Raw genomic sequence first — 72,089 nt, 5'->3', positions numbered from 1 at the left:
AGCCCTGTTTTCTATTAGTGGTGGCTACCTAGTTTTTGGAACTTTAGTGGGTAACTACAAGTTTATTAACCACTTGGTTATGCTTCCAGACTCTCCCGATGCAATTGTTTTATGGGGCGAACCGTGGCTCATTAATCAAATCAATGAGGCAGGTCTGAAACTTTAGAGCAGACTGTACATGAGCACTTTATAGAACTATAACTCACCATCGATCAAAACCCTGTCCATATAGAGGTGTTTGGAGCCGTGAGCTATAAAATGGCCTATGCATTGTTGCAACTACCTGGGAGCAGAGAAAATGCAACATGACAAAACTGAAAAACAAGTATAGTTCGTTTACGATCATTTGAGAATGGTAGGCCCCGGGATGGTGAACGCGTACGCCATCGTGCATGATCTTCCAACTTGGGATGATATACGTGTATGCCATTGCATATGATCTTTCCTCGTCCGTCCAAAATCCATTTCAGTAACCAATGGTGGATGCTGCAAAGTGTTCTCAAGGATATCCATTGCAGGACTGATTGTGCGTGCTGAAGCTGAGCCCCTACTCTACGTGAATCTATTGTTCTAGAGACACAAATTAGGATTGGTTTCATTAATAGAGTACAAACAGTGGGATCTGGAACTTAGACAGCCCCCTCTCTTCACCATGGACCTTGATCACACATAAAATGGTCATCTTTCTTTTCATTCTAAACTGAGACAGTAGGCAGCATTGCAGGGTGCATTTATGCTATATTCATCTTGGTATTTTTTGCTTGAACAATGATCTATATGGCTCATAAAACTATGCATGCATGCATGCAACAAAATGAGATTGCAAGTTCCAGTTTTGTTGAAATAATATGCAAGTTCTAAGCCAATATGTGAAAGATCTAGGCTCTTCCCCATGTATGTCCATCATTAAGGTATTTGTCTTATGGCTAAAAGTTTTGTTTGCACTGAAGCTCTACAAGGGCTTGCTCTGGTATATCTCTAATAGATGCTGCTATTGCTACACCGACTGAGTTTTATGTGCAGGATAGGACTAGCAGCAGAACTTAAACACTACTATCAGATACATTGCCTCCTCATCTACTCTTAGGCATCTAGATGCTACATCCATACTTCCATCCGACACGAAATTTATGCAGGCCTCGGCGTACATCTCCTTATGAATGCTATAATTACTACGTACTAATCCGAATTTTCAGGCAATTTCTTGGGTGGCACATCCCTTGTACATACAAAACCTGTCAGATCTGCCTCTTCAATTGATTTGTTGCATGTAGACAAGTGGAACAATCTTACAACATTTTTACAACGGACATGGACTAGCAAGCAGTGCCACCGTGGGATGAATAATTTCTTAAGTACATATACAAACATGGCATATCATTATCACTGTAACAGACATGGACGCGCTCAGGCGTGGACGCTGAATAACTCGTCGACGCGCTCAGGCATGGGCGCCGCTGACAGTGACTAGGCACATCTTAAAATTTCTCCATGACAAACGGACACATCAATTACGAAACCTCAAATCGATACAATTACATGCAACTTAAAACCAGTCTAAATTTTTCCCGGCAACCGTCCTTGTTGTTCCGGCTCTGTCTACGTCCGGCGGTCTGCTGTGCCCTTCATTTTCCTCTTTCACAAATGAGCCCGACCGTTGTTGGGCGGACTCCTTCCGGGAGCAGGGGAGTGCAATGCGGACGGCCATCTCGTCTCGAGCCCACAGTTAACAGATCGGAAGGTGTAGGACTCAGATTCTCTACCTGCCATGCCGAAGAAGGCAGGAGCTCGCCGGAAAAGAGCTTGGAGGTGGAGTGAAGTGGAGTGGTTTGATCCGGAGAGTGGATAAGGACGAATATATGTGGGATCAGTGTGGGCCACCGTGGGTCGAATCCAACATGGTGGACGCGCCTAGGCACAACCGGGCCTCCCCATCCGCCTTGGATCTAGACTGGATATGAGGGGTGTCGGTCAGCCGGGGCATTTGGGGCTGGTATGAGGCGTCCGTCTGGGCCGGGGTTTTTACTAGGTCGTCTGTCCGGTTGTAGGGAGGGTTGGGGGGTTGGGCAGCCCTTGTTAGATGCTCTTAGATGTGGAGGACCAAGAGGAGGATGTATGGAACTTTGTGCTTGTGATGTCAAACAGACTTCATGACTAGTACATGTCATGGATTTTTTTAGGAAGATACCAACAATATTTAGAAGATATGATTTTTTTTTGCTCCTACCTTCTGCCGAACCGGGTACTTCAGACCACACTACTTTGTAAAACATTTTTTTAGGGACAGCCATCATTACTGAAATTGAAGAGGGTGGGTTCAAAATTTAGATCACACGGTACATGAGAATTGTATAGCTCTATACTTGACCATAGTTAGTTATCAATCCCAACCATGTCCACATATTGTAAATGCTATATCTAGTGGCTATTAAATGACTTGTGCATCACTCTTAAAATATAGAGATTACCTGGTAATTAATGTCAATGATGTGAACTGATACGGAGATGATGCCTCCAATTATTATATAATAATAATATAATATAAATACATAAATATAATAGACAAGCACCGGCCGGTGCTTACGAGAAAGCCTATTTATTTTTACACACATCTCCCACCTTGCATTGGACATGATCCCGAGGGCCTCCAACAGAGACCCGCCAAACTCCCGTGTGTGGTGTTCAGACAACTTTTCTTTATTAATTCAATGGAAATCTGTATCAGTCCATGAAGCTGTCCGGACGCCTAAATTTGGTATTTTGATAACAAATATGGAGAAGTTTTATCGGAGTCCGGACATGCATTTGACCAATCACATGCATGCCTCTCTCTCTTCTCTCTCTCCTCCCAATCGGCACATGCATGGCCCCCGCTCTTCTCTCTCTCATCCCAACCGGACACTATAAACCACAAATATCTCACCATATGTATGATCTCTACCTACTTTTTCTCCTCCCAGCAGCAGGATACTTTGTAACTAACGTTAGATGGCTACCTCCCATGTCATGTCCGCGGACCACGTGTGGACACAAAAAAATGGCATATACTCGAGGAATTTGCGGGTCGGCATCCTAAGCCAACGTATTTTGATTCGAGCGGTTTAAGAATGGACTAAAATTTTGTTTTTATTAATAATGTGGTTTCTCCATATACAGGCGGTCACTTTCTCTAGGTGTACCTCGGTTACTCAGACTTATGCACATTGTGTTGTTGTAAAACCCGCTTGCCATGTCTGGTCCGGCATATTTCTTGGTTCTGCCGCGCCCAAGTTATCAGCTTGTGTGGTCATCAATTTACCTTGGACAGTAGCAGCGAGCAATGCAAGCGGCGTCTCGATCGTCTTATATACGAAGTATACTCCACCTTTGCTGTTCGATCTGCTTGTACGGATTCGTGGACACAACTCACGTATGTACCACTGTGCGTGCGGGATGGAAGCCGGATCAAAGACTGACGAGCCGGATCCCGACGTGGAGAAACAGCTGACGCTTCTGCCCGCAGCGGCGGACGAGATGCCGCTGCCGCCGTTCGATACCGGCTGCTGCGAGGCCTGCACCTGCGCGACGCTCATGCTGGTCGTCCTTGCCGCCGGTGCTCTGTTCGCCGTGCTGCTGCTGGCGCGGGAGGAGTACCTCTTCCTCGCGCTGTTCGCGTCGCAGATGCTCAGCTTCTGCGTCCTCACATCGCTACTGGGGATGTGCACGCTCCCGGAGGACGGTGCTCGGTGGCGGCTTTCACCGGCGGCGGAGGCGGCCGCGCACGTGCTGCTGTGGTCGTTTGCCATGGCGCTCCTGGCGAGCATGGCGCTCTGGGTGCCGGCGAGCGCGCCGGTCGCCCTCGGCGCGTCACTGCTTGGTCTGGCACTGGCCGTCGTCTTGGCCTGCTGCGCTGCGCTTGTGCACTCCCTATGGCCTGGCAAGTTTTTCTGGTGGAGACCGGCTGCAAACTTCCTCCAGTGTGTACCGGGTACCATCTGCCACCACGAGTACGGCTACGGCCTCCGCTCACCCGCTCCTGCTTTCGTCCCCTCGACTCGCCCGTTCCAAACTTGGGTCCGCTCGCCTGCAAACGAGGCGATCTGTGCTCGTAACCTGACCCCGCAACGCGTGCCATGTGGGATCCTCGAGCGTGCGGAACGACCGGAGCTATCCCATTCCCATCTGGCCGACCGGCGAGCAGACGGACAGTCATTGCCGAGCCCGTTGGTGGCCTCCACCACCGAGGCAGACCCCTCTCCATCAACTCTACCAGGGTCTTCGATCCCAAGCAACATGTGCTTGGGGAAGGCTCAAGAGCTAGCGCGCGTGTTCAAGTTGTTCAACTGGAATGACAACGCGCGCATCACGCGCAAGGAGTTGGAGGACTCTCTGGGGATCATGGGCATCGTCGTGCCGGCACACGAGCTGGCAGCCTTGATCGAGGGTATCGGCGCCAAAAGCAACGGGTGCATGGACGTGGAGGAATTCAGAGGGCTCTACCGCGTCGTCATGTCGAAGGGCCGCGGGCACATGGATCTGGAAGAGGAGGAAAATCCCAATGCCATGGATGGACTTGCGGGAAGTGTTCCTGGCGTTCTTGACCGACTGTGAAAGGTACGTGACGGTGAACGATCTCGGCGCCAGGCTGGTGTCTCTGGGCCGCACCGTGGAGTGTCGCCGCATCATCGGTCAGATGGAACGCGAGGGACACGGCCAGGTCAACTTCCATGAGTTCCTCGAGCTAATGCGCGGCGACCAAGGCGACGACGGCCGGTCTTGACATTTATGTGGCCTATTTATGCATTGGTGTTTTTTTTTCATTTAATTGCTTTTGCCTAGGTTCACATGCTTGACATTGGTTCTTTCTGGGGTCATCAAACTCACCTCTTTTCTGTTTATTACCTTGTCACATCAGATTTTTTGCCTAAATGGCAGGCTTAGCACATGTACGATGTGGAGCATTGGGGAGGGCCTAAGAATCAAGTGCTTAAAGATTTATAAGCGCATCTACAATGCTCGACTCTTAAATGGGCGCTTAAAGAGAATAATAAAAATAAAAATAAAAAACCAAAATTTAGCAAATGAGCTTTTTTTAGACTATTTATTTAGAAAATGAAAGCACACTTTCGTTCAATGCAAGGCGCTTGACAAAGGCGCTAATCACCATACGCCGGCCGGACCCTTCCCGTTCTCCTGCTGCTAGCCAAAAAGATGAGAAGAGGCTCCGGTGTTGTAGCTTGCCCATCCCCTTGGCTTCCTCCTGGAAACCAAACCATCAATTCATCAAAACCACGCCCCCCCCCCCCCCCCTCCAACCCCCCAAACACCCAGCTTAGCCGTACACCTAAACATGAGTTCTTCCTGTCCTCTGTCCTTCCTACCGCTAACTGCTTGGCGAACTTCTTCAAGGGCCAGTCATCTAGTACAACTACGCACAACTGAATCTACTGTCACACCTTCTCTCTCATTGTTGCTTGGCTCAGGTCCTTAATATTTCCTAATTACCTTTTTTGGGAGGCATAGAAAATGGAAGAAAGGAAAAATGAACATCAAAGAATTCTAAAGTGCAAGGCCTACAAGTTACACAAGTTATAGATTAAGATGCAGTTAGAAGCAGACCAATACAAGTATGTCCAAACTGAAAATTAATGAAATATACTCTGTTGTAACAAAAGTACATCAAAACCACGGTCAATTTCACCGGTTGTGCATTTTTTTGGGACCATTGGTAAGGCATTGAAGAGTGCACTGAATAATGCCAGTGATCTAATACAAGAATTCCAGCAACTCAATGCATCCAGCCTCAAACATGCTATAAAAAATTGTTAATGTTGTACTAATTACATATAACCATTGAGAAAAAAGGAATCGAGGCCCCAAAATAAATCTGAACAAGAGAGGTCTTCCATCTAGACATTGTAGCTGGCCAGCCACTCGTACCTCTCTTAATCAAGGAGCTACTGAAAGCTAGAGTGGCAGAGTGCCATGGGAGCCTAGCGATGATGAAAGAATATAACACATTGAAAGGGAACTGAGATAGAAGGAAGGGATTAGGAATGGAAGACATTGGGATGAGAAGGTCACCTGGTTTCCTCACCGACGAGGACATGACGATGTTACAGTCTATGGGGGGACCATCTTTGGTGCCACTGTTGTCAAATCCCAGGTGTCGAGCCGTGCCGCAATGCATGTACCACATTCAGCCCCTTGACCTAGCTGCTACTTCAGGGTCAACGAGACCAGCATCTCCCCGCAAGCCGGCCGCCATCGCTTTGTCTTGCGAGCCTCAGCCGGATTCAGGCCGCGAGGAAAGGACCGAGTAAGCTTACACCACAAAGTGGCACTGAAGCAGTACCAGCGTGAGGACCCCCAATTGAGATAAAATTCTTTACCTGTTAGAATCAATAAAGATATATAGTCCCCTAAAAGAAGTGAAGACAATATCATATAAACGATAAAGGGTACAGTACAAGAAAGGCCCTAATCATCATTTAGAGTAACAACAACAATGTTTTGAAAGATATCCAGCAGCACTACTGACACAAATACACATCCAGTGAAACACCTAATAAAAAATTAGGCATCATCATTTTTTATAAACTAGATGGATATAGTTAACAAAATTACAATTTTTCTTCAATATTCCTATCATCATGCATGATCTTCTATCTCCATCATAACACTTGTGGGTACAGGGCCAGAATGTTAACTCTCTTATTTAGCGGACCAAATTAGGTTAGTTTCACTATTGCATAAAAGCAACCAAATAAAATTTGCTCACCGGTGGTCCACCATCGCATGAACACACCTGAGAAAGGACAATTATGCTGTAACCTTCACGAAGTTCTTCCATTTTCTTTACCTGGACTAGTTAAATGCCCGTGCGTTGCTACGGGCAATAAATAAGGACACGTATAAAGCTACTCTAGCATACTTTCTATCACACCTATCTCTTTATAATACATGCATATGTCTTCAGTGCATTCGTCTGCCTCTCCTCTCACTCTTCTTCCCTCTGCTCCTCCTTCAGATCTAGCCCACCAGTAGAAGCACGTGACCGAGGACGCCGCCAACACAGAAGAGGCCTACATGGTGGACATCGTCATCGTGGACTCCCGTGTGTCCGGCGCCGAATTTGTACCATGCCGCTGGGCGGAGCACAAGCAGCGCGAGACCGATGCAATGACTCAACCTCCTTTCTACACCAACTATATTTCCTGCAATGACACCTGTTATACTACTATTCTTCTTTGTTGCAACACTACTCACTTTCAGAGTGAATTCCAACAGAAAGTGTCGGGTTATATTTTTTTCCACACCCATCACACTGTAGATAAAGATTGATTTGAAAAAGGTACTTACCAAAATTTATTCTACAACAAACCCCTTGATTTTTATTTGCTACACTTTCTCATAGAGATAACCGGAGAAGTCCCTGCCATGTGCCTCCGGAAGATCAAAGAAGCATACCGTTTACAAACGAGGACCATGTTCCTCCGGAAGCACATACATGCTGTTGATCACAGGCTTAAAAATAACTTTCCATTACCAATAATTCTTTGCATCCACGATACTCTGAGTCTACTGTGATTCATTTCCACAACTACATTTAATCAGGTACCTGAACAACAAAAATTAGCTCGATTGATATACGTTGTGCAGATGAACGGCCCAACAAATAACTCATTATAATCTACTAATGCAAATAGAAGTCAGTTCAGACGAAAGAAAATGCCCACAAATCCTCAAGCTATATATACAAGAATTGCAAACAGAAGTCAGTTGGGGCCTTGCCTGCGTGAGAGATGAAGCTAATGTGGTCATCATATGCAGACTGCCCAATGACGGAGAGGGCAACGTAATGGTGCGTGCGTACCATTGTAGCGCAGCCGATCAGCCTCGGTGGTGCCAGCGAAGTGGCTATGACCACGACCCGAATTGATGTCCCCAGGATCTCGCGAACGTGGAGAAGAGGACAATGTGCACACAACAGCAGATCGACGAGGATTTGTGGTGGGGCGACAGATCTGCCGGTGGTGACAGTGTCAATGAGAGAACCATGGAGGTCGTTCGTTATGGCCAGAGATGTCGCTCATGGTGGACGGCGGTTCCAATTCAAACCAATACGCTGGTCACCTCCAGCATCTTGGACGGTTGGACCAACAGTACCAATGCTCTCCTTTCCTATCTTCGTCGCCACACCACCGCCTCCAAACCTCACCCCAGCTCCCTCTGCATCTCACGTTCTTCCCCACCGCTCGAGATTCCTCCACTTTCAAATCTTCTTCGCCGCCGCCTTGGCTACTCCCAAAGGCGAGCCCCTCCCTGACTCACTCCAATTCCACCGCGACGACCTCACCACCCTTTCTCCTCCACTCTCATCGTGAGCGCTTCCCCCGTCGCTCCTGGTCTTCCACATGGCGACGACCTCCGCAGTGGATTATCATTGGCGCCAGGTAAACCATGGTGATAGTCAAAGAAGGAAGAATACTGATCACGGTTTCAATGAAAGAAGGAAGGAGAGATTGATCACCGTTTGTGTGAAAGAAGGAAGGTGATTGAATGAATTGATTGCCATGCATGAATTGATTGCGTTTGAATTAATTGTGTCTGGTTACCTTATGTGAAATGATTGCCTCTGGTTACCTTATGTGTTTCAATGCGTCTCTGGTTACCTTATGCCATTGATTGCGTCTTGTTTGTCGGGGGGGGGGGGGGGGGGGGGGTGAGTGGGTCGATCGTAGGAGAGGTGGGACTGGGAAGAAAATCGGGGGGTGAGGGGGTCGTACGAGAGGTTGGACGAAGCGGGGAACGTAAGAGGGGATAGTAGAGAAAACCAATTCCAGCAACGATACAATACCATGACAGCTCTGGATACTATACAGAAAAGCAGTACGGAAGATTCTGCAACTACAAGGAACAGTTTATTTAGTTGAAGAAAGAGTAAAAAACCAACCTGATCTTGAAGTGGCATTAACCAAGAATCCCATGATCCACTCCCAATTTCCCTGTACAGGAAGAACATGTTTAAATTTCAACAATAAACTCGAGAACAATTGCCACAAGAGCTAAATTATTTTAGTATATTCAAACAAGAGGAGCCACACCAATCCTACTATGGCGTGTACATGGTACTGAGAGCTAGCGGAAGTATCTCATGGCAGAAGCTGGATATATAGATAGCTCTTAATTTCTGAAGTTGCACTCAGATATTCAGACAAGCGAAGCCTAATTAAATTATAACATTACTAATTTGGGAAGCCTATTTATTGACATTCACATGAAAACGAAAATAATATTTTACGCTATATAATATAACATAGATCATAAGATTTAACTCACATATGTTCTACACCACATATTATCTTGGGAGGTGTGATGTCGCAACAACCACATACAAACAGTACAAATTCATTGCTTAACACGTAAACAACACACCAAAAAAAAAGTTTGACAGCGTATAAATCGGCAAGCCCAACACAAAGGTTCACAAACTGCCATTTGCTTCACTAGATCGTCGATGGCGCGCGCTACCGTACCCATCTATTTTGACAGTAAAATACATTATATTTGTAAATATACGAAGCTATTGACGCAAGATGTGTGAACCTTAAATTTACAAAAAATCGACCACATCATTACTCAGATAATGAAGAGCAGGCTGTTTGCAAGAATGTAATGTGGTAGTAGAGGAGAGCTGGGATTACCCAACCAAGAAACACAAATTCTCATAAACGAGTATTAAGCATAACTAACACCGAATAATACATCATATGTAGGATGTAATTTCATTGCATAACTATTGACTTATGTGCTTCCATAGGGAATCACAAACTGTAACACCAATATTCTTACTAAAGCATAATTATTCACCAACATACACTAGTAGAAAACAGGGCTTTCGTTCGGGCCAGGTAAGCCCATTAGTCCCGGTTCAGTCACGAACCGGGACCCATGGGCCCATTGGTCCCAGTTCGTGAGGCCAGGGGGCATGCCGGGCCTCGTGGGGGCATTGGTCCCGATTCGTCTTGCCCCTTTGGTCCCGGTTGTTGGGACGAATCGGGACCAATGGGCCTCGCTCCTGGCCCACCACCATTGCAGTTGGTCCCGGTTGGTGGCCTGAGCCAGGATCAAAGGGTGGTATTTAGTACTGGGTCAAGCCACGAACCGGGACCAGTGAACCAGCCAGGGGAGAGGGCTTTTGTGTGTAAAACATTAAAAGCAAAAAAATTCATAAAATAAATAAAAAGCAAAAAAAGAAAAGAAAAGAAATAAGTACAAACAAAATAAAATAAATAAGTAGAAACAGAAAAAACTTTAATAAATAAGTAGAAATAAAATAAGCTTTAATAAATTAAAATAAATAAACTATAATAAAATAAATAAAAATAGCAACAGTAAGTAGAAACAAAATAAAATAAATAAAGCAAAAAAGAAAGAATTTTCATAAAATAAATAAAAAATGAAAAAAGAAAAGAAAAGAAATAAGTAGAAACAAAATAAACTTTAATAAATAAGTAAAAACAAAATAAACTTTTATAAAACTCCTAGTATTATTGAAACTAAAATTTATGCAACTAAAATTATCAACGTATTTTCTATTCAAAACATTAAAAGGAAAAAGAATTATCATAAAGAATTTTTTGTTAGAAACTAAAATAACAAAATATGTTTTTGAATATAATGATAAAACACAGTAATATTAAATAGCAGGAAAAAGAATCACTCAAAAATGTAAGTTTATAGTAAAGTTATTCAAAAACTAGTGATTCACACAAATTTCAAAAAATTCAAATTTAAATTATTAAAATTGGAAAACAAATGGTACTAGCAGAAAGTTTATAATTTTTATTACCTAAAAGCAAAAGGAACTAAAAAATAAAGCAAAAAACAAAAGAAAATAAATAATGCAAATAATAGAAAAAAACTGGGAAAAATAAAAAAATGCCACCTACTGAGCCACTAGCCTGAATACGACTAGAAACCCTACGATGGGCCAGGATTCAGGCCTACAGAAAGCCCAGTAGGCCCAACAGGCACATCAATGACAATTAGGCCCGTAAGCCTGCAATCGAGAGGAGCTCGAGAGGGGTGCGGCAGTGGGGCTTATAAACCACTGTGCGGCCCTCTCAACTAGCAAGGTGGGACTAAAGTTTTGGCCACGGGCAGCACGAGGTTTGGTCCCGGTTGGTGGCACCAACCGGGACTAAAGGGGGGCATTGGTCACGGTTGGTGCCACAAACTGGGACCAATGCTCTGGCTATATAAGCCAACATTTTGCAAATATTCAGCAATTTCTCATTCTCCCCGCTGCCGACGCCACCCTCTGCCCCGACGCCCTGCTCCTCGTCGCCGTCGCCGTCGCCCGTACCCGCCGTCGCCCGCGCCCGTCATCGCACCGCCCCTGCCCCCGACCACGCCGTCGCCCGCGCCCGTCGTTGCGCCGCCTCTGACCCCGAGCACGCCGTCGCCGCGCCGGCCCCTGCCTCGCGCCCGAGCCCCTGCCCGCCGCCCGCCCCCACGCGCCGGCGCCCTTGCCGCCACCGCCGTCGCCATGGCCATCGCCGTCACCGTCGCTATCGCCATCGCCGTTGCCAGCCGCCCCGGCTCTGTTTTTTTATTAGATTAAAATTTTGTTCATATGTATACTAGGGGGTGGGGGTCGATATACCCCCTCCCCGATAACTTCGACATGAGGGGGGTGGGGGTCGATATACCCCCTCCCCGATAACTTCGACATGTGGGAGGGTGGGGGTTCAGATGATGTTTTTTTGTGCATATGATGTTTTTTTCATATGATGTTTTTTTCATGTATGTATTAATTTTTTTATTTAGGTTGCTAATTAGTAGATATCGATTTTAGGTTAGTGCATAGTTTAGTGTAGAGGAAAAATTAAAACAAGGAAAAGGAAGAAAAGAGGAAGAAGAAGAAGAAAAAGAAGGAGTGGAAAAAGGAAAATAAGAAGAGGAAGAAGAAAGCAGAAGAAGAGGAGAGGAAGAAGAGGAGAAATAAATAAGAAGAGAAAAAAAGAAAAAAAGAGGAGAAGAAGAAATGAATAGAGGTGAAGAAGAAAAAAAAATAGAGTAATTTCTATTTTTTTTCTTCTTCACCTCTATTCCTTTCTTCTTCTCCTCTTTTTTTTATTTTTTTCTTTATCGGGTATGTCGTTGTCGATATACCCCCTCCATGATAACTTCGACATGAGGAGGAATAGGGGTCGAGGGGTCAAGGGTTCGAGGGACGTCGAGGGTTTGAGGGTTCGAGGGTTGAGGGGTCGAGGGTTCGAGGGTCGAGGGTTCTAGGGTTCTAGGATCGAGGGTTCGAGGGTTCTATGGTCGAGGGTTCTAGGAATATGCAAAAGTTAGAATTTTTAATGTTCATCGAATTTTTATGGTGATATTATTGTCGAATATGCTAACGTTTGTATGTTCATATGTAAAGAATATGTCATTTTTTGTAGTAGTAGATGATGATGATATATGAAAACTTGGTCAATTTTTTCCGTTGTAATTTTGTTTGATGAATGTTTTCTGTTAAAACTCGTAATAAGTTTGTTCGATGAATGTTTCATGGGAGAGAGGGAGTAAAAACTCATCAGACATGAGGGGGGAGGATTCCCCCCCCCCCCGGTTCCTAACTCTCTCGGGAATTCAACATATATTCAACATGAGGGGGGGGGATGGATACCCCCTCCCCGATAACTTCGACATGAGGGGGGAGTCGATATACCCCCTCCCCGATAACATTTTTTCCATGTATGTATGTCGTCATTGTCGATATACCCCCTCCTTTACCAAGTTAAAAGAGCGTTGTCGTCGAGGCCACCCCGAACCCTTTAAGCGTTGCCGAGGCCACCCCAAACCCTAGAGAAGCGTCGAGGCCATTAAATAATATAATTCCTTGTTGTGAATAGCTATAGCTAGGCCTACGTTTTCCACTAATATATCCATCTGTCATGTTTGTATAATAATTGCCATGTTGTAATATTTGCAGAAACTATGGAGCACGCCCGAGATGAGGAAGCAGAACGGGTGTTGGGGGACATAATCGCAGCCGGAGCTGATGTCATGTCGTATCTCAACGAAACCAATGGTCTGGAAGGAGAGGATGAAGAAGTAGGCTACGGTTATCGAACAATGGAGGAGGAAGGACATGATTAAGATGGCTCCGGTGACCGAATGCCGGTGCAAGAAGGAGGCCGTGATGACGGCTCCGGTGACCGAATAGAGTCCGACCAGGTATATATATTGATTAAGCCGGTGCTGACTAGATAATTGATGCATTCATTGTTTTGGTATCTACACATATTAACTCTCGTCTTTCTTCTTATTTGTAGCCCTCCGGATCGAGCACAACTTCGGTAAAGTGACGAGGCCCGAAGAAAAAGTTGCGCTCAGATGAAAGGGTCACAAGCACGCAATCGCGTGCGATGGCCAACCGATTGAACCCCTCCGGACCAAGGAGGCATTTACTGCTCAGTGCGGGGTTCTTGTTAGCGACATGATCCCGATCAGCATCGAGCTATGGAATTAGCATAAGGATGAAGAGCTTCAAGTTTCTTTTGTCGAAGATAGACAGAAAGATGATCTTTGGAAAGCGCTGAAGGTAAATTTCACCCTACCGGAGGAGGAGGATCCGGAGAATCCAGTTATGGAGCCAATGATCAAGTCCTTTGCGTTCAAGAGGATGGCAGACCTATTCAGGAGGTGGAAGAATGAGCTGAAAGCAAAGTTTGTTGACAAAAAAAAGACACTAGAGTTCGTCGGGATTTGAGAAGCTTAGAGATCAATGGGATGCATTTGTGGCCAACAAGACATCGGAGAGGAGTAAGAAGATGTCAGCGATAAACAAGATAAATGCTGTGAAGAAGGAGCATCACCATCGCACGGGGTCAGGTGGCTATCTCAAAGCCCGACCGTTGTGGGCCAAGCTGAGAATGACCTACTTGATAAAGGGGTCGAACCAGAGACATTGAACTGGCCAGACCGTTGCCGGACATAGTTCTTCGAGGTTCGCAGAACCTTGGACCCTGTAACAGGGAAGTGCATTTGGACGAGGGAGCAACTGCGAATACCCCTCACGAAACTTCAACACTATATTAACGCAGCGCAGGAAGGGACGTTTGTTCCAGACAGAGAGAAGGATGAGCTCACAATGGCCCTCAGGAATCCTAAGCACCCTGGACAGACACGAGGCACGCTAGGCTCTGTTCCATGGAAGGCTGGGTTTCCGGACGCAGGAGGTTACAAATGCCAAGAGAGGAGGAGGAAGGTGGAGCAGAGCAAACTGCAGGAGCTGCACACAAGGGTACAGAAGCTAGAGGAACAAGATGCAGTTCGAAGCAAGCGACCTATCGAAGCTACCCCCGAAGCTACCCCGGCATCTCAGCGGAGAAGCAGCGTGGATTCCACCGAGCTGCTTCAGGTGGAGCCTATCTTCACGGCTCCTGCTAGCTACCTCGTGGATGCTATCACGGAGTCTCAACATTGCCACCTTATGACGCAATGGGAGAAGTACAAAGTCAAGGCGGCTGTCGGCTCTGTTCGACCTCCTGAACCCGGTGCAACTTTTCACTGCCGTCCAATTCCAGAAGGATATGCTAGGGTGACAATGAAAGAAATAACGGAGGGATTTGAGGAGCTCGTGCTTGACCACCCTACCGGTGAAGGGGAGACTCGGCTGGGTTCTGCTTTGAAGACTCCATGCCTATGGCGGAAGGACCATATCAACCTTTCGAACTGGACGCCTCCGCCTCCTCCTCCTCCTCCGGTGAGTCAGGGCACTCTGCCTCCTCCTCCGCCTGCTCATCCGGCGAGTGATCAGGGCACTCTGCCTCCTTCTCCGGCAAGTGGCGGCACTCCTCCTCCTTCTCCGCCTGCGCTGGCATGCCCGACCAGCCAGCCTCCTCCTTATATGCCTGGTCAGCAAGGGCGGGAGAGACCCGCCGCCGCTCCGGCTGCTCCGGCGCATCACAGTCCTTCTCCTCCGCCTCGTAAGCAACTAAAGAAGAAAGCCTCAGCCGCTCAGCCTGCTCCGGCGTCTAGCAGTACAGGCGGGAGGCAATACAGATTCGGTCCATCTCTCAAGACTCCAGAGAAGTTACCATACGAGATGACTGAGAAGGAAAACAAGGAGATCTGTCAAGCACAAGTGAAGGACTACTTCGCAACGCAAAGAGCTAAGAGACATCCACCTCCGGAGGAGAAGATAGATCCGGTGAAAGCGAAGCGCACTTTTGATGCCCTGCAGCGACCACCACCGTCTCCGCCGCAAACCAACTATGAGCGCATTACTGAAAAGACATATAAGGAAGCGAAGCGTTCGGGAAGTACTTGCAGTGAAAAAAGGTTACAAGAACGAAGAACTGGGAAAAAATTCCCCAACTCAGCGAACAAGCGAACCAATCGTGCCCCCCGCTCAAGGTGTCTAGCGATATTCGTCGCTAATCATCCGGGGATCTTGCCCAGTACCAATCCTGGAGATTACGACGATGTACATTTTGATATAATGGAGGTGGAAGAATTCAAATACGAGTACGGGAAGCCTCTCGTAAAAGATTGAACTACTCCAACAACGTTGATGCAAAGATTTCATGATTGGTACATGGAAACCTGCAGAAAGCAGTAAGTTGGCAAGAAAATCGATACTTTGACGCTGAAAGTTAAAGAGGATCAGCACGACCTCGTTGGAATTGAGGAGTTGTCTGTTCCATTTGAGGAGTTCTTCCAGTTTTTCAATCTAAAGGCCCTCGATAAATTAACGGTCACTTGCTACTGTCTATAAGTACTACTTCTAACATTAAGTCTCTATATATAGCTCAGCTCTTTCATTGAATGTATATATAATTAGCCTCACTATATTATGCAGATTGAAGATCGTCGAATGCAGAAAAGCTGAAATGTATGATATTGGGTTCATTAACACAAATCTCATAAATGAATTTACGGTTAAATTTAATGCCAAAGAAACCAAGGAGAACTTGCTACGATCGTTGGTAATAAATCAAAACAAAGATACAATACTCTTTCCTTACAACTTCAAGTGAGTGTTACTGTCTTGTGCATATTAGGTTTCCCTTAATTATTACTCGAGGTTATAGTAATTAATGTAATTGATGACTTATATGCATGCGTGCGCAGTTTCCACTATATTCTCCTAGAAATTAAGCTTGAGCAGGGACTAGTAAGCGTCTTAGACTTGAGACGAAAAGATCGCGAGGAATCGGACATGCCTAAAATGCTCGAGAAGTAAGTTGAATCGATCATTTTCGCACCATATCGGCAACTTTGTTCATTTCATGATATCAAGTAATTGTTTTCTTTGTCTCGCATGGTTTGGAAAGTATTCACCACACAAGTTTTGGGACTGCCGCGGGATCAGCGATGGAAATTCCTGAAAGTAAGTACTACTAGCTAGCTAGTTCCGCGCATCTCCCGTTGATTGTAGCTACTTTCATCAATGCCATTTATAATACTTCATTATCAGTTTGATTGACCTCTATTTCTCGTAAAGTGCTTCTGGCAGGAACCCGGAAATAATTACTGTGGATACTACGTCTGCGAGTTCATCTACAATGCGACGACCAAGAATAGGCGAGGCTACTCTAAAAGACAATATGAAGTGTGTAAGCAAAAATATTCACAAGTTTATTTTATTACCATCATTTCCGTTGAGTTTCATTCATATATATGTATTGACCCTCTTATTCAAATTAGATGTGGGAGATGCGGAATGAACTCCTACCACAAGATCGCATGCGAGCAATTCAAGAGGAATTGGCTGGATTCTTTCTTGACCACGTCATCAATAAAGCCGGAGAATACCACCATGCATGTGGAAGTTGAGTTCATATGTTAGGGTAAGATATACGAAAACTTGTTGTTCGACCAATCTCTCGGAGAGGAGAGGTCGATCAATTCTCTCTGTATATGTTCATGACGATCTTTCTATACTTAATAGTTTCCTTCATTTTCTTACTAGCTAGCTAGCATGTCGAGTCCTCTCTATATGTAGTGTCGACCAAGCACGGAGATAAGAGGGGACACTTCTCTCTATTAGCTAGCGAACACAGTATATGAAACCCCTAAATTAACCCTACAAAACCCCCAACCCCCCCCCCCCTTCAGAAAAAAAAACCCAGCCCCTGAAATGCTGACACGTGGAAGCCTTTTGGTCCCGGTTGGTGGCACCAACCGGGACAAAAGGCCCCCTTGCCTGGGCAAGCGGCAGCGGCCACAAGGAGCCCCATCTGTCCTAGTTCCTGGGCGAACCAGGACTAAAGGGACAGGGCTTTATTAAAGACCCTTTAGTCCTAGTTCGGGAACCGGGACAAATGGCCCTCACGAGCCGGGACGAATGGGGGTTTTTCTACTAGTGATGACTCACATATTACTATCATCATATCTCAAAACTATTACAAAGAATCAAGTTTATTTTGTCCAATGATCTTCATGAAAGTTTTTATTATATCTGAAAGTGCTAGTATCGACTAGAGGGGGGTGAATAGGCGATTTTTATGAAAGTCTTCAAAACTTAGAAGTTTCGAAGACAAACAACAGAAATGACCTAATTAATATGCAGCGGAAGATAAACTACCCTAAGCAAGCCATAGACAAGAATGCAATGATGTGAAAGTACATGACTAATAGCAGCTAGGTAGTAAGGATCAGAATGGAAGATAGTATGAAGCCACTCAACAGTAGTAGTCAAGCAATGAAGTCAAACAGATACACAGATAGGCAATGACTTCACAAAGACAAACTTAAGTAAGGTTGGGAAGGGATAGAACCAGTCGCTTGTTGAAGACACGGGATTTGTTAGACCAGTTCCAGTTGCTGTGACAACTGTACGTCTGGTTAGGGAGGCTGAGATTTAACTCAGAAGACCGTGTCTTCACCTTATTCCCTTTGAGCTAAGGACACCCAGTCCTCGCCCAATCACTCTGGTAATTCTTCAAGGGTGTAGGGGGTGGGCTATTTATAGCCACTAGGCAACCCGACCTGATTTGTCCAAAATGACCCTTGGTCACTAAGGAACTGACACGTGTTCCAACGGTTAGATTTCAAACACACGCGGCAGCTTTACTTGGGCTACAAGCAAAGCTGACTCATCCAGCTCTGGATAAGATTTGCTCTCATTGTCTTCGCTCGAAGACATAGGATTTGAGTTGAGCATCACTTCAGTCACTCTGACTTAGTTCACTTGGACCCCACTTAATAGTACGGTGGTTCCTATGACTCAACAAAGAAGAAAAGGAAACAACGAAACCACACAGTCTTCGCGCTCCATAGTCTTCACGCAATGTCTTCTCATGTCATAGTCTTCAATATGAATATCTTCTCATACCACCATTGTCTTTAATGTCTTCATACATTTTTAGGGGTCATCTCCGGTAGGTAAACCGAATCAATGAGGGACACTACCTGCGTTATCCTGCAATTCTCACAAACGCATTATTCCCTCAACCAACTTTGTCGTCAATACTCCAAAACCAACTAGGGGTGGCACTAGATGCACTTACAATCTCCCCCTTTTTGGTGATTGATGACAAACTGGTTGAAGTTTTCAATGGGGATAAAGTATGTGAAATTGTAAGGATAGGGAATTGTCTTCATAAGTAGCAAGGGCTCCCCCTGAAGATGTGCATATAAGTAATTTGCTTTTGGAATGCAAATGCACATGGCAGGTTGTACTTGTGGAGATCCACTTCAACTTATGAAGATAGTTCATCATGCATGAAATGATATAGCAAGTAGAATGACATGCATAATGAAAAATGGACGTCTGCAGAATGATTTAAGTGCGGAAGTTATCATCGCACATGCGGAATTTATCATCGCATCACAGTGAAGCAAATAAGTAGCAGACGACCATCAAGTTTAGGTGTTACAACTCAGAGAACCAAATGTTTTAAAAGCAAGAGTTGTAAACACGAAGCAAAATAAAATGCAACCGCCCATATGAACCCGCTTGAAGACTATCAACTCATACGCTTCTCTCCCTTTTGTCAGTAAGGACCAAAAAGGTTTGAAGACATAGAGCATCTACTCGTCCTCAAGAGTAGGTGAAGCAGCAGGGTTGTCATCGTTGGTTGGCGGTGCAGATGAACTTGGTGCAGTGTCGATGCGCGCAGTAGTAGGAGGTGGTGAAGTAGCATCATCTTCATCATCGATCACTCTGGCATTTACCATTGCCGCGGAGGAAGAATATTCAGAGTCTTCAAGAGATGGAGTGCGACATAGGACAGCAGTCCGTGGAGGAGTGGAGTCAAACTGGAATCTTTCATTGAAGCCATCGTCTTGAAGATCTGCTTCAGCACTAAGCAGGGTCAAACTCTTCCATGATCGTCGGCAAGTTTCATGAGCAACAAAGGCATTCTTGGTGGCAAGGTTGCGAATGCGATTGACATCCACCAAGAGGCTTTGCGTCTGTCTCTTGAGCCAAAAATGATGCTTATCCTATTTCTGATGAAGGTCCACAAGAAGTTCGCGGTCATTGAGAACGCGAGAACGCTTCCGAGGCCTTTGTGCAATGGTGCTTTCAGTGGCTTCAGTAGGTGCTCGATGAGGCAGGCGAGTATTTCCAGCCAATGGATAGATTCGTGTCGCTGCTTGAACACCTTCAATGGGTTGAGTTAAGCTTTGGTGCTCGGCATTCTGAAGACAAAGAGGCCTCTTGGCAGGGTCAGAGTATATAGCTTCAACTGACATATCAACCTCTGGCAGAAAGATCATATGATTGCGAGTAGAGGGCTGATAGTTGACAGATGAGTGTCTCTTGATGAGGCGCATGACCCATGGAGCATAAAACTTCAGACCAAATAGGTCAGAGCAAGAAGCAGCAAGTTGCCTGATGAAGAATTCTTGAGTGTTGAAGCTGATGCCATTGAGAATATAGAAGAGCAAAGTCTCCATAGCTCCTTCAAGCTTGGCCGCTGATGAATGTCCTTTGACAGGCCATAGAGTTCGCCTGATGATATGATATATGGTGCGAGGCAGATACTCAAGGTCTTCAACAAAGAACTCTGTTGGATATTCAGCGTCAGATGACAAGGGCTTCATCATGCTCAACATCTGGCTCATATTGGGTTCTGGCTTATGGAAGATTCTCTCCACTGCATTGCGGTGTAGCTGACAGTCAGGTTCATATAGTTCTCCAGGAGTGGCTAGCCCTGTGAGCTTGATGATATCCATAGCTTTGGCTTCATGATGAACATTTCCAGTCATCCACTCGAGAACCCATGTCTTGATGTCTCTGTAGTAGCCGCGAATGTGTAGTGTAGCATAGAATTGAAGCAATAGCTCTTCATTCCAATGTTCTTTGTTTGTCACAAAGTGGAGCAGACCAGCATCGTGAAAGCAATCAAGTGCTTCTTCTAAGCACGACAGTCCAGCAATGGCTTCAGTGTTAAGGCGCATATGAGGGAAAATGCGCCCTTGATCATATAGAACGCAGGAGTAATAGCTTCTCTGCTGATAGCACCAGAATAGATCTGATGATATTCTTGGTTTGGAGTAGGGGTTCTTGGCGCTGTCAAAGAAGGTATTGTGGCTTTTGAAGCCATTTGCATTGAAGGACCCTGGTGAGTTTGCAGTACCCGGAAACCATGGTAGCCTAGGCTTTGGCTTCTGGACCTGAGGCCTATGCTCAACATGATAGTCAAATTGAGGTCCAGAGGCACTAGGCGGAGGTACCAGAATGGGCCATCGGACAGTGGTTAGCTGACCATGACTGTATGCTTGCTCAATTGTATGGGGCCTTGGTGGCGGAACAGGAGCAGGGGCAACAGCTGAGGCATCAGGCTGCACAACAGGTGCTTCGGGAGCAGTTGTCTCATTAGCTTCAGGTGTAGCAGCCTCATTGGTTTCAGGTTCAGTGGCCACATTTGCTTCAGGCACACTAGTTGGTGCAGGCTCCACATTAGCGTCAGCCATGACTACGTCATTGGCTTCATTGGCGTTGGTGGTGGCAGCCTCAACATTGTCAACCTCCTCTTGATGAACAGGAGGGTCGGGCACAGGCACGTTCACATCAGGAACAGCTTCTTCAATCACTGGGGGAGTAGGGACACGTACTTCTTGATTTTCCTCGGCTGATGCAGCCGGAATGTCTTCAGCAGCTTGTGCTTCAGACTCGGAGACATTCACAGTTGGAGTAGGTTCAAAAAAGACTTGACGAGCAACAGGTGAACGTTGCACTTCTCCTTATGGAACGCTCGACAGAGGGACTTGAGGGCTTTGTTCTTTGCGAAGCCTGCGAAATGCTGGCAACGCCTTAGGAGATGGAGATGGCTGGGCCTCAAAGTCTTCATCCTCTTCTTGCACGGGGGTTGTAGCTTGTTGTTGTTGTTGGGGAGTACTGGGGAAGTGTTGTAGCTATGGGTGATCAGTCCATGATGCATCCTAAGCAATTGGCGTCAGAGGACGACCAATGCTGATGAGTTTGCTGTTCGTATGAACAGACAATGATACCATGTCATGTTCGATCTGAGGAAGAACTTCATCATCATCATGACCAATGTCTTCAGCAGCGGTGGGTTCAGCTGCTGGAATATCTTCAACTTCATGAGCCTCTGTGGGAGCAGGCTCATGGACTATCATCCTTCGTTCTTGATGTTCTGACGCTGGGCGAACCACTAAAATGGGTTCAACAACTAAGGGCTCTGTGGAAGCAGCCCTAGTCTTCTTGGTCTTGCGCTTCTTCTTGGAGGGAGCGGCATCAGAGGCTTCAGTATTCTTTCTCTTTCTGGCTTCAGCCTCGGCAGCCCTCGTCTTCTTCTGTTCTGAAGCGGTTGTGGTGACCTTTGGCTTCGAGCCAGTCATGCTGCTTGGGAAGATAATGCGAGGGGCTTCTTGGCTTGAAGGTTCAGGCTGGTCAGCAGGAAGCTTCTTCTTCTTCTTTGCAGCCATCCTGGGGTCAATGCCAGGACGGCCAAGTGACTTGCGCTTCTCAGCCTCATTGTAGGCGAGCGCACACTTATCAGCCAAGCTCTTCATGCGCTCTCGAGAGCCCTGAGCTTCTTCACGCTTCTTCAAAAAAGCTTCTTTAAGCTCATGTAGCATGACTTTGAAGTTTCTGACGTCTTGGACACTTAGCTTGGCCACATGCTTCTTGAATTGAGCCTTCTCATAATCAATCTTGTTCTTGAGCTCAACTATACGTTGAGCGAGAGCTAACTCATAAGCAAAGGCGCCATTGAAGGCGACAGTGAGGCCAATGGGAAGCTGCAAATCTTCAATGCTAAGATTGGGGGTGTCGAACCACTCATCAATGAAGTTGTGGATGATTGCCACATCAAAGAGAGGCAAGTTGTTGAATATTTCTGCTTCTTCCTTGCTATTTATTAGCTGCTCAAGGGCATCATCAACAAGATCTTCATCACTTGACAGATCAATGGGTTCTTCGCGCAGAATGGCGGCAGGAGTCAAGGCTTGATCAGTTGGTCTGACAAGTTGCTTTTTCTTCTCCGTTCTCTTGGAGACACGGGATTGATCTTCAGACTGCACACTGGCTTCAGGAGGTGCAGTGGCCAGTGGTTTCGCACGAGAAGTCTTCGGAGGGTGAACTGGAGCTTCATCGGAGTCAGCATCATTTTCAGAATGATCTACTCTGGCACCTTGGACCACGATGTAGGTGACGAGACCGTCAAGATTGGAGAAGGGACCGATAACATTGGGATCAGCATCACAGGAGCCGTCGGCACGGGGAGCAGAGGGACCTGGGTTGAAGTCCAATCCCAATGACTTCTTGTTCTTCTTGGCCGAAGCCACGACAAACTAGAAGTTGCGCTTGAAGAGAGAGTCGTCACGACACCAGAGTAGTGAAGTGGGATCGGCGTTCTCAGGATGTGGTCCACGGACCATGCAAGGATAGAAGCCCAGAGCAATGGCTTCAGCTCTATTCTTGGGTTGAAGGCCTCGATAGAGGATATCACCCCAAGGTCTCTTGATGGCATTTTTCTCTGCATATTCCTTCGTCACAAACTTGTACTTGAACCATTCCTCAGCCCAATAGCGTCGAATCCATTGGATTCGTGTCTTTCTCTAATGATAATTTTCTTCGGGATCTGTCTTGTAGAGTTTTGCTAGGTCATCAGGTAGATCTTTAGATGTTCCTTCTCTGCGCGGTTTGCCACCCTTCCTTGCTGATTTTTCTGCAGCCATGAACTTCAAACTGAATGGCTTCAATACGTTCAAAGGCTTCAGAGACTTACGCTTGCTAGTCAAGCAGGAACTGGCTTCAAGAGAATTGATATGATGCTGTAAGTATTCTGCAAACGAATGCAGACTATGAGAACCAAGGGATTCTCCCACGGACATGTACCTGTGACAGCATTAGAGATGCGAGGGAAGGGGAAGAGGTCATATGCATTCTCAGAAGATTTTGAAGATAAATCAGTTTGAAGACATTGAAGACATTCACTTATATAGGTGAGTTGGTTCCAGATTTGTACCAATCTGTGAATAAGTACAAGTGAGGAATAAAACTAGACAGGAAATCTAAGTGAATTGACTAGGCAGTATGAGATGCAGACAGAATAGATCTAACATTGAATAGGCAGAAACCACTTTCGGTAAACAGGATGAATCTTGAAGATCAAAAAGGTGGTAAAAATAGAGTTATAATTACCGCACGAAGAACTGCTAGATGGAATGAATAGGAGACCGAGCAGTTCAGCCCACCGTGCCCTAACTTGGCGACGGAGGACACCTACGGCGACGGCGGAGAGGACGATGTCCGCGGCCGGCGTGAGGACGGCGTCGGAGAAGTCGCGGCAGCTAAGCGCTTCGTCGCCGGCATCGTCGAGAGCTAGCGGTGGCGCTAGGGTTTTGACGGAGGTGGAGAGGTGGAAGAAGGATTTCTTTACCGCAGGGGACAAGTATTTATAAGTAGGTGAGCGACACAGCGCAATTACGCTGGTGCCCCAGCGGTTCACAACTGAGGGGCACGTGGCAAGCATGCAACATACTCAGAGTTGTCCCACGTTCCCACGCCTGCCAGGCATGTCGGAGAGTTGTTCCGGCTTCTCCGGATTTCAACAATAAAGATAATTCATTTAAACAGATTTAATGTTTATCTCCTTGCCTTCTGCTGACTAGGACGCAGAGAAGACATTCGACAGTTTCAATAGAATGCATATGATTTGGACAGATAGAGTTTGAGATAGGAAGCATAGAGAGGTTAGGGTCCGATCACATTCACTTAGTTCAAAATATCCAATCTTGAAGACATAGCTATAAGTGAATGCTGTAGAGGACAGAACACTAGTATATATACATATATCAGAAAGCAATCAAATCACCATAGTGTAGAAAATCATGAAGATAAATTGAAACTGAAGACAAACCAAATGCAAAGTCATTGCAATATAACGCCATGAGTGAAACACTTCAAACAAAGAAATTTGGTGGTGGCGTTACCCACCGTATAGGAAGTATTAGACCCAGACACGGCGCACAATTATTGTGGCGCTCCGAAGTCAAATTCCATGTTAATGTATTCACACTCAGAGTGTAAATCTTCATTGATTGAAGATATACATTACTTTGTGTGTTGCACGTCTAAGTCATCAGCATGCATAAGTGTTAGGGTGTGTGCCTGATCGCAGGACATTAGAGGATTCCAAGATATTTATCTCACACCGTAACTTGCAAAACCTTTTCTCATCCAAGGGCTTTGTGAAGATATCTGCCAGTTGCTCTTCAGTGTTGACGTGAATGATGTCGATATCTTTCTTGATAACATGATCTCTGAGAAAGTGATGACTAATTTCAATGTGCTTTGTCTTCGAGTGCTGGACTGGATTGTTGGCTATTTTGATGGCACTTTCGTTGTCGCAGAAGAGAGGTACTTGTTTCAGGTTGATGCCATAATCCATGAGAGTTTGCCTCATCCATAGAAGCTGAGCACAACAGGATCCAGCAGCAATGTATTCAGATTCAGCAGTTGAGAGTGATACACAGTTTTTCTTCTTTGAAGACCAACAGACAAGTGATCGACCAAGAAAATGACATGTGCCTGATGTAGACTTGCGATCCACCTTGTCACCAGCATAATCAGCATCCGAGAATCCAACCAAATCAAATTTTGAGCCCTTGGGATACCATAATCCAAGTGTTGGGGTGTAAGCCAAATATCGAAAAATTCGCTTCATAGCTAAGTGATGTCATTCCTTTGGTGCCGCTTGGAATCGAGCACACAAGCAAACACTAAGCATAATATCTGGCCTAGATGCACATAGATAAAGCAAAGAACCAATCATGGAGCAGTATACCTTTTGATCGAACTCTTTACCATTGTCGTCGAGGCCAAGATGGTGTTTGGCTGGCATTGGCATCGTGTAGCCTTTGCAGTCTTCCATTCCAAACTTCTTCAGACAATCTTTGAGGTATTTTTCTTGAGATATGAAGATGCCATTTCTTTGCTGACGAATTTGAAGACCAAGGAAGAACTTTAGCTCACCCATCATGGACATTTGATATTGCTCTTGCATCATGTACCCAAACTCATCACTATACTTCTGGTTGGTGCAGCCGAAGATTATGTCATCCACATATATTTGGCACACAAACAGTTCGCCATCATATGACTTGGTGAAGAGTGTGGGATCGAGGGATCCAGGTTTGAAGCCTTTGCTCTTCAAGAAGTCTTTGATTGTATCATACCATGCACGAGGAGCTTGTTTGAGGCCATACAGTGCTTTGTTTAGCTTGTACACCATATCAGGATGTTTTGGATCTTCAAAGCCCGGTGGTTGTGCGACATATACTTCTTCTTCAATCTTGCCATTGAGAAATGCACTCTTTACATCCATTTGATATAGCAAGATGTTGTGATGATTAGCGTAGGCTAGCAGTATGCGAATGGCTTCAAGCCTAGCAACAGGAGCAAATGTTTCATCGAAGTCAATTCCTTCAACCTGAGTATATCCTTGAGCCACAAGACGTGCTTTGTTTCTGACGACTTGACCATGCTCATCTTGCTTGTTTCGATATATCCATTTTGTTCCAATAATGTTATGCTTGCGAGGGTCAGGTCGCTTGACGAGTTCCCAAACATTATTCAGCTTGAACTGTTGAAGTTCTTCTTGCATGGCTTGAATCCATTCAGGTTCCATAAAAGCTTCAGCAACTTTCTTGGGTTATGATATTGACACAAATGAAAAGTGCCCACAGAAGTTTGCTAGCTGTGTTGCTCTTGATCGAGTGAGTGGACCAGGCGCATTGATGCTGTCAAATATCTTCTCTATTTGAACTTCATTTGCAACACGAGGATGAACAGGACGAAGATTTTGCTCTTGCTGATCATTGTCATCATTGGGAGGATTGTCTTTGATCTGAGCATTGTCTTCAGGTTGATTTGGTGCAGAGATGATAAGTTCCTCTTCAGGCTGTGCTTCAGAGGGCATGATTTCACCAGTTCCCATCAGCTTGATAGACTCGCTTGGAGGAGCTTCATCTAGTGTACTTGGTAGAATCTCTCTCTATGAACCATTGGTTTCAGCAAATTTCACATCCATAGTTTCAACGATTTTGTAGAGATAAAGGTTGAAGACTCTATAGGAGTGTGAATCCTTTCCATATCCAAGCATGAAGCCTTCGTGAGGCTTAGGTGCAAATTTTGACTTGTGATGGGGATCCTTGATCCAGCATGTAGCTCCAAATACTCTAAAGTAACTGACGTTTGGCTTCTTACCAGTAAGGAGCTGATACGATGTTTTGTTCAAAAGCTTATGGATATACACACGGTTGATGATGTGACATGCTGACGTTTGGCTCCTTTGCTCGAGTTGTCGTTGTTGATGAAGCTGGCTGGCTGATGCATGTATGCCTCCTCGATGATATCGCCATTGAGAAAGGCAGACTTAACGTCCATATGGTGCACCTGCTGGCCGCTGTGTGCCGCAAGTACAAGCAGTAGGCGCAGGTCTCCATGCACACAATTGGGCGAAGACCTCGTCGAACACCACCCCATGTCGCTGCGCGTACCCCTTTGTCACCAAACTCACCTTGTGCTTGAGGATGTTGCCAGCTGGGTCTTTCTTCACCTTAAAGACCCAATTGAGGCCGTAGGCGCGGTGGCCAGCGGGGAGCATTGCCAGCTCCCATGCATTGTTGCTGGTGATGGAGCGCATTTCTTCATGCACAGCGTTGCTCCATGCATCATCGCCGAGTGCCTCCTCGACGCTTATAGGCTCCTCTGCAGCCAGCATGCAGTGCTCGGCCTGCTGCGCGGCCTCCACGTCGAGCTCATCCAACAAGTTCTCGATGTACTTATATCAGAGAGGCCCCGAGTCTGCATCCCGATTGTCTTCGTGTGTGGGCGGCGTCCCCCACTTGGGCAGTGGTTCTGCTACTGGGGTGTCCACCAAATTCAAGGCTGGGATCGGTGTGGCGGGTGGGGTCGTGGACTGGCCACGCGTGGATCCGGCATCGACCACCGTCTCCCCTGAACGGTGTTGTAGACGGCAATGAAGGTGTTCGACAAAACTTCCATCATGGCCATGGACGCCCAGTCCCATGGCCTTCCTTCCTCGAACGCCACATAAAGCGTCACCCGCAAGGCCGCAACATCTTCACCATGGGCGTCGAGCGGTCCGCCAGCTTGTTGATGCTGGAACCAAGAAGCTTGACATGCGCGATGCAAACAAACGTGCGGAAGTGGTGCACGCTGGCCTTTCTCCCATCCCACACCTCATATGACGTGACGCCGTTGAGGCTCCTCGTCAGCGATCGATTGAGGATGTACATAGCAGTTTTCACGGCCTCACACCAGAAGATGTTGGGCATGCGCATCGCATTGAGAAGGCAACGTGCAATCTCGACGAGGGTTTGGTTGTGGTCGATAATGCTACACGCACGGATGAATACGGGCGTTTACGGGGCTGACTAGGAAACAATCCGACGTGGCTGTGGACGCGCAAAGAAAAGGTTATTAAGTTAAGAAAAAACACCGGCCCTTTTACTTTCTCTCCCGCGATGGTGCGCTCGCCCAGATCGGCCGAGCGAGCTGCAGTTCCCCTCATGGCGCTCCGATGCGGCGAGTTTCCAGATCGGCGTCCCAACGCGGAGACGATGGACTAATCTGAGGCGGCGAGGCAACCTCCTGCTCCTTGGATGCGCCATGGCTGGCTCTTCCGATGCTGCTATTGGATCTCGTCGGCGGCGGCAGCATCACTCCGGGCTCCTACAGGCTGGCGAGGCGATCTCGTCCTCTTTGTAAGCGTCACGGCCGACTCCTCCAGGGCAGTGAGGCGGCCTCCTCGTATGGATGCTGGCGGCGCCGTGGGCGAGCGCACTGCAGCCCGGCGCGGTGTACTGGTGGCCGCCGGCCGATGATGCTGGACCACCTGCTCCTGAGCGTGCAGTGGGAAATCTCGACGATCTCAACCCGCGCAGCTGGGCGAGATCGGCGCTCAATATTGTAACTTGCAGATTCTGAACCTTTGTGCAAATTCTGAACTTTGTGCAGGCTCTGAATTTTCTTCTGCTTTGCAGGGAGAGGACTATAGGCACTCCAGCATATGGTATCTCTGTGCAATGCGACAAGAAACACAAAGTGTTGTTTCACCAAATGAAGAGAGACCAGAATCAAAGGCCACATAAGATTGCAGATTATGCGTGTGTCTGCGGAAGATAACTTGAATGTTCCGAACAGAATTGCTCATGTGGTTCCTGTTGAGTGTAACATGTACTTCTCAAAAGTGCTCATGTAGTTGCTTTCAATTGTAACATGTACTTCTCGCTACATGGATTTGTGTACTCCAATCTTATCAATGAAATAAATATATAAAGTTGTTCAGTTCTGGAAAGTTTGAAGGAGGAAACATCCTTATGTATTGTTGTTCTGGCTACAATTATTGAGATTCTTAAGAGTAAATAAAGAGTATCCCGCTGGGGATAGTTGTAGATTGTTGCTGTCAATTTAGACAAGATTGACATGAAAGCCATCTTACATACACTACATAATCCTGAAGCTCATGAAGGCAGGCAGTCATGTGTGAGACAAACAGCTCTGTGATTGGAATTAGCCAGCGGCAATGTACATGCACATATATCCATGGATAATTTGGTAGCAGTTCTGTTGCTTTAGGGAAAAACAAAATGATAAAACATAAATTTGTTTACTTTCTAGTGCCCTGGTGCCTTTCATCTATTACAATAAAGTTGCCAAGTGCCCTAGTGCCTTTCATCAAATTACATAAATCATGGCTAACTGTGATCCGTCGTATTGTTGAGCCCTCCAATTCAATCAGAGTGTAACTCTGCAGAACTTGGCACTATAGTCGATCCTTGCTGAACTTGAAACAACATACTTGTATATTCTCCTAAAATTGGAGGCATAAGCATTGCCGATGAACCTCCGAATGATACTGCAGTCGACCCTTGAGGTGGATTCATGTTGCCAGTGGTAATGCCCAAGCCAAATGGTTCCTGCCGCAAAGAACGTGATAGAATGACATGGATGCTCAAGTGATTACTAGAGGTAAAAAGATAAGAAACAAAGATACCTGTGCTGTAGTACTACAAGCTTGGCCATCCAAATAAAAAGCTTGTGGACTCTGTTTCAGATTGCAAGAGTGTTAACTCAGAAAAGTGTGTGAAACAAATATTAAGCAACCGAGAACAAGAAATACATACTGCATGTTCCATAACATTTTGTTCTAGAATATCATCCTCCGAGGATTTTCTCTTTTTACTGGACCTTTTCTTTTTCAAATTCATGGAGCGAGCCTGAAATAAATACATATGTAGTGAGCTCAACAGGCGCGAATTTTGGGTGCATATTTTTCAAAACAAAAAACGTAATATAAGCAACAATACCTTTTCTGCAGCTTCCTTCTTGTCCTTCTGTGCAACCTTTTTTTGCTCCCTTAGTTCAGCTTTCTTCTTCTTCTCCTTTGCTTGCCGAATAAGCCTATCAACCTTAGATTCTTTTCTCAACAAAGGAGGACGACCAGCACATCTAACCTCTATTGGACTTAGTATACTTTTACTTGTTGCTGCCCCATTAGAAGGTGCATCTTCCTGCAATTGATCTTCTTGTGCACCGGCCTTATCCTTATTGTTTTCAGAACTTGAGTTGCTGGTGTACTTAATTTGCAAGGTGCGGAGATCTTCAGTCAAGGAATTGAACGAATCATCTGACATGGCGCCTATCTCTGCAGTTGGGTAGAAAGAATTGCACAGACTATCAAAACGTTTTGCAACAGGAGTGTCGTCCATGCCACCATATGTGCATCTGATAAAGTTATGTTTTCTTTTCACATTTTTTCTCCACCGCTCAAGGATGTATTTTGGAGGAACCTCCTTGATTTTCTTCTGAGTGAGCACACATAACACATGCCTACAGAGAATACCTCTGAACTCGAAGTGGCGACATGAGCACTTAATTTCAAACTCTTCCTCATTGAAATATACATGGTACACAGTATCTTTTCTCCATCCTTTTTCTTCATCAATTAGCACATCCTCGGTTATCTCGTGCGTTTCTATTGCCCCTTCTTTTTGTATCAACCTCCGCTCACAGTACATAATATCTGTTAGCTCTTCTTGAAATTCTTTGAACTTCGAATTTGTACAGATTGATTGAAATTGCTTCTCGATGTCAAATCTTGTGATAGAAGGTATGGTTGAGTTGAAATAATTGAAATCAGCAATATTCTCCTTCTCAACTTTTTCACGAAGAGCATTCTCGTATTGGCTAACAAAATGCTTCAATGTAGTTTTTGCATTAACATACCCATCAAAGAAGGCATTCATACTTTCACTACGTTGTGTAGTAGACATACCTGCCCAAAAGGCATCTTTCACAAATGCTGGAAACCAACGGTGTCGATGCTCATAAAGCCGTTTAAGCCATTCATTATCACCAATATCATACTTCTCAAGCATACGTAGCCAAGCAACTTCAAATTATGTAATTGTTAATGAATCATAAACTGCCTTCCCAACATCAACTTTGATGTGATCATATTCCTCATATCCACCTAACTTCTCCGGTATCTTTTTCATAATGTGCCACAAGCACCATCTGTATCGAGAATCCGAAAAAACTATTTCCACGGCATTTTGAATTGCTTTTACTTGATCAGTAACAACAGCTTTTGGTGGACGATTTGACATACAAGTGAGACATGCTTGAAATAACCAAACAAATGTTGCAGTATCTTCATTTGATAATAAAGCACATCCTAGCAACACTGAATGACCATGATGATTCACTCCAACAAAACAAGCAAAAGGCATATCATATTTGTTCATCAAATATGTTGTGTCAAAAGTAATGACGTCATGAAAAGAGTCATACACTGCTCTACTTCTAGCATCAACCTAAAATACATTCCTAAGTCGGGATTCATCATCAACATCCATGACACTAAAAAAGTTTGGGTTGTCAGATTGCATTTTGATGAAATAGTCACGAACCGCTTCAGCATCACCATTGCCAAGTTTCAACCTTCTCATTTTCTCTAGATAATTGCGAGAATCTTTCTCACCAAATGTTAGGTTGTCATGAACATCAGCATATTTGGTGCAGTATTCTCGCACGTCGTTCTCATTATCAAAGGTCATTCCCAGTTCTGGTTCTCCAAGTAACGCATGCGGCTGAGCTTCACCATGGTGATGTTCAACTTCCACATTGTTTTCATTTCGTTCCTTAATGCTGTCATCATCGCTTGATATTGACATATCACTTGATTCTTGAACACCACAAGTTCCATCATCCATTCCTGTAGCAATATAACTAAAATGAATGGTAGTAACAGATTGACCTGAAGATTGGCATGTTAAAACTGAACTACGAAATTGTATGTTCAACTTTACAAAATCTAAACACTCAGAAACAATCATAAGAACTTTTGCTGTTCTGATGTGGCGTGATACAGTTATTTTACAAACCAATTGTAACCTTCATCTCTCATAAGTCTGATTAGCCTTATCTAGTACTTGAACGTTTACTGAAAATAACTACGTATATGGCTTTTAGCAAGACGGACAACTCACGTACATGGCTTTGATCTACAGATACTCTGCTTGTGGCATACTACACGGCTTTGATCTACAGAGTATATATGGCCTTGGGTTTACCTGCTAATGCCGACCCGAACGAACAGGCACGCCCACGGGGCTCGAACAGATCAGCGGAGCAAGCGTCAACGTGCCCTTGCCGGCGGGAGCGCACGAGGTCCTCCGAGGCGGCCGGAGAAGTCGAGGTCGTCCGAGACGGCGCGATCAGTAATCTGGAACGAGGGCAAACCGAGCTGCCGTTCTGTTGCGTTCTGGTTTTTTTGCTAGCGTAAACAGCGGCACGTTCTCCATTTTTCTAACTGTCTCATTCCTCAGCGCGGCCACGTCGGATCGTTTTCTAGTCAGCCCCGTAAACGCCCGTATTCATCCGTGCGTGTAGCATTATTGGGTTGCGGTGCTCCACAACGCGGTTATGTTGTACTTCCTCCGTTCCGAATTATTTGTCTTAGATTTATCTAGATACGGAGGTATCTAGCACTAAAATGAGTCTAGATACATCCGTATCTAGACAAATCCAAGACAAGTAATTCGGAACGGAGGGAGTAGCATGCATGGCACCGTTTTCTAGTGCCTGCCGCTCTCCGTGAAATACAGCTTGAATGTGTCCGACATGAACTCACCGCCCAGGTCCGACCGGAACGCCAGCAGACAAGACTGGCGCTACGTCTCGGCCCTCGCCTTCACCTTCTTGAAGCTTGCGAACGCCTCATCTTTTGACCTGAGCACATCGATCCACATATATCTGCTATATAGTCATCTACTACCAACAGAAAGAATTTCCAGTTGCCAGGTGTTTTCCATGTGATCGTCCCGCACAGGCCCGTGTGCACGAGGTCCAGTGCACGCTCTTCATCGTATGCCGCCTCCAAGGCCGCACACCATGTTCTTGCTTGCGAGCGCAAGCAGTGCACGAAAATGGAGGTTCCCTACCATGCCAAAGCCAAGCTGTTTCATCCGCTTTGGCGAGCAGGCGTACACGCGTGGGGATGACAAGGTTAAGGACGTATAGCCGGCCGGTTCCTCCCTCGCGGGACGCGACTAGGGATGCACAGTGCCGCCTGATCCGCCCCGCTTCGTAATCAAAGTAGATCAACTTAGTTATAATTCTCTATATTCAACATTAGTTCAGTTTGAACTTTGAACTAAATTCCTGTTTTGGCCGGCTTATGCTGGATGCCGGCTTGCATCCCTAGCCGCGAGAGAGCAGCATCTTGTGCCGATCATAGATGTTCAGTAGACCGCTGTCGATGACGATCCTTCACCCGTTCTCGTCCATTTGCTTCTTGCCAGTGATTTAACTGTTTTTCCTTAGCAAAAAATAAAAAGATTTAATTCTAATTTTTGTCATTTTTTTTCCTAAATGGATCTTTAGGGCATCTCCAGTGCAAACCTTAGACCGCCTGCATACGTCCGGACAACAAGGTCCGGATGTGTTGTGCCATCCAACGTGGTCCTGCATCGGTCCGCATAGCGGTCCAGATGAACTTTCTTCAGGCAAACCAGAGACAAACGTGGGGGACTTTGCTGGCGTTCGGACAACATCCACGCCCGCTTCTGACCATCGTGGACCATCCGAAACCCTTCTGACCATCCTGCACGTGTTCCCGCTGTGCGCTAGCTGCTTGCATTCATGCCATTGTAGAACGGCTGCTCCACATTGAAGCCGGCCCAAAGCGAAAGTGACCTCTCACTGCCTCCTTCACTGAAGCGGCACGTGGGCAAAGGGCGCCACCCCCGACGCATCCACGTTGTAAGCTCCTGTTCATTGCCAGAGACACATTTATCGGATGGGACATGACAGATATCTACCACGCCCATTCAATGTCCCGTCAGTCCGTATGCCGCCATTAAGCAGGCCTGCCGGCTGAGAAACCAACTTCAGCACCCCGCATTAACGCACCCGAACGCATGGCCTCACCGGAATCCACTATTTAAAGGCGGCCACAGCCAACTAACTCCACAACACAACACAAGCTGCCAGCATGCGAGCGAGGAGGCAGTGGCAGCCATGGCCACTACAAACCCCAACTTCATCAAGGAGCATTGTGTGATCTACGAGGTCGTCCGCCCTCAAGCCGCCGCTTGCCAGGAAGCGGCCGCTGCGGAGGCGCAGCCATAGGCGGTCGTGGACAAGCACAACGCCAACTGCGCCTCTTACGCCCCGCAGACGAACTCGCGGACGGCCTAGTGGAACGACAAGAGCACCGACCCCTCCATTTTCATCGTGGACCTCACATCCACTAACCACTGACAGGTCGCGGACTCCTCCTAGGATGAGTAGGACAAGGGAGGCGGCAGGTCCCCGTGTCCCATGTGGGCCGGTCCGTCCCGTTTTCTACTCTTCCTCGCAGGAGACCACACATATGAATTCATCGGTCTTATCGCTGGTACTCTCGCGGAGCTCATGAAGACAAAGTATGAACGGCGCGGTTCCCGGAAGGGAACAACAAGGACTTGGACACCGGATGCCGGACGCTGTCATAGGATAGGTTTTTCTTGTTCTAAATGTTCAAACTGTAAGGAAAATCCACTGTATTTGCACGAATGTTGTCCGGTTTATATGAAATCCGTCGTGTTTGCATGAATTTCGTCCGGTTGGTTCAAAAAGTTATTAAAATGTATGCGGGCAGCGCTAGATGACGGCATCCGATAGTGTCCATGGACTGATCCCCCTGTCCACAGGCAGATGCTGTAGGAAATTTATTGGTCGCCGTTGGAGATGCCTTAGTACTTAGGAAAAAGGGAAATTATATACAGATTTCCCATTCTAGAAAAAAACCCTTTGGAGATTCCCGTAAGAAAACATAGGAAGCCAATCTGTTAATTTTTGGTACTTAACCTTGATTGGTTGCCGAGATTATTTTACCATGAAGAAATTTTTTCTTCTGGAAACCATCTTCAGGTATACGCGAATTAGAATATTTATTTGTAAACCAACCTATGGTTGGATTGCTAGGAGAGGACAGTGATATCCCCAACCCATGATTTTTGGTGCTCGCATTATTCCTAGATTTTTTTTCCAGGATTTCTGGCAATGCACGTTCAGTTGGTGGAGTCGTTCCCTTCGACTACAAGGCGCATGTGGTGACTTCGTCAATCTCAAGATGATATGCCGGCTCAATCTCAAGTGTGAAAGCCTGTGCGGTGGTGGTGGCGGCGGGGCCTCTCTGATCTAAAGGTGGTTGGCAGTTGCCAGCATTTGACGGTGCGTGTAACAGCGGCGGAGCCTTGGCAGTGGCAGTCGGATCTTCGGATGACGGCGGCGGAGAGAGCTGTACCTCGGTCAATAGACCCGCCGTCAATACCAGCAGATTGGATCAAAGTTGGGTTGTTTTACCTGTCCAGCGTGCACTCAGATGTCAAATGGCTGCGATCCAGGTGACTGGTCACAGTTTCCTTGTGCTCTACATGGACGAGATCGAGCGGCCAGCTCTGCACTGTTGCCAGGGCAGGTGATATGCCTTTTGTGCTTCAGTTCAGGCTATGTCGGTCCTTGAGCGGACGGGATTTGGCAGACCTCTCTTCTACGAGGTGGTAATCGGTGGTGGTGTGCTCCGCGATTGGTGTTGGTTCTTATGGTGACCACCCAGGACTGTGGCGGCATACTCATTTGTGGAGTGTAGTGACCACCGAAAGGTCTTCGTGGGGCTTTCTTTATCCAGATCTGGTGGCTGACTTCGGAAGGGAGATGCAAACTATAGAATATAGATGGTGGCTTGACACAGAGGGATGGTTGTGCAACGGCGACGGTCGTGCAACGCCTGAAGTTGCTGGGTTTGCGGAAAGTGATGGCGACAACACATAAATGATGTTGGCGGTGGTGCTTCTCAAGCACCCAGTCTTGAGCTCCAGGGTGAAACCTATGTCTAACCCTAGTTGGTTATACCTGGCAATAGTGATTTTACATCGCTACCGTCTTGAAGGCATTGTTCGGATATGCTTGGTTTGATTCTTCAGGGTGAAAAGTTAGATTGTAGCCTTGGGTGGTTCGATCCGGTGCCGGCGGCACTCGAGCGTCGCTCCCTTCTTGAAGGCATTGCTATTGAAGAATCTCGTCTTCTCTGTGGTGTCATGAGAAGGTTGTTGCGGCTATGGAAATTGATGTAGTTTGCGAGTCATAGATCTGATGGCTTTAGGTATTTTTCTTTTCTCGCCCACATAGGTTTGGTCTTATTTGTTGCTATTTATTGGCGTGTTTTTTGTGTGCGTGTGTTGGTGTTAGTTGTGTGCATCCTAATTATGCAAAGGCCAGATGTGTGCTCATTATGTTTGTATTCTATTGATGCTCCATTTTGAGCCAATAAATTACATCCTTTGTCGGAAAAACTGTAATTCTCCTCTCTCTCTCTATGAGGAAAGAAAAAAAAATGAGACAAACCAACACATGTGCTAGTTGGATTATGCCTATAATTATTAAGCCAGCTAACATAGGATTGGCAAAGTATTTGACCCAGACGACTTGCTTTCTGCAATAGAGAAAATTATAGAAAATTTTCAGAAACCAAAATCTAATAAAGAGAAATACTTCAATATCAAGAAGGCCAGTTAATTGCACTTTCGTGGCTTCAGATGGGGGCTTCAAAAATTGGACACTTCAAAAACAAGCCAACTTCTTTGCACTTTCGTGGCTTCTGATGGGGGCTTCTTAAGACCAAGATGGTACTTGTGAGGAAAACTCAAAATAAACTTTCTCTGCACCATCGTGAAGAGACCGGAATATGGTAATTAGTAATTTAAGGATTCTATCAATTGAACTCAAAGTAATGTTAACGATGGAATTAGTTGTTACCAAGCTGCGAATCATCTTTAAAAATGTGTGTGTGTGTTTGTGTGTTAGCAACCTACATATGTGGAATATCTTTAAATGTGTTTAGTTCACATATATGCCCTTCTAGCTGCTATTTATCTAGAAAACTTGTCAGGTTATTTTACTAGCAATTTAGACATCCCACAAATGTTTGTGATATAAGAACTTGTTGAAATTTTCCTAGGAAGCTTCATAATTGATTAATTTACCCTCTGTACAAGTCAGTACTCTAACCATTTATTGACAGAAGCATTTACATCAAATGCATTAAGAAAATACAAAAACTCTATTTCTAGGCCGTAAGAAGCCAGTTAATAAATTCAATAAAAACCTATTTTTTTTAATTATAGTTCTTTCAAATGTATTTAGGCCCCTTCACTGCATCAGATATCACATAGTGTCTAGTTTAACAGAATAAATAACAGTTAAAGGTCTGATAATATTTCATTTCCTTAGAGAGTACCAGAATTAAGAACATTTCTCCATGGGATTAAATTGCTACACGATCACAAAGTTGGATAATAAAACATGACCAAATTCTACATTTACAGTACGGAATGTCCGAAGAAGCAAACCCTAGCCAGCAACTAATAAATCAAAGGAATGTCAAGAGACACCCAAACAGGGAAAATACACACGGCAATACAAGATTCCACACCAGATCCTAGGCTCGCAACTCATCTCATCTATTAAGTATACACGTATATGATTGGTTAACGAGATGACTTTACAATGAAGATATGTCTTGAAATTATAATATATTGCCGTGTTCATATATACTTAATTGTATTGCCGTGTTCACATATACATGAATTATGATATTTTTTATGTTTCCGCAGACGTACTTAATTGTATCGCCAGCCTCCCATTTCAAATGCTCGTTTTTCTCATATTGAGAGATTCACCACCTCATTCTGCAATGTAGCACTTCCATCGAGGAGATGATAAGGAATATTGTAGTCTAGCTGGTCGATGAATTTTCTCGACAGAAAGATTCACCACCTCATTCTGCAATGTAATCAGCATACCCACAAGAGGTAATCAGCATGTATGCATCTCCTCGTTCTGTAGGACAAAAATTTGTGAGACAAACTATCACATCTGCTAGTTGGCTTTTATGTATAATCATTAAGTCAATTAATATATGATTAGCAAATTATATGAGCTGGATGACTTTTAGTAGGGTCATGATGCTTTCTGAAACAGAGAAAAATTGTAGACAAATTTCAGAATCCCAAATCTGATAAAGATTAATACTGCAAGATCAAGAGCACCACTTATTGGTTGGGTTATCAGACAACATTCTGATTTTGGCATCAAAATTGCAGCACAACTATCAGACAACATGCTTTATCCCAATAATATCACATGGTTTTCAAAATGGACACGCCAACTCCATTGCACCTTCCTGGCTTCTGCTGGGGCCTTCCAAAGACCAAGACGGTACTTGTGAGGGAAAGTAAAAATCAACTTTCTCTGCATCATAAATTAACCACATGTCAAATGAACGGAAATTGAACAGAGGAAGCACAGCTAATTAGGAAATGAAAGGAAATGTTGTGGGAATGATCACCCATGCAAGCGCCCATAATATTTGTTGATGATCATTCCCACAAAGTTTCAGAATTTTGTGAAATGTTTTGCTATGTTTTCCTGCATGGGTGCACCATGTAGGGGTGTAGAAAAACCACTCTTTTCTCCTAGTCAAGCTCACAGTAAGTGTTAACGATGGCAATTAGCGGTTACCAAGCTGCAAACCATCTTTACAAATATGTGTGGAATAGTAACCTGGAATATCTGAAATTCTTTTAGTGTGCACATATGCCCGTCTAGCTGGAGTACAGACTTCTGGTGACCGAGCTTATTTAAAATAATAATCTATAAGCATATTTTAAAGTTCCAAATCAGAAACATACTCCATGGAATATTATATATGCTCTGCACGAACGTGTGAAATTCGTATTTGTCCTTTTTCGAAAAATTTCACGTTGTGGATTTTTTTTTTTGTAAATGAGCTCCCTGTAGCTGCAGCTCTGTTGGCACTTTTCGTGTCTAGCTGCTGTTATTTAGAAACTCGATCATGGTTTTTGACTAGCAATTTTGACATCTAACAAATGTTTTTGATATAAGAACTTGTTAAATTTTAATCATGTCTTTACAAACTACCTATTTCAAACTACTTCTTAACCTTCGTTCTTTCAAATGTATTTAAGTCAATTTAGTGCACCTGAAATCACAAAATGTCTCGTTTAATAGCAGAAAACCTAGACAGCCTCGGTTCTCATGCACCATTCTTCAGGTCTCGAGCAGCCTCTAGGGTTCAGCATCGATGGCCTTCTCCAACTTTGCCGTGTGCATCTCCACCCCCTTGCCGACCTCGTCCAGGAACTCCAGCACGACTAACTTGTCTGCACACAGGATTTCAGCCCGCTCACCACAACGAACGGGGAGAAAATACCAGAGAGTTTACGGATCAGGAGGAACATAAGCGTACCTTGGTGGGGCTGGGCGCAGAAGGATCTCGCCGGAGCTCCGGCGCCAGGGCGGAGGAGGAGGCGGCGCACGTGAGATGCACATATGAGGGCCATGGGGAAGAATGAGGCTAGAAAGAAAGTGTAAGCGGTACTGGGCTGATGACTTGGTGTTTTATTTGGGATAATAACGGAGGCTCATACGTGGTAAAATCTCTGTGAAACCGGTGTGACATTCTTTTTCTAGGGAATTACTAAATGTGTATATACAATGCATGCCAATATTAATAAATATATGGTATTAACTGCATGTTGATATCAAGTAGAATATTAATTTCATGTTAATTACATGGTTAACACAGATGTTGATTACATGCTAAACATGTTGAGCGCTGATTGGAGCAATCTAGATCGTTGAATTAACAGGGTCTGATGACCGTTATTTCTTGGATCTGTGTCTTTAGGGTTACATACATTAGTGTGTGATTATGGTTCATGGGATGACTATAGCAGATTTATCAAAGAGAAGAGGTAGGTCAATAATTTACCATAGATAGTGCATGTGAAGTTAATTATTGGTCTATGCTCGGCCATGGTTAAAGCGGATCCCCACCATGTCTATATGGATGAAAAGACGGCTCTCCAGTGGCTATAAATGGCTTATGCAAGAGCCAAAGCAAATGCAAAGTGCTGAAAAGAGAGGCGGCTAGCTTTGGGTGCATATACTATAGATCGATAGCACATTATTCCATTCAATCTTTCTGGTACGTAGGAGTTCGCTGCTTCTGAAACTTCTAGCTTTTTAGATGATCAGAGAAGTAAAATAGATTTATTTTGGATAATTTGGGAATGGTAGGTCTCAGAACGGTTAGCACATCCACCTCTGTACATGATCCTTGCTTGACTCTCTAACATTCAATCCAGTCACCCATGGTGATGACAACTGGTTGATGTGCAACAAGGTATCAACAATCTGAACTGTTGCATGAGTAACTTGGCATATTGAAGCTGAGCCCCTGCTCAACAGGAAGCCAGGGAATCTTCGGCCTCATAAATTGGAAGTCAAAACAAACATTTAGCTCGTCTTCCCTTCTCCCAGGGAATAAACAAGTGGACGGTCGGTTTCCTATCTTTGATGTTGCGAGTCTTGATATTGTCAACAAAATTTTCTATTTCCTTTTGGATGCACTCCTAAACTGACTGGCTCGTTCTTGATATCTTCAAATACTAATCGCGATAATTTTCATGTTGTGTTCATGGGAGACCAGAAGTTGGTCAATCAAGGTGGGTGTAATGCAGTCCTCAAGTGAGCCATCTGATGAAGCAGGATGTGCCATCTTTGCTAGTGCTGCTATGGCCCATCAATTAGTAACCAATGCTTGCAGAAAAACGAATAACCCAGTGAGCTGGAACTTTTTTATGGTGTGCAAACACTGACTGGACTATCATTGTTTTACTTTTTGAGTTGCGGGCCTATCGGTGCTAGTAAATATAGATTCATTGGATTCCAAGAAAACCACATGGCCAAACAAAGAGGCACGAAATAAGGCAGAATGAAGACGATAGCAAGTCTTTGTGTGGGATGGGGGCACAGATGAACAACTACGTCGAGGGCGACAAAAAATCAGATCTTCGATGCATGATGGTTATTGGAAGGATAGAAGGTGGAGATAATAGTGATTTTAGTGATGTGGTCCGAACCATTGAACATGCCATTCACGATATATAAGCATCCAATGATTGGTACGTAATATATAATCTATGTTGTCCCATTGCTACAAACGGGCACCTTTACTAGTTTATAATAGAAAATACAGATTCGGTAAGACAAGTTATTACTGTAAGGCCTCCTTTGATTCATACCGTAGGAAAACCATAGGAATAGGAAAGTCGTAGAAAATGAGCTGAAATGTATCTCAAATCCTATGAATAGAAATAGGAAAAGAGATGTCCTTTAGCCCACATCATAGGATTTTTGTTCCATGAATCTAGGCTAATGTTAATTTTCCTATGAAATAGGGTGGATAGGAAGAATTCCTCCATAGAAATAGGATACAATTCCTGCAAACCAAACGATTCTAAAGGAATTTTTCCTATAGAAATCCTATCCTACAAAATTCCTTCAAATCAAAGGAGGCCTAACTTTTTTCATGGAAGTTTAATGGCTAACTAAAAGTTAAGAACACATGGCCTGCTGCCCAAGTGAAGAGGTAGGTCTAAACTTCAGAGGAGTTAATACATGAAAACTTAATTGCTCCACCCTTGGCCTTGTTTAAGATCGATCCCTACCATGTCCATCTAGAGGAAAGGTTGGATCTATTGACCAAAAAATGGACTATGCATCACTATGCTTACCTGAGAGCGAAAGAAAATCCAAAGGATGGAGCTTGGTTTTTTCTTAGAAAGGAGGATTACCCCCGGCCTCTTCATCAGAGTGATGAATGCAGAGCTTGATATTGGGTGGATATATATCAAACTAAAAGTATCTCATGCTATTCGACCATTATGGCACCAAGTTCTATCTTCTTGAGATCTCTAGTTTATTAATGACCGAGAAAGCATCTTCTCTTTCCATCTTCTGGGAATGCATGGAGGTCTTAGGATGGTGAATGCATACGCCTGTACGCATGATCTTACTTCATACATCACTCTGTTAAACATGGGAATCTCGTCGTCTCCATGTTTCACCTACGGCCGGCGTCCTTTTCCTTTTCACCATGTGCTCTCCAATGCAGTGCGGACACATCGACAAGTGTGTTTCTGTAGGCACTTGAGAAGTTGATAAAAATGCCTTGTGGTACCCATTTTTGCTCTGCCTTACAAGGTGGAGCTCTGGGATGACGTTTTCACTCTTCCTTGCAACTGGAGGCTAAACTGGCTGCATCATGTTGGCCTCTATTGAAATTGTGATCGGTCACTCCAAGTTCTGGGGAAAGCCTCTGTCACGACTGGACCCCCAGACCCCACTGATCGGGCGACCAGTGAGGCGGAGCCACTGGACAGGGAGATGGGTGACGAGGACAACAAGGAGCAAACCACGGGCGGACCCGGTCGTGAGGATTAGTTGTCTAGGTTGCATGCGTTGGGTGATTGTGTGTGCTATTTAGGCCAGAGAGGGTCAGTTGTAAGGGGATTATCGAAAAAGACACTGAAACGAATAGGAGAGAAGCTGCTCTTCCTCCTAATTTCCCCTTCCTCCCCATCTCACCTGCTCCCGGCTCCTCCTCCTTCCCCCAAATTTCCTCAAGAGTAGATCGGCCCGTAACATCTGGTATCAGAGGTCAGGACGCCCTAGAGACCGCGTATCCAAAGCCTCGCTATCACACCAAGCAGGTGCAGCAAGCGGCGCTGATGGAGGACAAATCGCGGCCCTGGCGAAGGCCGTCGACGAGGGGCGGGTGGCCAATGAGGCCCGCCTCGATGCGATCCAGAACTCCCTCGAGCTCTGGCGATTGGCGGTGACGCACCTCCAACATCAACTTGACGAGCTGCATACACAGGTGGGGTGGATCGTGCTGCATCCATCGCTCGCGGCACCTCCGGATCCGATCCCGGAGGAGGACGCGGTGGTGCGCCCGGCGTCGACAGCAAGCAGAAGCGTCGACCGCGGCGACCACGGGCCCGACGGCCACGGCGAGATCGACACCACCGGAGGCACGACACAGGGGTAGTCACCACCCAGTTGCCGCCTCCGGTCAAGGGTATGCCCCTGACCGATTCGAGTGCTCTTGCTGTGAATTCTAGGTTTCCGATGAGAGAGTCCGATCCCCACAACCACTCCCCTCCGAATTGGTCACTGCAAAAACTGGATTTTCTGGTTTTCAACGGGGATAATACACAGTTCTGGCGCACGCGGTGCGAAAAGTATTTTGATGTTTATGAGATCCAACCTGAATTGTAGATTTGGGTCGTGACCCTCCATTTCACGTTGAATGCGGCGCGATGGATGCAGCTACATGAATCTCGGGGCACTAGTATGACTTGGGAGGAATTGTGTACAACTTTGTGTGGTAAATTTGGTAGAGAGAAGTACCAAGCACATCTCGTCAGTTTAGAACCATTGTCAGACAGGAACGGTTAGTGCTTATATGACACAATTTGAGGAGCTTATGCATAAGATGCTTGCGCACAACCCATCATTTGATCCTGTATTTTTTACCACTCAATTCTTAGAAGGGTTGAAGCATGAAATTCGTGTGGGTGTTTGTTACACCAACCAAAGGACATGGACTCCGCATTTTCCTTGGCTACGATGCAGGAGGAACTGGTGGAGGCCCTGCCCAGGCGGGAGTACAAACGACAAGATGCTCAACAAGCTCAAGTTGTACCTCACCCCCTTCTGGCGATGGGGGCTCCGCCGCTGCGACCTGGGCTTCCAGGGCCACCTGCGGCTGCTGAAGATCGACACGGTCAAGAAGCTGCTCATGCTCAAGTCCCAGGAGCAAGAGGAGACGATCGCATGGCGGCTTTGCAAAACTACAGACGAGCCCGGGGTCTGTGTTTCAAGTGCGGAGAATGCTGGGGGGCCGGCCATCAATGCGCGCCCACGGTACAACTGCATATTGTAGAGGAACTGCTTGATCTCCTCGAAGTAGACTACACCATTCAACAAGCACAAGCTGATGATTCTGATGAAGAGGTCCTCATGTCTATATCCAAGTTAGCAACAACTGGGCAGACCACCCCACACACAGTGCGCTTGTTGGGACGAGTGGAAGGGCAAGAAGTATTGATCTTGGTTGACTCCGGTAGCTCTGATAGTTTCATCAGCGAGCAAGCAGTGGAGCGCTTGCAGACGGAGGTGCAGCACATGCCACCAGCTCAAGTCAAGATTGCAGATGGGGGCACACTGTCTTGCACGGGCATGTTGCCACAGTGCAAATGGAAGACTCAAGGGCAGTCTTTCAGTTCAGATCTATATGTACTGTACTTGGGCTGCTATGATATGGTGGTGGGCATGGATTGGTTGGAACAATGCGGGCCTATGTGGGTTGATTGGCAAACAAAGTGCTTCAATTTCAGCACCTAGCAGGCCTTGTCAATCAATACAAAATTCAGCGGAAGAACAAGAATGACAAGCTTAGACCCCAAAACAACTCCACCATGAACACCTGCAAAAGCCCAATCAAACGAATCGATCACCTAAAGCCAGCAGATTAACCACGACATCAATCACTCCATTAGAGCATCTCCACCCGCCCTCCCAAGAACACCCCCAGGACCACTTTTTTAGCTCCGGCGATAAAAAAACGCTCCACTCACGCCCCCAAATCCTTGTTTTTCGCCGGATTTTAGTAAATTAGCCCCCACCTTCTCTCTCCCCGTCCGCTTCTCTCTCCCCGTGCCAGCTCCGCCCGCATCTCGGCCGCCTAACGCCACCCCGGTTCCTCCCCGTCACAGATCTAGCCCGCAGCGTCGCCTCCGCGGCCTCTAGGTTGCGCCCCGGTAGCCCTCTGCGGCCGCGCGCCCAGCCTCCCGCGCTGCCCCGCCAGCCGGCTCCCCTATGCGCCAGGTTGACGCGACCCCTGTGCTCTGCCCGGCCGGCTCGTGCTCGCGCGCCCCGGCAGGCTAGGTCCGCCCGTGCCGGCTGTCGTGGTTCTAAGTCTGACAGTAGAGTGGGGGGTAGGTATGGAGAGGCAAGGTCCTAGCTATGGAAAGGTTGTAAACACAAGAGATGTACGAGTTCATGCCCTTCTCAGAGGAAGTCACAGCCCTACGTCTCGGAGCCCGGAGGCGGTCGAGTGGATTATGTGTGTATGGATTACAGGGGTGCGAACCCTTTACACTGAGGTGGGGGGTGGCTTATATAGTGCCTGCCAGACCCCTCCGGCCCTCAGTAATGCGGGGTTTAAAGTACATTAAGTCTGGGCGTTACTGGTAACGCCCCACATAAAGTGTCTTAAATACCATAAAGTCTACTTAATTACAGGCCGTTGCAGTCCAGAGTGCTTCTTCACCTTCTGGTGGTCGAGTGAGTCTTCATGGTTGATTCCTTCAAGTCTGTCGAGTGAAGTCCCCCTTAGTCGACTGGAAGGTAATCTCTTCTAAGGGTGTCCTTGGGTAGGGTACTTAGATCAGGTCTATGACCCTACCCTAGGTACATGACTACAACATTAGCCCCCGAATGGATTGAGGCTTGAGTGAGGAAGGAGTAGATATTATTTCCGACTTGCTTTTGCATTCTGAACATGTGTTGTCTTGGACCAATAATCTCTTTGTTGATAATCAGCAACTTTTCTTCAGTCGACTTGATCCATTCTTCTCTTTCGTCGAGTGACCTTTTGAACTTAACAATTACCGAGCGACGGGTTACAGGAAATCTCGCACCTGACAGATCGATCTGCCTTTCGCGGATTTTGTGGGATACAAAATTTGGGGAAGCGCGCGAAGCGGGGCGGACCGTGGCGCTCGGATGGGATAGGGCATAGACGCCTCGATTCCTGCGCCACCTTTTTCACCACGTATCGCGTACGCGCGACTGTTTCGGGATGTGATTGGATCTCCCGGGCCCACCTGTCATCCACTCGGAAGTGATCTTATAAAGGCGCCCGGCGAGAGCCTTTGAACAGTACCTCTCCATTCTCCCTCTGCCCTCCCTGCCTCCGCCCACTGCGCCCGCTCCCGCCTCTGCGCAACTGCTCCTCGTGAGCTTCGCCGGTAGCCATGGTGAAGGAGAAGACGGCGGCGCTGGAACGCGCGAAGAAGGCATCGGTGACGGCGAAGGCGAAAGGGAGAACAACCAGTCGAGGCGGTTCTTCATCCAGATCTCGTCTGCCGAACGGCTGGGTCCAAGGAGATTGGATCCGGTCGACCATCACGGAGAAGGATCTCCTCGACATGGCCAACGACGGTCTGATCCCCCACGGAGCAGCAAGGCTCCCGGGGAACGAGTGGCAACCCCAGCCGGAAGAGGGTGAGTGTGTTCTTCTGGCTACCCACGTCGACCGTGGGTTTTCTTTGCCACCGAGTGTTTTCTTCCGTGGTTTCTTGAACTTCTTCGGAGCGCAACTCCACCACTTCAACCCGAATTCTATCGCCTATCTTGCTGCCTTTGTGTCCATGTGTGAGAATTTTCTGGGTTGCCGACCGCACTGGGGCCTGTTCAAGCATATATTCATGTGTCGCTCCTAGACCGTGAAGAAGGCGAGTCCAGATGACGATAAAACCAAGGTCATCCAGATGTGTGGAGGTCTGGGGATCCAGATGAGGAACAAAGCACCTTCCCAGCCATGACGCTCCCCGAGTCGGTCAGAGGCTGGCAGTCGACTTGGTTTTACTGCCGGAACGAGTCGACGCCGGGGCAGTCGAGTGGGCTCCCTCAATTCACCATGGACCGAGCCAACAAGGCCTCCTCTCTGAAGGTGCTCTCAGAGGAGAAAGCCGACGTGAGGATGCTGATGGAGCGCGTAGTCCAGTTGGTTCGGGAAGGAGTGACGGGTATGGATCCCCTGGAAGTTTTTCTTAGGCGACATATCCAGCCTCTTCAGTTCCGGAGCCATTGTATGTGGCTGTACCGCGGGACCGAAGATGAGACTCGAATCAACCCAGAAACAGTCGACGATGCCACGCTGGAGAGGTGGATGGCTGCGGTCACCGGGAACAAGGATAACCCTCGTGGAGCCAGGAGGATTCCTCCACTCGACCATTGTAGCATTCCAGACAAGGTATGTCTACTCTTCCTCCAATTGTATTCTTGTCATACTTATTTCTATTTTCGAATCAAATTGGTCGATTGATCTTTGTCTTGATGTCTAACAGGCCCTCACCGAACTATACTCGATGCCCAATGGGGCGCAGACTCCGACTGAGGAGGGAGAAGCGAGCGGGGGCGAAAGCCAGGAGGAGTGGGACTCGGATGCTGTTGAAGATGATGATGATGATGATGATGATGATGATGATGATGATGATGATGATGATGAAGAAGAGGAGGAGGAGGAAGTTGCACCACCGCGCTCGGAAAGGCGGTCGAAGCCTGTCCATGACCCTGTGACTGAACGCGGCAAGGGGGTGGCGACTGTCGCGCAGTCGACCAAGCGTCCTCGGACCACTTCTCCGGTGCCGACTGAAAAGGCTCCGAAGCAATCCAGGGTGGCACCGTCGAAGCCGACGAAGGTCCTGCCGAAGATGAAAGTGTCAATCCCCACCATATCAGGGTAAAAATGCTGCTTGAGTCTTCTCGCTTTTCTTGAGTTTATCTTTGATCGACTCTTGAGTTATCCGACTGATTTTTGGAATTGCAGTGCTGCTACTTCCGACACCTCAGCCAGGGCCGACGATCATGTGATGGAGGACGCTGCAACCTCAAAACCTGGTACCACTCTCTTAATCCCGTTTTTTTAGTCGATTGACTCTTGGCCTCTAATTCTGATTTTTTTTTCTGCAGCTCCATCCAATGTCGTTATCACCCTTCCTGACGACAACGACGATGAAGAACCGCTGAAACACAGGAGGAGCAGGAAAGCATCTGCCGGTAGGGCGGCCCAGGATGTGACGGCACCCGAGACTCTGGTCGCGGGGGAGGAGAGCACCACTCGACACACCGTGTCCTTCGCGGTGCCGCTGACGAGTGCTCAGCTCGCTTCGTCGAGTGCCGCACAGCCTTCCCTCTTCACGACGCAGCACGTCCCAGAGGACCAAGCCAGTGCTGCAAAGGAAGCGATACGCCAGGCGGGGGTCATGATGGAGCAGGTGAAGGCCATCCGGGAGGCAAGCCAGGCAGCCTACGACGCCAGTTCTGCTCTTCGAAGCAATGTTCAGGTCAGTCGAATCGCCTGTTCTGTTAGGATATGCTATCTGAAAAATCTTTCTTTCCGAAATCTATAGCAGTCACCCACTGGGTGTGTTGATTGAAACTCCTGTTTAGCGGGGGCACGCTGAGTGCACCCGCTGGGTGTAGTCCCCAAGGCTATGGTTGACTGCTGGCAGTCGACCATAGGCTTTAGAAGTTAAGTTTTTCCGTCAGTCGACTAGGTCGAATGGATTTCTCAAACCGGTGGGGGCACGCTGAGTGCACCCACTGGGTGTAGTCCCCGAGACTGTGGTCGACTGCTTGCAGTCGATTACAGTCTGAAGAATACGTCTTGTGTTTTTTTGGGTCGACTGGTCGACTCTATCTTTAATAGAACTAGTGGGGGCACGCTGAGTGCACCCACTGGGTATAGTCCCCGAGACTACGGTCAAATGTTTGTATTCGGCTGTAGTCTTAGAAACGCATGATTTTCTCTTATCCACTCGGAAGTGAATTATCTTTGACATTTTGTCGATTGGTTCTTCGTAGAAATCCTGCGACCTTGCGGCTCGTTATACCGAGCTGGAGAACAAGCACATCCAGCTCGAGCTAGATCTGAAGCTGGTCCAGGAGAATCTGATGAAGGCGAAGGAGGAGACCAAAGGTATGTTCGGTGAGACCTCGACGACTGTTTTTGTCCTTCATCTGTTTCAAAATCTGACCTTGCTATAACTTTACAGGCAAGGTGAAGGAGGCCCAGAAGAAGAAAGATCTTGAACTAGCTGAGAAGACTAAACTTGTTGACGAGAAGTTAGCTTCGGTCACCAAGCTTGAGGAAGAAAATACTAATCTGAAAGCTGCTCTTGATATTGCCAACAAGGAGGTTAGTCGACTGAAAAATGACAAAGCTGCTCTGAATGACAAGGCCAGTCAATTGGCTGGGAAGAAGAATGATCTGGAGGCCTTTCTGAGTGGACTCGCCAAGAAGTTATTCCTCATGCTCGAAGGTAATCCTTTGCGTTAATCAATCATTTTTACAGTGATCTTTCCATTCAACCATCGCCTTGACTCAGTCATTGTATTTGCAGAATTTTGCCAAAACTTTGAAGAGGAAACTAGTCGGCTGGAACCAAACCTGGAACCCGTCAACTCTCCGGTGAACGATGAAGTTGCCATGAATGTGTTCCGACTTGAGTCTCGTGTTGCTGCCGTCGTTGACTATCTTGCAAGGCTGAAGGTCGCCACTTCCCGCATTGACACCACACTCTGGCCCGGGGAGACACTCCAGAACGACCTCGAGTCTCTGATGGCTCGACTAAACACGGTTCCTGGGCGAGTGCAGGGGTGGAAAAAGTCCTCTGCTAGGTGCGGCGCAGATGTTGCTCTGTGTCTGGCTCGAGTCCACTACAAGGATGCGCGAGAAGACAAACTGGCGGCCCTTCGGGTGGCCAACACCAAGAAACACGACTTCAGGTCCTTCATGGAGACCTTCATCGCTGCTGCCACTCGGATCGCGGACATAATTGATCTTGATGAGTTTGTTGCACCTTCCAGCCCTCCACAGGAGGGGTAAAAAACTTCTTTGAGCTCGACACTTTAAATTTGCCTCGGTATGCCGAGTGATTTTGTAACCGATAAACCTTAACAGGCTTAGTGCCTGAGCACTTTCGGTTCCCTTAGGTATCCATCTGAACTTGGATTCGACGTTTGAATACGCTTGTTTTTGGCTTGAAATGTCTTTTGCAGGTTTTAAAGCAAGGTGCTTACTGCAGTCGACTTTCTCTTCAATTCACTTAGGCAGGCACTGGACTGCGGTTAAGCTCCCGAGTGGGAGGTGTGTTCACCACTCGGTAGGATTTTCCCGACTTAGGCGAGCACTGGGCTGCATCTAAGCCCTCGAGTGAGAGGTTTGCTCTTCACTCGGTAGGAGTTTTATACCTTAGGCGAGCACTGGGCTGCAGCTAAGCCCCCCGAGTGAGAGGTCTGCTCTTCACTCGGTAGGATTTTTATACCTTAGGCGAGCACTGGGCTGCAGCTAAGCCCCCGAGTGAGAGGTGTGCTCTTCACTCGGTAGGATTTTTATACCTTAGGCGAGCACTGGGCTGCAGCTAAGCCCCCGAGTGAGAGCTCTGCTCTTCACTCGGTAGGATTTTTATACCTTAGGCGAGCACTGGGCTGCACCTAAGCCCCCGAGTGAGAGGTTTGCTCTTCACTCGGGAGGATTTTTGTATCTTAGGCGATCACTGGGCTGCAGCTAAGCCCCCGAGTGAGAGGTTTGCTCTTCACTCGGTAAGATTTTTGTACCTTAGGCGATCACTGGGCTGCAGCTAAGCCCCCGAGTGAGAGGTTTGCTCTTCACTCGGTAAGATTTTCATGTTGTACTTGTGGCGTAGCTCAGAGGAGAGGGACGCAGTCGACCTGCACCTCGTCCTCCTTACGACCGCACATTGTACTTATGGCGTAGCTCAGAGGAGAGGGTCGCAGTCGACCTGCACCTCGTCCTCCTTGCGAGCGCAAGTTGTATTTGTGGCGTAGCTCAGAGGAGAGAGTCGCAGTCGACCTGCACCTTATCCTCCTTGCGAGCGCACGTTGTATTTGTGGTGTAGCTCAGAGGAGAGAGTCGCAGTCGACCTGCACCTCATCCTCCTTGCGAGCGCACGTTGTACTTGTACTTAGGCGAGTGTTTAGACTGCAGCTAAGCCCCCGAGTGGGAGTCTGGCTCACCACTCAGTAGGATTTTATTTGAACTTAGGCGAGTACTTGGACTGCAGCTAAGCCTCCGAGTGGGAGTCTGGCTCACCACTCGACAGGATTTTATTTAAACATAGGCGAGTACTTGGACTGCAGCTAAGCCCCCGAGTGGGAGTCTGGCTCACCACTCGGTACGATTTTATTCGAACTTAGGCGAGTACTTGGACTGCAGCTAAGCCTCCGAATGGGAGTCTGGCTCACCACTCGGTAGGATTTTATTTAAACTTAGGCGAAACGGGTTCGCAGCTAAGCCTTCCGAGTGGGAGTCTGGCTCATCACTCGACAAGAATTTTTTTACAAACTTAGGCGAAACGGATTCGCAGCTAAGTCACCCACTGAGGGGGAAAATTTTACTGGACAAATAAAAAGTGACAAAAATCATGGGGAAATTATGACACTATTATTTTGCAATCCATGAACTACAGAAGTATTTTGTTACAACTCGTCCGAGTGAAAAAACTTTAAGTGTAAAACGGGCGGAGCAGCTCCGCGTTCCAAGCCTGGGGCTCGTCGATATTGTGCTTGACGTTGTAGATACGGTATGCTCCGTTATGGAGAACCTTGGTGACGATGAAGGGTCCTTCCCAAGAAGGAGCAAGCTTATGTTGTTTCTGCTGATCCACTCGGAGAACTAAATCTCCTTCCTGGAAGGCTCGACTCTTCACATTTCTGGCGTGGAAGCGACGCAAGTCTTGTTGGTAGATGGTCGATCGGATCAGAGCCATCTCCCTTTCTTCCTCTAAGAGGTCGACTGCGTCCTGCCGCGCTTGTTCAGCTTCTGCTATCGCCTGGGACTTGATGGCTTTCTTTGCGTCAAACCTGATATCAAGGGGAAGAAGTTCAATCGCCCATTTCGCCACTCGACCAATTGCATCTCTGTTGTGCAGAATCTCTGAAAGTGGAGCGTCGCTGACGACTGTGATGGAATGATCAGAGAAATAATGAGCAACCTTCTTCGTGGTCATTTATATCCCATACACAAGCTTCTGATAATGAGGGTATCTCTGCTTGGATGGAGTTAAAACTTCAGATAGATAGTACACTGGGCGCTGAACTTTGAAGGCTTTCCCTTCTTCTTCCCGCTCGACTGTAAGTACTGTACTGATGACTTGTCCTGTGGCTGCGATATAAAGCAACAGAGGCTCTTTACTGATTGGAGCAGCAAGCACCGGCTGGGTGGAGAGCAGAGCTTTTAGCTCGGCAAATGCTGCATCAGCTTCTGGAGTCCACTCGAACTTGTCTGCCTTCTTCATTAGTCGGTAAAGAGGCAATGCCTTTTCACCGAGTCGTGAGATGAATCGACTTAATGCGGCCAAGCATCCAGTAAGCTTCTGGACATCGTGCACTCGCACGGGGCATTTCAATTGGAGTATAGTGCCGATCTTTTCTGGATTAGCGGCGATTCCTCGTTCGAAACGAGAAAACCGAGTAACTTGCCACCAGGAACTCCGAATGTGCACTTTGATGGATTGAGCTTGATATCATACCTTCTGAGGTTGGCAAATGTTTCGGCGAGGTCAGTGAGCAGGTCGGAACCTTTTCGCGACTTGACCACGATATCATCCATATACGCTTCCACATTCCGACTGATTTGAGTGAGCAAACACTTCTGAATCATTCGCATAAACGTGGCTCCAGCATTCTTGAGGACGAATGGCATGGTGATATAGCAGAAGCACCCGAATGGAGTGATGAAAGCTGTTTTTTATCTCATCGGGTCCATACAGACGGATCTGATGGTACCCGGAATAGGCGTCTAGAAAAGACAATCTCTCACATCCCGCGGTCGAGTCAACAATTTGATCAATGCGAGGGAGAGGGAAATGATCTTTCGGGCAGGCCCGATTGATGTGCTGGAAATCAATGCATATTCGGAGTGAGTTGTCCTTCTTAGGAACCATGACGACATTAGCGAGCCACTCGGAGTGATATATCTCTCGGATAAATCCTGCCGCCAACAGTCGAGCCACTTCCTCACCAATAGCTTTTCTCTTCTGGACGGCAGACCGCCGAAGATGCTCTTTAACTGGTTTTGCTGTTGAGTCGACCCTGAGACGATGCTCAGCCAGTCCCTTGGGAACACCTGGCATGTCAGCTGGCTTCCATGCAAAAATGTCCCAGTTCTCACGGAGGAACTGGATGAGCGCTTCTTCCTATTTCGGGTCGAGTGTTGTGGAGATGTGGGTCGGGGATGCATTGGGATCGGTCGGGTGAATGTGGACAGGCTTCGTCTCACCGGACGACTGAAATGCAGATTCTGTGGCGGGCTTCTTGGATCACAGCAAATCACTCGGATCTGCGTTTTGCTTATATTCTTCAAACTCGACCGCTGTCACCTGGGAATCGGCAATCTTTGAGCCTTTCTGGAAACACTCTTCTGCCTTTTTCCGATCACCAGTGACAGTGATCACTCCTTTGGGGTCGGGCATCTTCAGTTTGAGGTAGACATAACATGGTCGAGCCATGAACCGTGCGTAAGCTGGTCTCCCCAAAATAGCGTGGTACGCGCTCTGAAAATCCACGACCTCAAACGTCAGCTTTTCCTTGCGAAAATGTTTTGAATCACCAAACACAACGTCCAGAGCTATTTGGCCGAGTGACTCGGCTTTCTTTCCTGGTATAACTCCATGAAAGCTCATGTTACTGGTGCTCAGTCGGGACATCGGAATGCCCATTCCCTTCAGTGTGTCTGCATACAACAAGTTCAGTCCGCTACCACCGTCCATCAGCACTTTCGTCAGTCGAGTGCCTTCGACAACTGGGTCGACCACCAAAGCTTGCCTCCCAGGGGTGGCAATATGAGTCGGGTGATCAGACTGGTCGAATGTGATGGGCGTTTGGGACCATCTCAGATAACTTGATTTCGCTGGGGCAACCATGTTCACCTCACGGTTAATGACCTTCAGTCGGCTCTTGCTTTCCACATCCGCGAAAATCATCAGAGTGGAGTTGACATGTGGATATCCTCCCTCACTGTCCTCCTTGTCTTCAGCCTTGTCCGACTCCTTTTCCTTGTCCTTGGACTGTTTTCCTTGGAACTACTGGATCAGGAGTCGACACTGGCGACTGCTATGCTTCGGGTAAATGATATTACCCTCTTCATCTTTCTTCGTGTGGATGTGACACGACATATCCATCACGTCGTTTCCTTCTTTATCCTTCACCTTCTTAGGGTTCCAGGATCCTTTGGATTTCCCTTTGAACTTTCCCTGAGTCACGGCCAGAGCCTCTCCAGGAGCTGCTGGTTCGGCCTTCCGCTTCTGCTTCCGACTGGTGTTTCCCTTCTCCGACTGACTGGCTTGTACTTGCCGCTTCGGAGTCGGTCTTCCTCTTCGCCGTTGGCGTACTTGGTAGCAATCTCCATCATCCGACTCAGGGTCATGTCTCCGGTTCGACCAAACTTCAAACTCAATTCTCTGTTCTTGACACCATCCTTGAAGGTGCAGACTGCCTGATGGTCAGACACGTTCTCCTCGGTATGATGCAAAGGGATCCATCTCTGAATATACTCTCTGAGAGTCTCATTCGTCTTCTGCACACAGACTTGCAGCTCTGTCAATCCAGCTGGTCGCTTGCAAGTTCCTTCAAATGTTCTGACGAACACTCGGGACAGATCTTCCAAGTGTAAATGCTGCTAGGAGGTAACTGATTCAACCACGCTCTGGCAGAACCTTCCAACATGAGGGGCAAATGCTTCATGGCCACCTCGTCATTTCCACCACCAATCTGAACCGCCACTCGGTAATCCTCAAGCCAGGTTTCAGGCTTAGACTCACCAGTGAATTTTCTTACTTCAGTTGCCAACCTGAAATTGGGGGGAATCACCGCGGCTCTGATAGCCCTGCTGAAACATGCACTCGACTGCTTGTGGGCGCATCTCTGTCGGGGCCGCCCCGATGGGCTCTGTTTCGGTCGACCAAGCCTTGCACGATGATGGATCGCGCGTCGAAGCCTGGTTCCCGGGGGTCGACTGGAGCTCTTCGCCCCACACTGAGTTGACGCCTGTCGTCCTGCTGCCGAGGAGCGTAAGACCCACCCCTCGGGGGAGGAGTGGGCACTCGACGCCTATCATCACGATCATGTCGGTCACCGTATTGGTCTCGCCGATTCTCGCGTCCTTCACGCCGCAGAGGCGATCTGGGACTATGAGCCGACTGAACCGTATTCGCAGCGACGGATCGACTGTGAATTCTGTTGCGCGACTGCGACACGGCTGAATTCTGATCTCCTGCTGCCCGGAGCAAATCTCTGATCTGCATCAAGCCTCCGCCAGCTTCCGACTGAGAGGGCTGGATGGACTCTGCTATACGGGTTGCAGCTGCTAAATTCTGAATCGGGGTTCGATATACCTGAGTCGGCGGGAAGAGTTGACGTCGATTGGCGTCGGGTGCTCGTTGCGCGCTCGTCGAGTGCTCGCTGAAGATTTTCCAGACGAGCGCGTTCAGCCAAGTTTGCCAAACGTGCCTCCTCCAAGGCGCGAGCCTCGGGGGTTTCTCCCGTGATGGGAGTATGCAGGGCATCCATGTTCCTGCGGCGAAGCTCTTCCCTTTGCAGAGAATTGAGTGGCTCGGGTTGGTACTCTTCGTGGTCTCGTGCGGGGTCGCCTCCACCGTCTACTCCGCCCTTGTGGGCGAAGCCAGGAGGGCTGCGAGGTCCGTTGACCATCAATATTTCCGCCGCCGGATCACTGCTATCGCATTCGAATGCAGTCTCTACGGAGCCAGTCGACAGATCGAACAGACCGTAGAGGGATTCGTCGGGCTCGATTGCCGCAACTTGGGCGGTGGCCGTCTGGCGAGCCACCGCGTGCCTCACCCACCACTAGAGCCTCGACCGACCAGAGCGCTTGCGCTGGTGGGAGAGCGGGAAGGTGACCGATAGGGGAGTCGACCGATACGGGGTCGATGGTTGTCCAGCAGAACGCCGCGGACACATGCGCGAAAATGCGTCGCACCGCGGACGGGGAGCGCATCAACGTCGAGTGGAGCCTCTTGGAGCCAAGCGGAGTCGTCGGCGATGAAGGTGAGGGCGCCGAGACGGATCTCGCGACCCTCGACCAAAACTCCACCAGCAGTCATGATGAAAGTACTCGGAAGAATCGCAACTTCTCCGAAAAATCGCTAAGACACCTGCCCCATGGTGGGCGCCAACTGTCGTGGTTCTAAGTCTGACAGTAGAGTGGGGGGTAGGTATGGAGAGGCAAGGTCCTAGCTATGGAGAGGTTGTAAACACAAGAGATGTACGAGTTTAGGCCCTTCTCAGAGGAAGTAACAGCCCTACGTCTCGGAGCCCGGAGGCGGTCGAGTGGATTATGTGTGTATGGATTACAGGGGTGCGAACCCTTTACACTGAGGTGGGGGGTGGCTTATATAGTGCCTGCCAGACCCCTCCGGCCCTCAGTAATGCGGGGTTTAAAGTACATTAAGTCTGGGCGTTACTGGTAACGCCCCACATAAAGTGTCTTAAATACCATAAAGTCTACTTAATTACAGGCCGTTGCAGTACAGAGTGCTTCTTGACCTTCTGGTGGTCGAGTGAGTCTTCATGGTCGATTCCTTCAAGTCTGTCGAGTGAAGTCCCCCTTGGTCGACTGGAAGGTAATCTCTTCTAAGGGTGTCCTTGGGTAGGGTACTTAGATCAGGTCTATGACCCTACCCTAGGTACATGACTCCAACACCGGCCCCTCGCGCATCTTCTGGGCTCCTCACCGGCATCCAAGCCGTCCCCGCACCAGGCCGCTCCTGGACCCCGGCACGGACAGGGCTCTACGCGCGTGGCTGAGGAGGGGACCACCGGCGGGGTCCGGCACGAGATGGCGAGGAAGACTCGAGTGCGGCGACGACGACGACGACTGCGGCGGGATCATCGGGGCGTTGTTCCGGCGGCAGCGCGAGGTCGGGACGTCATCGTGCGGCAACACCGCCGTGGCCGCCTCAGCCTCGCCGTCGTGCCTCGCCGAGGCGTGCCAGTGCACCACCGCCCGTCTCCTCACGCTTGCCGAGGAGGTCGTCGACGCCGCCGCGCTCAACATGCTCGTGGGCGGCACAACGAGTGGAAAATTTTGCCCCCCAGGGAAAAAATTTCGCTGGCAGCCCCCCAAGCGGCGAAAAATATGCCTCCTGGTGGGCAAACGGCTCGAGATGCTCTTATTGATAGATATCCACTCTAGAGAAAGCCCTTCACCTCCCGGGTCGCCTCTGCTCAAGCGACTCCAGATATTCCACCGAACCCTAGCCAAGCCCTCCCCTACCTTGGTAACCCTAGCCGCTGCCACACCGGCGGTGGCTGAGCCTGGCTCGCCAAAGGCGGAGGGCTGAGGAGGCACGCGGTCGCGGAGCATCTGTGCGGAGATGCAAGGCGACGAACGCGCGCGCGAGGTGGCCTGTGGAGTTTAGGACAAGGTGCGGCGCGCGCTGGGAGACGGTGGCAGATGTGGTCGGCCCCCGGCGGCGTGATCGGAGAAGTTGTTGCCATGGTGTGCAGAGATATACTCAGGTTCAGGGCCCTCGGATAGAGGTAACACCCCTACTCGTGCAGAGATCACTAAGACGAACACAAGGTGTATATGGTTGATCCTAGAGCTGTATTAGAGGAGGAAGAAAAGGGCTATAGCTCTCCTCTCTCCCTCGAGTGTGTGTGTGTGATGGAACGAATTAGCCGACTCTCTCAGGTTACGAAGTGTGTGAGAAAGAGGGGTGGGCCCTGCAGCCAGCGTGGCCTCCATTGGGGCCCGCCAACTGCTTGGTCCCGTCGGCCATGGGGCCCGCCAGCTGCTTGGTACTGTGGCCCGTTGGCAACGACGTCACGGAGTGGGAGGTACATGGTACGGTTTGATTTGACAGGCGCTAAACCTGTCGGCTGCCGCCTGCACCCAAATCAGCCCGGGCGGCCTGCCCCGCCCAGCCGGCCTCCACATGTTGAACAGGCTTAGTTAGGCCTTGGTTAGATTAGATTAAATGGTGGGCAATGGAAATGCAATCCCACTAAAACCAGATCATACACATGGTCCTGACTGACTTGTGTGAATGACCTACCTACCCGGAATTCTTGATGAGCAAAGAGTACACTTAACTCTGAATCCTCAACATGTTCGGTCTTCTGTCATTATCATTCATGAGGCATGGTAGTACCTTGTCAGTCGATGCTGCCGGTAGTACTGGACAGGACTGTACTGATACTAGTATTAACCAGCAGAAGTCATATATACCACCAGCCTGCAGCAGTTGTTGACAACCCATATTTTTCTCAAAAAAATGTGAAGTAATTCATGGATAAGAGAAAATATGGATTTAGGGATGGAGTCCGCAAGGTCCACGTTGTTTTTGCACTAGCACGGTATTAAAGCAGTAGTGGTTTTTTTTTTTTGCGGGGAAAGCAATACTACCTCTCTCACAGTTTACAGGGCGTGCGCGTATCCCTAGATCATCAATTTGACCAACCTAATACAAGTCATATATTACAAAAAATATACCAACATAAACTACGGAGTTCCTACTTTTAAAAGATATAATTTTTGCGTTATATAGTTTATATTAGGGTGATAAAATTGGCAACCTAGGTATACGCGCAGGACTTGTAAACTGAAACGGAGGTAATAGTGGTTCTTCGTGGACGGGCCCACTTGTATATATAGTAGTAACGTGCACTTGCAAATATTTATTAAAACATATGACCATTTGTAAAAAAGAACATAAGGTTAAAAATGAACAGTGCTCGAATTAGCGTAGCATACACATGATATAAATTTATTCTTTGTATTAGTCACAACATGTCATATTTTGTTACGAGTGTTTCTACATACACATGATATATCATTATTAATATCTAGGAATCATTTCGCTTATTTCAAAAACCAGCAAAAAAAGGATAAAAGAGAATATGAGTTGCATGAGAAACTAGCTCCAGATAATCCTCTAACTTTGGGAGAAACTAAGAATGACATTTCCATTATACAAATTAGACTTTCTATTTTTTTAGTAGCACAAATTAGACTTTTCTAGGGAGTGCAAGAATTAGATAGACCCATCAAGAATGTATCCTACTAGAGCTCTTCTCTAGATTAATAACTTTTTTTTCTCTCTAGAAGGTTATTGTGGTTTGTTGTTTCGTTTTGGTTTTATCTATATTGGTTTAGGTTTAAACTATGCTCTAATTTATTGTGTTGTGCTTCCATTGGAGACAATATTTTTTTGATGCGTGGAGAGTGGAGTTATTCGGTGCGTGGTTCTGATGTCCTTGCATTATCGTATTAGTTGATATAACGCTTGGGAGCTTTTATTCCACACTTATATGAGCTGGCCCATGAATCTCTTGCTTGCTCAGCTTGGCTTCCTACTCAACTCACTCACTTATCTTTTTTTTGCTTGATTTGCTGCTAGCTTAGGAAATCCGACTATCATACATTTTTATTTCAAAAAGCGCACAAATTTTAAAATTTATTTCGAATTGAAAAGAACCATGGATTTTTAAAATATGTTGGGATTTCAAACACTGTCATTGGATTTGAAAAAGGTTTGCAAATTTAAGAGTGTTCATCAACTTCAAAAAAATGATGATTTTTAAAATGTTCATGAATTTTTAAAAATATTCACGTATTTTTAAAATTCTTCCAAATTTATAAATTAGAATGTGGAAAATAAGAAAATAAAAAGAGAATAAAAAAATAGGCAAAGCCGCAAAGAAAACTATTAAAACCGATAAAAACGTAGTGAGAAAGGAAAGCAAAAAAACAAGGCAATACCTTCTCAGAGCTCAGAAATAGATGTGTGTTACTCTCAACCAATGATCCGCATCCTTGAAATAGATGCCACCGCCCTTGTGATGCAACCGATGCACCCAAAGTGAATGTTACATGCTAAATTTTGTAGAAAAAATAGATACAAATTTAGCATGGAGATACAACCTTGAGACTGGTAAAACTTGGAAATCAACTCGAGTATAATTTTGCCTTGCACATTTCACTTGAGCTTGATGACGACCCATTCATGTTTTGCCTCGAGTTGGAACCCTTCACTTGACAATGGTCAGTTGGTGAAGACTCTCAATTTTCTCCGTCATTGTCGAATATGGGAAGCATTAAACACATCTTCACATGTTCATTATTACTAATGGACCATAAGCTTGAAGCATATAATCCCTCACGACCTAAATCCTCGGGCAACTTTATCTTAAACTTGATCTTGTCGACCTTGATGACCATCTTCCTTTTATGTCATCCTCATATGGTCTATAAAATCTTTCTTTTAATGCAAGTCCATGAATATTAGCTAACTCACATAGACATGCCGAACACATAATATATGTGTTAGTTCACAAAGGAAAATTCACAATTACGTACCATATCACTCACTCAATCCCATGTGGCATCATTTATGCTTCTGTGTTGAGTGTTTCAAATCCAATCTTAAGACTTCATCTTGGCCAACATTTATCTTTACTTCATGCTCTCTTTTGGTTTCCTGAAAGCCACAATGGGCTTTTCACTTTAATTACTTCATCCCTTTAAGACTTGATCACCAATAACTCATATGCCATATGTTCTCATGGTAAATTGTTTTTGGATTTTGTTATATACTTTTAACATTTTTTTTACTTTGGTGCCCCGGTTGCACCATAAGGATGGGTGCATTTGTCTCTTCATCCGCAACTCATCGTGTAGTTACAAGTTTACAACATTCCAACACCTACTACTACTATTAGCATATACATCTTCAGCAGAAACAGTGGGTCTATTATACATTTTATGCCAATTTAATCAAGGATTTTTGCACACGAGTAATCAAAAACCAAATTGAAAAAGTTATGCACGAGAAAAAAAAGAATATCATGTGGTACAAGTGCTTTCGACAAATGATGGTACCAACACAAGCTCACCAAAGTATCTCGTACACCATTTTTTCAATCTCATCAGAGAGTCACCACATCAGCTAGAAATAGGAGCACAAACTAACACAATCTGGCAGCAATGATATTAAAGCATGAAGAAGGAAAAACTAAATTGGAGTGTGTGATGCAGTTTTCCACATCCATGGTTCAACATCTGGTCCGGAAGCACTTAATGGAATGTATTTCATTTTCAATGCATGGTTCAGGGGTATACCCTTCTCTTCCAAAACAAACGTGTGAGTTAGCCATACTACTACCAACTTAGCTTTGTGCATCCAGTGTTATCATGTGTATATTAGTTCATTAGGTGATGTAAAGGCCTACTTAATAACATTAAGTTTGAACATTACTACCCAAGATACATATTTCTACTCCTACCAATTGGTCAACCACGACACTGCAATAGATGGGATGACTAGTGAAAATTAATTTGATTTAAAATCGGGTAGGACTAAAATTTCGAATTTGTCTTGGACAGATTATCACAAGCGCGAGCTTTTCGTCGAAGGCAAGACACATCACACATGTTTGCAACAAAACTAATACGATAAAGTCCTTGCATGAAAAATAACACAATAGATGGTGAATTAGAACAAACAACATGTTCTACATACTAGAACAGACAAGCTAGACATGTGCTCTACGTCAGACACGAGAATCAGTGAACCAATATGTCAAAATCATTGAGTATACTAACAACATGAGGCATGGCCACATGGGTAGGGGAGGTATGCCCGGTAGGACAGTCACAAACATATGGGGTTAAGGAGGCATTCCTTAATTACTAAGGACCTAGTACTTCCTTTACTACTACAAAGAAAAGAAATGAAAAGGTGATGACCATATGTACTAGTTCCGACGAAAAATATACCAAAGTTTCAATATGACAAGTTTAAAAAAAATCATTCACAAAACGGGCTATCGTGTATGAATAGTTCATGCCTTTCATATCAGATGACAAAGGTGATGACCATATTCGTTGCATAATTTATTGTAATGTGCCCAAAACAGACATATAGGTGCATATTGCCATTACCAAAATTGTTGCCAAATAGATTTTTCAACTTTTTTGTACAAAAAAAATCATTTTTCATTTTATAAGTGTCAAAAAGGGTATTTTCTGTGAAGCAAGTAAATAAAACAGGGCGCAAAATGGCACCACTCTTTTTTTCACAGTAAGTAGACCATATTTATGCACAATTTCCAAGTTTCATGGATTTTGTAGATTTTTATCTAATCTTGCATATTTAAATGACTTTATGTCGATTTCCTGAAAGTAATTCAAATTCGAACTGCAAGTGTGTGTCTTGTCCTATCTAGCAGGCGGGCAGTTCCTGTCGACAAGCGGCAGCCTGCAGAATGGTATTTAGCAAGGTGCGGCACAGATTCCTTGTGAGCGCATATGTACTTTTTCGCAACAACCTTTCTCAGTCATCTTGAAAATTGCATAATAGCTGCGGTCGGGATCTAGGAATCCATTTTCCATAAGAAACTTTATTGGTCGGAGCCTGCCTTCCAGGCTGTGCGTGATCAATGTCGGAAGACGAGCAATGTATGCCGGTTCCAACCCAACCTCGGAGATGAAAAAATTGAAAATGTGTTGTAGAGATTCATTTGATCTCTTTAGCACGAGTGGAGCCTTAGACAGAGCAATGCTGACCTGGGCATTTGATCACCTTAATGCACTCTTCAAGTACTCCACTTTGGTGGCGATCTCATCCTTGTTGAGGAACGCGACAGCCTGTGGCGCGTACCTGAACATCCTAGAGCGACGGGTCACACCTATTTTTCGGCAGATGCCACCATCATCCGGATGTGCTCCGGGTGGGTGGATAACATCCTCGGCTCAGGCACTACTAGGAAAAGGGCTATAAATAAAATGGATACTAATGACGCACCTGACATGTGGTGCGCCACTACTATATAGCAGTGGCGCACCATGTGCAGGTGCATCATTAGTGTGGAAGACACTAATGGCGCACCAGGCACATGGTGCGCCACTAGTAACAATTTTTATTTATTTTTTCAAACATACTAATGGTGCATCATGGCACAGTGCGCCATTACTAGTGCTAACTAGTAATGGTGCACCAGCCACACAGTGCGTCACTACTGTTTTTTTTTGCAAAACTACTAATGGCGCACCGTGGCATAGTGCGCCATTACTAGTTTAAACTAGTAATGGCTCACTATGCCACGGTGCGCCATTAGTATATATATATATATATATATATATATATATATATATATATATATATATATATATATATATATATGTTTTTTTTGCAAAACTACTAATGGCGCACCACCAGCAGGTGCGCCATTAGTAACCAGGGTTACTAATGGCGCATTTGCAGGTGGTGCGCCATTAGTAACCTGGGACCAACAAGATATTTTGGACAACCACACCTAACCACTCACTTTCCCCACTTCATTGTCTCCACCTCCTCCTCCAAGCTTGTCTCGGCTGCCTCCTCCTCCTCACCTCATTTGCACCATAGATTCATCCAAATTAAGTGGTTAAATTACCTTTTGTTGATAGGTAAGTAAGGGGGGAAGCTATCTTTACGTTGTTCTCCCTCCAACAACGTGCACATGCACTTTTTATGGCCTAGCTAGATCTATGTATGTTCGCGGTGTTGCATATGCTTGTGGTGTTGCATATATGTTTGTGTTTGCAGATACCGGTATTTGAAATGCGATAGTTGCCAATATTTTGCCGGAATGTTGATTCATTTCCGTTTTGGTGAGAATTTTGGCACCATGCATTCTTTTTGGTCCTATTTTTAGGGAAAGTCATGCCAAACTTTTCCTTGGTTCTAAAATATCGTTTTGCTCTACCCCGCAGGCGACCATGGTCCGCACGATGACCGAAGGCATCGTGAACAGGTTTTTGAGCTCCGCGAAGGCCGAGATCCTTCAAAAGAACGAGATGGAGATAAGATGTCCGTGTCGAAGATGCAAGCTGAAGAGCCTTATTGCTGACCTGGATTCCGGGCAGGTGCGGGACCACTGCTCTTGCGTGGTTTCATGGATGGCTATCGGTGGCAAGGTGATGAAGATGACTATGAAGTCGTCCATGGGGGCCGTGCAAGAAATGAGGAAGGGCAGCAAAACAACCACCGCGGATCGGGCAGGCGACAAGACGAAGAATCTCCAGGACATGATCACGACTGTGATGCTGTACACAGTCATCATGTAGAAGATGCAGGACAGGATAATGAAGAAGATGTCGGAGCAGACGAAGGGCATGATCATGAAGATGAAGATGCCGGCGGAGCAGACGACGATGGACCATCGATGGGCTGGGTGCAGGACCCTCATATTCAAGAGCCGCTTCTCAAGCAGACGGATAACGCAAGAGCTGCGGCTCGAGAGAAAACCAAGCTGGATCAACTGGAGATTGACGCGGTTATTCCATTGTATGAAGAATGCAGGCCCGAGGATACCCGCCTGAAAGTAACGCTCCTGGCTCTGGAGATGAAGGTAAAACACAAAATGACCGACGCATGCTTCAACGAGAACATGTCATTCTGGCATGAACGTCTTCCCAAGGGGAACAAGTGCCCGACCAGTTTCGAGGAGGCAAAGAAAATCGTGTGTCCTCTGGATTTACCGCACGTGAAATACCATGTGTGCATGAACAATTGCATCATTTATCGGGACGAGCACGCTGAGTCTACCATATGTCCGGTGTGCGGCGTCACTCGATACAAGAAGAGGAAGAAAGCTCCTCGAAAAGTGGTGTGGTACCTTCCAATCACTCCTCGTCTGCAGCGGTATTTCGCGGACCCTAAGGTAGCAAAGCTCCTGCGTTGGCACGCGAATAGGGAGGAGAAGAAGTGAGAAGATACCGCAAATGATCCGGAGATAAATAAAAAAGACAAGATGCTGAGTCACCCTAAGGATGGGAGCCAGTGGCAAGCGTTGAACTTCGAATGTCCAAAATTTGGGAAGGATCCAAGGAACATCGTGCTGGGTGCGAGCACCGATGGAGTCAATCCGTTTGGCAGCCAGAGAAGCACACGTAGCACCTGGCTTGTGTTTGTGTGGATGTACAACCTTCCCCCTGGTTGTGCATGAAGAGGAAGTACATTCACATGAGTATGCTAATTGAAGGGCCGAAACAACCAGGGAACGACATCAATCTATATCTTGGGCTGCTGAAAGAAGAGCTAGACACACTGTGGAAAACGCCAACCAATACGTGGGACGCCACAGAGAAAGAATATTTCCCTATGAGAGCCGCACTGCTCACGACGGTGCACGACTATCTCGATTATAGATATCTCGCGGGGCAGGTGGTCCATAGATTTTCTGGATGCGTCAGGTGTATGGATGACACAATGTATCGCCAGCTAGATAGAGATCCCGGGTCTTCAAAAACCGTGTTCATGGGACATCGAAGGTGGCTTCGCGACGATGACCCGTGTGGAGGAAACGCAAGGATCTATTCGATGGTGAAACCAAACCCCGAAGACGCCCGCGTACGAGGAGCGGCGAGGAAATAGACCAGCTATTGAAAAATTGGAAAGATTGCCCACTGCCGGGAAAGAAGCAAAAGGCGCCAGAGCCGGGAAAGAAGCGAAAGGCGCCAGAGCCGCTGCTGAAGGTATGGAAAACGAGGTCTGTTTTCTGGGACTTGCCGTACTGGTAGATCCACCGTGTGCCTCACAGCCTTGATGTCATGCATATCACGAAGAACGTGTGCGAGAGTCTGCTTGGTACCCTACTCAACATGCCAGAGAGGACCAAAGATGGGCCGAAAGCAAGGGCAGACTTGAAATCAATGGGCATCAGGGAGGAGCTTCACGCTAATGATGATGATGAGGCGAAGCAGGACACGGAAAGTCGTCGCAAAGGCAAAAAGGCCAAGAAGACCGGAAATGAATACCCTCCCGCGTGCTTCACTCTAAGTCAGGAGGAGATCGTTTAGTTCTTCACCTGCCTCGTAGGAGTAAAACTTCCTTATGGTTACGCGGGGAAGATAAGCAGATACCTACACACAGCGAAGCAGAAGTTCAGCGGGATGAAGTTTCATGACTGTCACATGCTGATGACGTAGATACTTCTAGTTGCAATCCGTGGGATCATGGACGCGCACATCCGTGAAACGCTATTTGGCGTATGCAACTTTTTCGATGTCATCTCTCAGAAGTCGGTTGGCGTGAGGCAACTCAGAAGGCTACAGGAAGAAATCGTGGTGATACTATGCAAGCTTGAGATGTACTTCCCTCCCGCATTCTTTGACGTTATGGTACATCTGCTGGTCCATATCGTGGAGGATATCATCCTACTCGGGGCGACGTTCCTGCACAGCATGATGCCGTTCGAAAGGATGAATGGTGTCATCAAAGGATACGTTCGCAACATGTCACGCCCAGAGGGAAGCATAGCCAGGGGCTTTCTGACCGAAGAGTGCATCTCCTACTGCACAAATTATCTAGGCATCTAGAACCCCGTTGGTCTGCCCGTCAATAGGCACCTCGGCAGGCTCGCTGGATGGGGTCACCGTGAGGGTCGCCGCGAAATGCATGTCCACTTCGAGGGTCGACTCGCCGACTTTGAAAGAGCAAACCTAGTCGCGCTACAACACATAGACGTGGTGGATCCTTGGGTGGTAGAGCACAAAACCTTTATTGAGAAGACGTACAATGACCGAGGCCAACAGAGGACGGACGGAGATATAATCAAAGAGCACAACTCGTGTTTCACGCGTTGGTTCAACAGAACCTTCTGTCGTACCCTTTACATGAGGATTCTTCCGCGGAAGAACAACTCATATTCGCCTTGTCACAGGGCGCCGAGCACAACCTGATGACTTATGAGGCGTACGATATCAACGGCTACACATTCTACACCAAGGGAAAGGACATGAAGAGCGATGGTTATCAGAACTCTGGGGTAACGATGGAATCCTACACCGGTAACGACAAGGACAGATACTACGGAAGGCTCGAGGAGATCTGGGAGCAGAGCTACGCTGGAGAGAAGGTCCCGATGTTCCGTGTCAGATGGGCCAAGAGCGTCATAAAAGAAGACATGTATTTCACCACCATGGTTATACCCGAAGCCAAATCCAAGACCGCGGGCGCAAACGTCACCGCGAAAAATGAGCCATGGGAACTGGCTTCCCAAGTGGACCAATGCTTCTTCATTACCGATCCGCCAAAGCCCAGTCGTGTTGTCGTGAGGAGAGGCAAAAGGAAGATCATCGGAATGGATGGAGTCGCCAATGAGCAAGACTTCGACAAGTACGGCGACCTGAAGATGGAACATGACGACGACGATGAAGTACTATCAGCATACACCACAAGAAGAAGCAGGACAACCCTACCTAAAGGACGTCCTTTCAAGAGAAGAACTCTATTTACGAAAAATAAGGGTAAGAAGATTGTGAACAGATAGCTAGCTAAGATCGATTGTATTTAAATTGTAGCCTTCATTTATCGATTATTGTATTTCATGGGCTCTTTAATTTTGAACTGATGAATGTTTTTAAAGTTCATGGACACTCAATCTCGATCCCCCTCCATCTCGATCGCTATCCCACCTCGCCAGATCCGGTCCCCTCGCTGCCAACGACCCACCGCACCCTCCCCCACTCCATCGGCCGCCGCCGACGACCCCCCGCACCCTCCCCCGCTCCACCTTTGCCGCCGACCCACCGCACCCTCTCCCGCTCCACCGGCCGCCGCCGCCGACCCCCCGCACCCTCCCCCGCTCCACCGCAGCCGACGACCCACCGCACCCTCCCCGGCCCGCTCCACCGTCACAAATGAATGCAACTAAAATTGCAAAAAAAAACAAATTTGATTACATTTTCAAATAACAAATTTGATGATATTTTCAAATAATAAATTTGATGATATTTTTCAATATTCATAAATATTTTCAAATAACAAATTTGATGATATTTTTTAAAAAATTATTACTGTTTTTATAAAAAAATTATTACTATTTTAAAAAAATTATTACTGTTTGACATCCAAGGCCAGGGAGGAAGGCCAGGATGGCATCGGCGAGCCCAGAGAGGAAGTTGGCGGGGGTGAGCAAGGCGAGGCGGCCAATCCCAGAACGTGACAGACTGATGCTGGCGAGCCCGACAACGATGGGAGGCAGTGTTTCATCAACTTTGGCACAGTCAAACCACGGGTCCTTGGCGACGACCACAGCGACAACATCGGTGCTGGAGATGCCGACATGGGTAGTACAAGGGGACATGGGTGTACATGTGTACACCCATTAATTCTCATAGGAAAGCATATACTAGGTAGATAAAACACATATACATGAGAAAATAGCAAGAAAATTCATGAAATCTTGAATTCTGTACACCCATTTCGGTGAACCTGGCTCTCCCACTAGAAGCTGAGGCCGGTGAGGAAGGCGAGGGCGGCATCAGGCCTAGACGGGAACTTGAGGTGAGAGAGCTTGGCAGAAGCCTTGCGGGCTTGGGGTCGGGTGAGGCCGCAAGTGCTGACGAGGTAGTCCTCGACGGGGAAGCTGCTAGGGTTTGGGGAAATGCGGGCTGCGGTGGCAGAGAGGATGTGTTAGAGAGTGGAGCAGGGAGAAACGGAGGGAGAGATGGGTGAGGATAGTGCTTCGCAGGCGGAGGCAGCGCCGGTGGCGGTGAGCTGTTATTTTTTTCTTTTTAATGGGCGAATTGGTTGGATGCCGATGCGTGGTAGGCTATTCGTTGGACGATTACTAATTGTGCACCGGACCTGTAGGCGGCCTAGTGACAATGCGAGTCTAAAATGAGAGACTTTTTTTTGCGAGGTAATACGTTTCTCATTCATAAAATAAAGATCCGGTTACAAGACATGTAATCACCGACATTACAATACTGAAAGGATAGGATAATCGTACACAAAAAACCAGCGCCTGTTTCTCTCCTTCGGCATCACCGAAGCGACCACCAAGAGAGAGAAGACAAATCACCTCTTCACCCAAGCTCGCCGCGGCTCCATCGCTGATCTGCAGCTTTATGGACCTCCAAAGTAGTTTGCCAAAAGCAAAACAATTGCCGTTGAAAGAATCAGACCGGGGCAACGTGTCCCCGGACACGCCATCGAACTCCACACCTAACATCCCCGCACGACTACAACGTCGGAGGAGAAAACCAGAGCTGTCAGCCTCCAACCACACACCCAGCACAGGATGCACCATCTTCCAGCTGTCAACTGCGCAGGCCGCCATCTGCGCGTACTCCCGGATGACAAAACCTCCCTGCTCCACCATGACGTCGGAGACAACGCCAGAGCAACAGGGACAGAGCAGAAAGAGAGAAACACCTGATGGAGTCGCCACCACCGCCTCGTCGACACCATCCATGAACCCTAACTTCGCTGATCTGAAGGATCAGCAAACACACGATGCCATCAACTCCGAGACGCCACCATGAAGGCCACTGCCGGTGTGGGAATGGAGCCGAGGAAGATTTATTCGTCCGGACGCCGCACCCACCACCCCAACGACGCACCACGACATACAAAACCAAAACCTAACTACAGAGCGGAGGAACGGGGTCCTCCCTCCCTCCCGCCGCCGGAGCAGCATACGGAGGGAGAGGGGACCAACGATCTCACCGGTGAAGATCGGTGGTAGGCTGGTTGCCTGCCTGGTCGCCGCTCCTAGCGGCTAGGTCAGGGAAAACGATTGGGGGTGTCGGTGCCTTTGTGTAGCTACTTTCATTGGGAATCGTGAGTCTAAAATGAATAAAGGCTCTAACAGTACTACTCCCTCTGTCTAGGTGTATAAGAGCAACTCTAGCAGACCCCGCATCCCGCCCCAACCTGTAAAATAACCGCCAAAAAGTGGGTCGGGGCGGAAAAACCAGCCCGATCAGACCCAGCATCCCGGCCCGGCCCGCAAAAATTTTTAGGGTGCGGGGCAAAATCCCGACCCCAACCCGGGAAAACACGGGTTTCCCCCTCGCGGCTGCGGTCCCCTGCATATTAGCGGAAGCAGTTGGTGGTGGGACATTTCATCCCGCACTTTCTCCCACCAACCACCTCTCCTCTCCCCCCTCGCGACGCCGCCGGCCGCCGTCCAAGATTCCGGTGGAAGCAGTCGGCAGGAGCACGCCGGAAGGCCGCCACATGCATGAGCCCCCCTCCCCCCTGCGTCGGCGGGCCGCCGGATTTGCAGATCTGCGGCACTTCATGGCGGGGCCGCCGGATTTGGCTTTTTCCGGCCGCCGGTTGCTGCCCCAAGCGATGGAGTGGTCGGGGAGCCTCTCCCGGAGCCCAGGCAAGGGCACATCACCGCATGCAGGGACGGGTTCGCCCTCCCGGTGCCGCCAATGATTTGCGGCCATGGATTCGTCCGGCCGTCCACCGGGCTCGGCGCTCGCGCATTGGCTGTGTGTCTCGCCGTTGTCGCTCATACAGTGCGACGACTGCACGTAGACAGTGCTGCGGCTTACTTCAGCCACACCGAAGCACCCCAGATGGGTGTTCTTCAAATGCGAAAACGACGGGGTACGTATACTTGCGGTAGCTCGTTTTGATAGCTCATTCTTTGGTTCAATTGTGGATCCTCATTCCGAACATGGTCATTCTTTTGTGTAGGAAGATGGATGCTCATTTTGGTTTTGGGAAGGCCAATACATTGATTTATTGATAGAAAGAAAGTTAATAGATCTTGATGCACTCCTTAGTAGAATAGAAAATAATGACGCGGCTCCATGTGCAACTAGAGTGGAAGCAACGTCTACTTCTACCGAACCAAAGATGAAAAATGAAGAATGCAAGATCAAGAATCCGCAGATTAACAATGACTGCATGGAGAAGATTTTGCTTCAACTAGTGGGAGCAGTTATGGAAGTTGGAAATCTTCTAAAATGCATACTCTTGTGGTTCTTGTTTTCTTTGGTATTGCTATTCTAGCAAAGATTTGGAGATGTTTTATGTATCCAATGTTATTGAAAAAGTAAAGAAATGCATTATGTTGGATCAAATCAAAGTGCAAATTCAGGTTTTCCGGGCCGGGACGAGCTGCGCTAGATCAGACCCCGCAAGGCCGACCCGTAAAAAAACATATTTGCGGAATATGCTTTTTTACGGGTCGACTTTGCGGGGTCTGCATCCGCGGTCGTGCGCGCCAGCCCGCAAAGGCGTTTTTCCGCGAACTGCAAACACGTATTCCCGAATTCCGTCCTTTATGAAAATCAGGTATTCCCGAATTAAATAGATGCGCAACATTAGTTGTTCCCTTGTTTCCTTCCAACCTCGTTTGGCCACCCACGATTTCTCTCCTCTCGCTACTCCCTCCGTCTAGGTGTGTAAGTCACCTTACGAAAATCAGATTTTCCCAAAACACTTAGGTGCAATACATTAAATTCTGTCCTCGTTCCCCTCACTGCCTCGTTCATCAGCGATCAAATTTTTTGGCTGAACCACGCGGGGGAGGAAGTTAATGCAGGAGAGAAGGAGCGACCTATGCATGAAGAGAAGGAACACGTTGAGTATCATAGTTAGTATCATGCATGCCAACTAGGCAACTTTGATGAGGTGGCATAGAATTAAATGAAGTAAGAGAGGGTTGAGTATCATATCATGATACCGTATCATAATAAATGCTACACTAGTATGTGTCATGCATGGCAATAAATAAAGTCATCTATGATACTACCATATGATACTATGCATTAGGTAGGTAGTATCATACACTAGTATCATATGCATGATACTAACTTATGATACTACCCATTACAACCAGCCTTAGGGAAGAGATTGACCCCAGTTTGCATGCATGTCAATGGGCCTGCATGGGTTGGCTGAAACGGCAGCCCTATTAATTAGGGATTCATTGCTAATCTCCATTTGGTTTAGGAGGAAAAAACAGGCGCGGTGATTGGAAGAATTTTCGGTCCGATTCTTTGGCCTCTTCCAATCCGCAGCCACCTAGGTCGCGCTGCTCCACCTTAGGTGACTTATACACCTAGATGGAGGGAGTATTATTTTTTTTTTTGCCACGCCCAATCTTTAGCCACTTAGGTTGTGGATCTCCTCGTAATGTGACTTATGCACCTGGACGGAGGGAATAGTGAATTCATGAGGCTGAGAGAAAACTACTACACATGATTGTTGGAGTGATCTGAACTGGAGATGATGATAAAGTGTCCCAGGGATTTTCTTTTCCGATCGAGATTTCTGGTAACCACCAGTTATCGGATTTTAAACTGCCTCCCAAGAAAGAGTGTTACCGTTTTAATATTTTAGAATTTAGAAGTCAGAAATGGGTCAAATAACATATATGTCCCAATTCTACTGTGCTGCAGCCGAGAATGTACGTGGTTGTATTGGACCGTCCTGTGCGTCCGCGCGGTAGTACTAGTTAATAGAGATTCATTAGGTTCTAAGAAAACTACCGGACATGATTGATGGAGCAATCTGAACTGTAGACAACAGTGGAGTAGCGCAACCTAGGG

The 72,089-nt window shown here is 47.0% G+C and overlaps 1 pseudogene; it reads right to left on the bottom strand.

Annotated features, from left to right (window-relative positions):
- Window positions 1-28,152: 28,152 nt before the first annotated feature.
- On the bottom strand, window positions 28,153-31,710 carry LOC123138718 (protein FAR1-RELATED SEQUENCE 6-like; annotated as a pseudogene).
- Window positions 31,711-72,089: the final 40,379 nt, after the last annotated feature.

Source organism: Triticum aestivum, chromosome 6B (genome assembly GCF_018294505.1).
Source record: "Triticum aestivum cultivar Chinese Spring chromosome 6B, IWGSC CS RefSeq v2.1, whole genome shotgun sequence".
NCBI classification, from domain to species: Eukaryota; Viridiplantae; Streptophyta; class Magnoliopsida; order Poales; family Poaceae; genus Triticum; species Triticum aestivum.
Note: the sequence above shows the minus strand (reverse complement) of the source record. Positions and strands in the feature narration are given on the sequence as shown.